We start from the raw sequence: 72,089 nt of genomic DNA, 5'->3' as shown, positions 1-72,089 counted from the left end.
TTTTTTAATTTAACCTCCAGTGAGGATTAGCTTGCACTATTTAGCCGTGTAATTCGAGGAAGCAAAGAAGAAGCTTTTGGAAGATGGTTGGTCCAGGGTTTGCGAACTAGTGTAAGTTCTGTTTTGTAAATTTGTTTATATTATATTATAAATGTGTTATTTAATAGTTAGGCCTAGTATACTTCTTTTCGAAGTTATACTAGCGGGTTAAGTTTTGAGATTGAGAATTGTGGAAAAGAGTTTTAAAAGAAAGTGAAAAATTTATTTGTGGAATTTGGATATCTTGTTTCTAGAACTGTAGCCTTAAAAGATCTTGGATTAGTTTGGGGTCATAATGATAAATATCTTCCGCTGGAATTTGTTTCTTGATTAAACAGGTTGATTTGGATTGAGGTTTCATAGTGACGACCAAATCCTTTGACCCCAGATTTGGGGGCGTTTACAGGTTGGTATCAGAGCTGAGGTTATAGTAAACTAGAAACGAGAGTGTGTAGGAGTGTGTATAGCTATGTGAGGACGCTTGAGCTCAAATCGAGTTCTTGTTGGACTATTGAATATAGTACCAACGAATAAGATAAGATAGGTGCATTCGTTTGAGATGGCTGTGTTGAACTGGATAGAGCTCGTAGCTGCTACACACTTCTACCGTGGAATCTTCTGAAGCTACTACAATTCGACGACGATGAAGATTATCGATATCCTCAGAAAATGAAGAAGTGTCTGGAATCGAATGTCGAGTCAACAGAAGGGTGCAAATAGAAGATAAGTATTAAGGCCTTGGCAATACCTTCTCTTTCTATAATTTCTTTTGACCTCTCTCAAAAAGGGGTATCTGTTAGAGGATATATTCCCTAACACTCATTTTCAATCTTACCTGTGTTTTAAATGTGCCAGAGACTGTCATGAAGCCTATTTTTTAGGTTTTGATAGCTTTGCCAAATTATGATAATTTAACTTCCACTTTTCTTATATGGTGGATAGTTTCTTGGTGATGTAACACCATTTGCTCATTTTGTGCCAGAATTTTGTTCTTTGGATTTCATTTCCTTCAGAAATATTAGCTTTGAAATCTTTTCAGTTTTATTCATTTGATTTTGAATTCCTTTGATATTCTTATATTCTGACTGAGATGAACAACCCTAATTATAGGGGACATAAGGTATAATTATCTGTGTGATAGGAGTTGGATGGGACGCCATCACTTGTGTGTTTTGTGACTACAAGAAGGTTAACAACCTTTAGTAGTGTCTTGATTTTGGCATGCAACACCAAGTTCATTTGATCATATTGATCTCTCAGTTATTCTCTTGTTTCAATAATATTTTTTTTCACAAATTCAGATTTTGTCTCTTCTTTTTGAAATTCCATGATTTTATCATCTCAAACATGCGAAGGTATGCCAATTCAATTAAGCTGAGTTATCCTGGTTAAGTCAAAGCAGAGTTATGTGATGGGATTACCAAGATCAACAGTGAACTGCGATGCGGTTATAATATCAGTGGCATATACCAAAGTCATTATGTTTCTTTACTTCTCCCTCTATCTATCTCTCTCTCTTTCTTTTCTTTCTCTCTGTCTTCCTCTCCATTCTTCTTTCTCTCGATCAGTAAAAGGGATTCTATTGAAGAATTGGTCAAAAGGTATGTGGAAGGAACAATGGGAAGGAGGGAAGCTCCTGTGATCATTATGTTATACAAGGACTCCAAGCTTTATTTGAGATTTAAGATTAGTTGCATATGAAAGATTGAGAAATTGATTAGAAGACCCTTAGTGCTTTCTTCTGTTGATTCCGAGGAAGGAATCCTTATAAGGGGGGTAGATTGTAATATCCCATATTTTCAATTATTATTATTATTTGAAGTTGTTTATGTGATTTTATGTGAATTTTGGTAAATTATCTGGTAATTGGAGTGATGTTTTGGATGTTTATATGTGATATTCTTGGAGTATACTAATTTTTATATGTGCAGAATAAAGTATAGATAATTGTGATATTTTTCTGGTAATTTTTGAATTTTTATATGATTTTTATATGATTTATGAATTTATTAATTATTTTCCGAGTATTTATAAAACTATTTTATAAAGCCGGGAATCGTCCAAATTCAACTGTTTTTGCATTTTTACAACCCGAAACTCTTCCGAAAACTCCTTCCTAACCCGATCTAGATATTCTGAACATTTTCCGTGTTTTAACTTTTTTGATCCGGATTACGGTTTGACCCGTACGTGCCCCGGCGTACAATTTTCGATACGATAATCATTTCGGTAGATCAATAAAATCCCGTCTCTCCCTTTATTTTCGTATAAAGTATTTTATAAGAAGCCTAATTTTGATAATTATCCAAATCTGATATTAGATTGTATCGTTTTATAGTTATTTAGCGGCTAAGTAATCTATTTTCGGATCCGATATGATCCAATGGGATACCGGTTATGTGTTTTAAATGTTAGGTCACACAATACTGTAGAAGGGGGTTGAATACAGTATTTTCACAATCAAATCGATTTAACACAAGTATGTAACAAAGATCAAGTATATTGAATAAACTCTGTTACAATAAGAACTGTTGTTCTCTCTCAGTGATGAATAAATATCACTAAGAGCTGCTAGGTTACAATGTATAATCTTCTCGATAATGATAACACATATAGTGTAAACCCTAAGTCTGTGTTTATATAGTACACAGTTACAAGATAACTTCTAATTGATATGGAATATAATTATTTCTCCTAAAATATATCAATCAGATATCTTCTACAAGTCTTTCAGTCTTCTAACTCTTTCCATGCATATCTTCTTTTGTTTTAGTCTCGATCTTCTACTGTAAATCAGCTTCCTTCCTTATATGAAAGTTTTCCCGCACTTAAGTTCTGATATTATTGTGTATATGTTGTGTACTTTATGATTACATGAACAAAACATCTTGGTAGATTTTACTTAGTTAAATAATGTAGCACTCGACGGATAAGATTTATAGTCCCGACGGATGACTCAATATAGTCCCGACGGATGATGACTTATTATCCATCGAGTGAGTAGCTTATGTAACAATAAGTCTGAAGCACATTTCTGCATACACATTATTTAGAATCTGTAGTAGTACTTAAGTCATGATGACTTTAGTTAGATATACAGAATAGGTTGATTAATTATACATAGATGATGTCTTGTAATTCTGCATCAGTGAAATGAAGTCAAGTGCCTGATTGCTACCCGACGGATGAACAAACAATGAATTCGACGGATGATCAACAACCCGATGGATGAACAAACAATGAATTCGACGGATGATCAACAACCCGACGGATGATCAATAACCCGACGGAAAAAGAATTCAAATATCTGTTGACAGTGACAACACAGTCACATGCGTCGAGTGGATGCAAATGGAATGTGGTAGCCTATTTAACTGGGTTTTCGAGAATAAAGAAGCATTGCCATTTCCATGCTATTATTAAGATATTCAAAGATGCTGGAATAGAGTAATGAAGTAGCATTGTAATAGACTAGATAGTTTTGTTTTATTATCCTGTTTCATTACTTTGTAATCTTGGTGATATATAAACCAAGAAGTAGCAACTAAGGAACTATCGAATCTGAGAAACAAGTAGAGAAACATTTGTAAGCAGAATCCTTAGCATTTCTCTGTATTCTTAGTTGTTCAATTGTTGTAAGCAGCTGTGAGCATTTTGCATACAGGGTTCTCTCGATATATAATATATATCTCTGGTGGAATCATTCAAATCCACCAGAAAGTTTTTAAAGACTCTTGTTTTTAATTACTTGTGTTTTGATTCATTTAAGTAACTATTCCACATTGTGCTAATCAATTCACACTTATATATATATATATATATATATATATATATATATTCGAGTTAGAACATTCTTATTTCAAGAAAAAGTTTCAAGAATTCCATTCAACCCCCCTTCTGTAATTCTTGTCATATTGTTAAGGGACTAACAATTGGTATTAGAGCAAGCTCTTAACTTACAAAGAGTTTAAAGATCAAAACAATACAACAAGATGAACAAGAAGGATGTTGGAGTCAAGATCCCTTTTCTGGATAAAGATAATTACCATCATTGGAAGGTAAAGATGCATCTTCATTTGCTTTCTCAAGATGAGGCCTATGTTGACTGCATAAAAAGAGGCCTTCATGTTCCAATGAGAGCTGCAACAGGAAATGAGCCATCAGTCCCCAAGCCAAGGCATGAATGGTCTGATCCTGATATTGAACAAGTCAGGAAGGATAAAAAGGCCACGAATATTCTGTTTAATGGAGTTGATGGAGATATGTTTGACAACATTATCAACTGTAAAACTGCCAAGGATGTTTGGGATACAATACAGATCATCTGTGATGGCACTGAGAAAGTTAGAGAAAACAAGATGCAGCTCCTGATTCAGCAATATGAGCATTTTCATAATGAAGAAAGTGAGTCTCTCACTGACATTTTTAGTAGGTTTCAAAAATTACTAAATGCTCTAAAGTTGCATGGAAGGGTCTATCAGACAAAAGACTCCAATCTAAAATTCCTTAGATCTCTTCCAAAGGAATGGAAACCAATGACAGTCTCATTAAGAAACTCACAAGATTATAAGGAGTTTACTTTGGAGAGACTATATGGAATTCTGAAAACTTACGAGCTTGAAATAGAGCAAGATGAGAGGATGGAGAGAGGAAAGAAGAAAGGAGGATCCATTGCACTAGTTGCTGAGTTGGAAAAAGAGAAGGAAGTGAAGATGGAAGCTGTTGAGTCAACTTCAAGGGTCTGTGAAAGCAAGGGCAAGGGGCTTGTAGCTGAGAATGAAGATTCTTTGAGCCAAGATGACATGGAGGACATTGATGAACACCTAGCATTTCTTTCCAGGCGATTTGCCAAGCTCAAGTTCAAGAAGAACTTTGGAGCAGCCAAGCCAAATAGAAATATGGTGGATAAATCAAAATTCAAATGTTTCAAATGTGGCTTAGCAGGGCATTTTGCCAGTGAGTGTAGAAAGTCAGATTCCAGTAAGAAAAAGTTTGAGCATGTGGATTATAAACAAAAATACTTTGAACTGCTCAAATAAAAGGAAAGGGCTTTCATAACACAAGAAAATGACTGGGCAGCAGATGGTCTGGATGAAGATGAAGATGTCAGCTATGTTAATCTAGCCCTAATGGCCAAGTCTGATGAGACAGAAACAAGTTCTTCAAGTAATCAGGTAATTACTACAAACCTTGCACATTTATCTAAAGCTGAGTGTAATGATGCCATAAATGACATATCTACAGAGTTATATCATTTGTGTGTTACACTTAAGTCTCTTACTAAAGAAAATGCTAAAATCAAAGAAAACAATTTGTTTTTAAGTGAGAGAAATAATGTGCTTGAGTCTCAATTCATTGATTTTGAAAAGTTAAGAATTGAGTGTAAGATTGCCAAGGAGGAATTAACTGAGTCCTTGAAGAAAGAAGAAATCTTAAAGAAGCAGCTCGAGCGTGAACAAGAGGTGATTAAGGCATGGAAAACATCCAGGGATGTCCATGCTCAAATCACCAAAGTTCAAGGAATTGAGTATTTCTGTGATGCAGCCTGGAAAAAAACAAAGAGAAACTAGAACCAAATTTGGTAGATGGAGTGCTAACAGATGTAGACTCGACGGATGATGAGGATCATCCATCGGATAACAAAAAGGGTTATCCGTCGAATGATGAAAATCCTCATCCGTCGGCTGTGAGCAAGCCTATAAGTAAAGCCAAACTTGTTAAGCTAAATGAGAAGTATGGGTCTGTTCTTTGTTTCAGGAGAATCGAGTCAAGTTAAGAAAGGGAAAAAGGCCAATGTTGGTCATATGACTGTCAAACAGTTAAGTGACAGACTTGAAAAGATTGAGGTAAAAATAGAGACTAAAAACAAAAACAATAGAAATGGTAAAGTAGGGATTAACAAACACAATACCTACACACCCGATAAATATGCTCCTAGAAAAATCTGTGTCAAGTGTGGTAGTGTAAATCATTTATTTGTTAATTACAAATCTGCCATGCCTTCCTCCATGTCTGTGCCACCTCAATTTCCTAACATGAATGCCATGCCTCTCATGCCTATGATTGCTATGTCTACACATAATATGAATGCACAGTTTGCTAACATGCCATTTGCACCTACTTCTTATTATGCTGCATTTAGTATGCCACAAATGCCATTTAGCATGCCATATTGGAATAAAATGTTTACTAATAGCATGTCATTCCCTGTTGATTATAATATGCATGATAATTCTGTTGCAATAAATGGTTTCGAAGGCCCAACTCAAATGACCAAGGATGAATCTAATATCCCCAAGTCAAATGAGGTAAAGTCCAAGAAACAGAAAAAGAAAGCTAAGGCAGGACCCAAGGAAACTTGGGTACCAAAATCAACTTGATTTGTTTTTGATGTGTGCAGGGAAACAAAAAGAATCTTTGGTACTTGGATAGTGGTTGTTCAAGACACATGACTGGTGATTCTACCCTGCTCACAGAGTTTGAGAGAGCTGGCCCAAGTATCAATTTTGGAGATGACAACAAGGGTTATACTGTGGGATATGGCTTGATTTCAAAGGACAATGTCATCATTGAGGAGGTTGCCTTAGTGGATGGTCTCAAACACAATTTATTGAGTATCAGCCAACTTTTGATAAAGGCAACTCAGTAACCCTCAACTCAGAAGCTTGTGTTGTGACTAATAAAAGAAGCAACAAAGTGGTTCTCACTGGTGTGAGAAAAGGAAATGTGTACCTAGCTGATTTTAACTCATCTAATGCAGAATCTGTTACTTGTCTTCTCAGTAAAGCAAGTCAGGATGAAACTTGGCTATGGCACAAGAAGCAATCCCATTTAAAATTCAAGACCATGAATGAGCTAGTAAAGAAAGAACTGGTTAGAGGCATTCCTCTAGTGGAGTTTTCTAAGGATAGACTGTGTGATGCCTGCCAAAAAGGGAAGCAGATTAAAGCATCATCCAGGAAGAAACTTGATTCAACAATTGAAGAACCTTTGCAACTGATACACATGGATTTGTTTGGGCTAGTCAATATGTTGTCTATCTCAAGAAAAAAGATTTTGCCAAGTAATTGTAGATGATTTCTCAAAGTTCTCTTGGACATATTTCCTAAAGTCTAAAGACGAGGCTAGTGAAATCATCATCAATCACATAAGGCAAGTCAATAATCATCCTGATTTCAAGGTTAGAAGAATCAGGAGTGATAATGGAACTGAGTTCAAGAATTCTGTCATGAGAGCATTTTGTGAGGAAACTGGGATTCTCCATGAATTTTCAGCAACAAGAACTCCACAACAGAATGGAGTAGTGGAAAGGAAGAATAGATCACTTATTGAAGCTGCAAGGACAATGCTTGAAGAACCTAAACTGCCAACATATTTCTGGGCTAAAGCTGTTAATACTGCATGCTACACTCAGAATATTTCTCTGGTTAATCAAGCAAGATGCATGACTCCATATCAATTGTTCAAGAATAAGAAGCCAACTCTAAACTTTCTTCATGTCTTTAGTTACAAATGCTACATTCTGAGAAATCAAACTGATCAAAATGGGAAGTTTGATGCTAAAGCAGATGAAGGAATTTTTGTTGGATATGCTGTTGGTAAAGCATATAGAGTCTACAATCTAAGAACCAACATTGTTGTGGAATCTATACATGTTGTGTTTGATGAAAAAAAGATTGAAGGACTGCAAGATGGAGATTACCATGAGAGCCTCAAATTTGATAATGTGGAGATGGTTAGTGATGACAGTGATGATGAAAGTGATCAAGAAACAGTATCTAAGGATAATGCAGAAAAGTCTACTTCAAATGAAGCACAAAACTCAATATCCGTCGAGTTGCATAATGCTTCATCCGTCGGGAGGCAATCTGTGTTATCCGTCGGGAGATAACCAACTTCATCCGTCGGTACTCAAAACTCACCATTCGTCTGGTTATCAAGAGAAGCTGGAAACCAAGATAGATCACCTATAGAAAGTCCCCCTTTCTCAAATCAAAGATCCAAAAACTCAGGGGGAGTTTCTAACAATCAAAACTCAATCACACATCAAGACAACAATGAGGCCTCTTCATCAAGAGCTAATCTACCTCAACAAAGAAAATGGACAAAAGATCACCCCTTTGAGCTTATTATTGGTGATGTTTCTTCTAGAGTTCAAACAAGGAGAGCAACTCAAGAAGAATGTCTATACAGTAGCTTTCTTTCCAAGAAAGAGCCAAAGAAGGTAGAAGAAGATTAGTTGGATCCTGATTGGATTTTAGCTATGCAGGAGGAGCTAAACCAATTTGAAAGGAATAATGTATGGAAGCTGGTGCCCAAGCCTAAAGGAAAGAATCCAATAGACACCAAATGGGTATTCAGAAACAAGATGGATGAAAATGGCATAGTAGTCAGGAACAAAGCTAGATTGGTTGCCAAGGGCTATTGTCAACAAGAGGGAATAGATTTTGATGAAACATTTGCTCCTGTTGCAAGACTTGAAGCCATCAGAATTTTCTTAGCCTATGCAGCCCATGCCAATTTCAAGGTCTATCAAATGGATGTCAAAAGTGCCTTTATGAATGGAGATTTGGAGGAGGAAGTCTATGTCAGTCAACCTCCTAGTTTTGAAGATCCAAATTTTCCAGAACATGTTTATTATCTTTTGAAAGCACTTTATGGACTGAAGCAAGCACCTAGAGCCTGGTATGACACTTTATCAAAGTTCCTTTTGGAAAATCACTTCACAAGAGGTACTGTAGATAAAACTTTATTTTTCAGAAATGTTACTGGTTCTAGTATACTTGTTCAAATTTATGTAGATGATATTATTTTTGGCTCTACAGATGAGAAACTTTGTAAAACGTTTGCCAAATTGATGCAAAGTAAGTATGAAATGAGTACGATGGGAGAACTGACTTACTTTCTTGGTTTACAAGTTAAGCAAGCTAGTGATGGAATATTCATTAGTCAAACTAAATATATTTTTGATCTTTTAAAGAAGTTTGATCTAGTGGATTACAGATCTGCAAAAACTCCCATGGCCACTGCAACTAAGCTTGAATTAAACACTGTAATAACCCCAATTTTTGGAATTTTTGAAACCCTTATGAATAGTGATTTTGCTGATTATGCTGAATAAGAAAATTTTTCATGCCACACTATGTAGGGGTTCTGTTATTGATATTCTGAGATTTTATTAGTACTCTATATGGTATATAAGTGTATGTAAAGATCGTCAGAATCCAATTCCGAACACTTTGATTTTTCCCGGAAATCTACCAGATACAGAAAGAAGTGAGTATAAGGTAACAGGATAATTAGGATTTAAATTCAAGGATTTTAAGAGGGGATCCTAAAAAGGAATATAAAATATTGAGGAAGGTTTAGGGGAACCCAAGTGATAAGATCCCGGATATGATTCCTCAAATGATAAACGAGAACGAAAGTTAAGCGAACCGTATAACAGATCAGCGGTCATTAGGCAAGCAATTAGGAGTTAATCAAGGAGGTTAGGGATGATGATGTCATCAAACCAACAAGAAGAAGACAAGTGTAACAAGATGACCTAAGCTTGATGACCTAAGCATGACAAGTGGGAAGGATTGGTTGGTTGATTGTGAGCCACACATTTTTCACCATGGTAAAAATTTAATTTAATTCCAAGACAAAAGGAAGCAACCAACCAACAAATATCATAACACAAATACAAATTGAAAGTTGACTTTCCCATTTCAAGAAGAAAGCTCTCGGCTAAAACAAACCCAGCAACTTCAAACTGCCATATCTCCTTCAATACTCACTCAAATGTTGTGTTCTATAGCTCTTTGGAAAGGTATTGAGATGGCCTACAACTCTTGTTAACAAGTCTCTTCCAAATAAGCATGGTAAGACCCTCGTTTTTACAGTTCTTTAAATCGGACTTTTAGAAACTTCAAAGCCTAACTTTGTATTCTTGATTTCTTTGGAAAGATCAAGCTTGTAGGAGGCTCCATAAGGCTTCATAGTAACTTTCCACCCTCCAAGAAAGGTATAAATCTTCACACCCTTTAGTAATAAGTTTGAATGTTGAAGTTTGGAGATGGTTTGGATGGATGGGTAGTAATTTGAATGATAAGCATGATTCGAGCTTAATTGTTAAGTAGTTTAGTTGAATTTGGAGATGTTATAATATATGATTAGATTGAGATCCTTGAGCTTATTATGACTGAAATCAGTAGCATTGATGTGTATCTTGATTTGTTATTGATTGGTAGTTGGATTGATATGATTTGGAATGGTAAAAAATTTGGAAATCGCGTAAACATAGCCGTTGTAATGTCCGATTTACTTTAGAATGCTTTTGTTCATAACATTAGGACCCGAGGACTCCCTTCTAGTTTTTGACCAGTGCCATGTTTAGATAGTTCATGTTACGAGCTTCATTTTGATATGTGGTTCGTTTGATTCCGATGTACGGTTTAGGAGAAACGGCCGTTTTAAGTAACGACGTTTCGCGAACGAAACATTACCCCTCGCCTTACTTTGAAACATAGGTTAAAGACCTTAAAGACTAATTGGAGTATGAAACATTTATGTAAAGTGTAATAGGCAGTTGGTAAGACACTCGCGAAGGAATCGTCTTAAAACTCGTAATGGTTAATTTATTAAAAATTGTGGAGCCGAGGGTACTCAAGCGACTTAAGAGAATCAGTAAGCGCAAAGCGAGCGTTAGAGTCTAATTTAGTTAAAGTATAGATTTACAAGTGACTTCGGTTTAATTCCAACTTATATGTTGTTTATAGGTTACCAGACTCGTCCCGAGCCATTTGTAACCACCAGTCGCTCAGGCAAGTTTTCTACCCGTTATACTGTTGTTGTGATGTATATGTGTATATGCATGATCTTGTGATAAATGCATATTTGTTATTAGCAAATTCTTGCGATATATTATAGCATGTGATATGGTATATATGCATGCCTGTTTCGTATTCTTGATTTATATATCTGTTGGTTCAAATGCTTATTCGTTGCATAATACCTATGCTAGAGATAAGCGGTATTTGCGTATACCCTTAGTATAGGGGATCAAAAGGTGAACTTTTTCTAAAACCGTGAGGCGAGACTCCCGAGTATAATATATATTTATATATATATATATATATTAATATAGTTTTTAAAACTATTAATCGAATAAGATTTATTCGATAACTTTATTTTATTTAATGAATATTATTACGAATATTCATTTGAGGGCTTATGACTCCTTTATTTTATTAAATGAATATTATTACGAATATTCATTCGAGGGCTTATGACTTCTTTATTTTAATAAATGAATATTATTTTTAATATTCATTCGAGGGCTTATGACTTCTTTATTTTATTAAATGAATATTATTTTGAATATTCATTCGAGGACTTATGACTCCTTTTATTTTATTATTTGAATATTATTTGAATATTCATTCGAGGGCTTATGACTCTTTTATATTATTTATTGAATATTATTTGAATATTCATTCGAGGGCTTATGACTCAGTTTATATTATTTAATGAATATTATTTGAATATTCATTTGAGAATCTATGACTCCGATTATTTGCTGAGATATATTCTTTATTTTATTAAAGAATAAGGTGTCGATAATCAAACTTATCTTTGATTATTCAAATAAAGATAGTACTTTCGTAAAAGTATATCTTTGGTTATTTAATACTCATTTCAAGTATAAGTTTTAAAACTACTACTTCAATTATTTTTATAAAGATTATTCTTTATGAGAATATTATTTAAATAATAATATTCAGATATTTTCTAATATATTGGGACTGATTTATTTCATTAAATCAGCATTACTCCAAACACTCTTTAAAGTGTTTTCGAGTCTTCAAAATGATTTTTAAAAGTTAGAGCGGATCCCAAAACTCATTTTTATATTTAAGATCTTCCTTTTAAAGGGGATTTAAATACTCGTTCAAAACTTGAGGGATCCGGCTCAGTGGTGTATTTTACATTCGCAACGAGGTTGCTGTTTTGAGAAAATATCTTGATTACTTGCCCATCATTCGGGAAGTAACACTACTAAAAATATGGGATCAGACATCAGTTCTGAACCGATGTTAAAAAAAAACTGAACCGATGTCTTCGCGTGTGATGTTAAATGTCATCAGGCTTTGACATCGGTTCACAGCCGATATCTATTACAGTGCTATACATCGGTTTTAAGAATAATTCTGATGTCTTTGCAACAAATTTCAGCTTATATTACAGTATTTCTAGGTGAATATGAGTATATTATGGGGTAATTATCCATTAAAACATGAAACCTACAAGCTCTAAAAGATATTTTTTTAAAAATCTTTCAAACAAACCGATGTGAAAATCTAGATCAGACATCGGTTATGTTGTCTGACCGATGTGAAATGGTCCATCAGACATCGGGTACTTTTATCAACCGATGTAAAATAATGGGTTAGACATCGGTTTCGTTCATTTGGTGATGTTAAATCCTTTTGTTTAACATCAGTGTTTTTTTCTAACCGATGTTTAATCTTTAATATTGTAAAATTTAAGACATCAGCTATTGAAAATTCGATGTTATTTGGCTTAAAATACATTGATTTTTTTACAGAACCGATGTCAAATGACTATTTGACATTGGTTTTTGTAGTTCTTTTTCTTTTAATATTGTTTCACCTGATGTCTTTTGTTCATTTTTACATCGGTTTTAAATTACCATTCTGATGTTAATATATGTACTGTAAATTGCATATGCCATCCTGGTACTATTAATAGCCCAGGGAACCAATTGCATTTTCAACCAGAAAAATACCAACAATATGCAATACATCCAACCAAATTTGTAAAAATATGGAGGTATACATTGATACCAAATTTACTAACATTCAATCCAACAAGAGCTCAATTCGGACATTACATTCCAAGTCTAAAATAAACATCCCAACTAAAAACAATAAAACCCAAATTCTCTAGTTATTACATCCAACATTCTAAACATGTTTGACTAGTTAATATGTACCACTTGTCAAATTTCGACAATTCCAAACATAAATCAGAATGATGGATGTAATTGTCACCAAACATCCCTTAATTAACCACCAACCACCAGCAAACACAATATCAATTCACATAGTTCAGAGGAAAGCTATATATATAGATACTTATCATTTTTACATCTTATCTTGGATAAATTCAAGCACCTCCATCCGCACCTCATCCAGCTCCTGCCTTGTGTAGGACTTTCGAGTTTTGGCTGCCCACTATAAAACACACGTAAAAATTAGCAACCAGAATATTATTAACCAGAATTGCCATATGTATAATTAAAAATAAACAGAACCAACTATTTATAATTTAACCAGAAGAGGACCTTTTCTATATTTAACCGTAATTTTCTTCATTAATCCAAAACTATATACCAGATAGTTCCTTATCACTAATAAAAACAAGATCCATCTGGAAATCACTAATAATAAAAACTGATAATAAAAATGGCACTCATATTTATCTGTCCTGAAAAACTACACAAAAAAATTCTACATGCCATCTATCGGAAATGATTTGCATATATACCTTGGTAGTAAAAGATAGCTCCTTATCAGCAATGATATCTTTCATGTATCGCATTATAACATAGCCACATTCAACCCCTCCTGGTTGTTTGGGAGATCCCTGTTACAATATAAAATCTGAATTAGCACCAGAAATTAATTAAAATTACAAAGTGATAAAAAAATACAAAAAACTTACAAGAAGATTCTTTATCTGAGGAGCTTTATTTCCCCTTCCAGTTTGAGCATTGTAGGATTTCATCGCTCTACATTGCAGAACAACAATAATATACATGATTATTTTTCAAAAGGGAGAATATTTACTATATATATATTTATATATAGTAATTAACAGAAATATATTACTCTGTTAATGATTTTTCCAACTCATCAAAATGTGTTGGATGTGGCAGAGGGTTCAGAATATAAATGTCGCCATCCCAAATTACAACCAAAATCCAGTGGCAACTATGTTTATAAAAAAGAAAAAAGAAAAACACAAGTCAGAAATTTTAAAAAAAACTACCTAAATATATTAATTTGTAAAAGCATGTCTAAATTAAAAATACTTACTTATGATAATGTGGCATGAAGTACATGCGATAGGGACTACTCTCTTTCAACCGATTAACAAAATAAGAATGAAAAGATTTGTTCAACGTAAATATAGCTCCTGGATCGAAAAATCCATATAAGACCACATCATCATTCTTCCTCTCAATCTTAATCAGTCTTTGCAAGAGCCTACCAGGGAGTGAATTACATTACTTATAATATCCGTATAAAACATGAATATTGAATATGTAACGATAAAAAAATAACTTATGCCATATAAGCAGATATTGCAGCTTGGCCAATCATATCGAACTCCAACAATGCTTTCACATTTTCATGCAATATATAAATTATTTTCTCAGTCCCAAACACGTCCGAATCACACGGAATTGGTATTGACTCCCCAGTGGCTTTCATGAAGACTGCAGCATGTTTGTATAACACCTTGTACTGCTTTGGCACATTCTTGTTTAGCTTCATTTTTCTATAATCATCTTGAAGTTTCTGCAACTCATCTTTCCGCTTAGACTGCCCCTGCAATACTTCCTTTTTCTTTTTCTACACAGAATTAAATAAAACAAGAATAATCGGTTATTATTGACATAACTACTATAGAATGCAACAATCAATTCAGAGTATATTGACATAATTTTTATATAACATACCGCCACAGTTGGGTATATGATCAATTCACGAGGCCATGCTACGTGAGAGCCAACTGCTTGGCGTACAACCTCAATTTCACCAGGTATGGGCACTGGAACCGACGCCTCTGGCTGGATGTGTCCGTCAACCGACACACGAACATGTCCGGGCTTTAGAGGCACTCCGTGTACTAAAACATTCATCTCTTCGTGATCATCAAAAACTGTTCCAAAAGCAACCTTGTTCTCTATGCAATCCAGTGCAAGCTCACATGACTGTGGACCCTACATTATAGTGAGGGATCAATTTAATTTTATTGCATAAATCCCAAGTCTGTAGGCATATATCTAGTAGATCTTAATAATATTTTACCTTCTTTCCGCTCGGAGGAGAGGGGTCAAAACCAACAAAGTCTTCATCATTTACCAACAACTGTTTGGCACTCAGCGGTTTAACAACAACTCCAACATTCCGCTTATCAGCAGCTCCCTCTTTATTAATAGGTACTTGATAACTTGATTTGTCAGAAAACATAGGAGAGTGACCATTCGAAGCATTAACCAAGGCCTTAAGTTCAGCCATCTCCCGCTGATTTCTTTCCAACTGATCCAACAACTCTGCCTTGGTAATTTTAGTCTTTTTCACTTTCGGAAAATTGAAGAATACTGTTGGAGTGACAAAGCCGCCAACCCCTCGAACCCTTCCTGCGTGCTCAGGAGTCTGAAGTGCCGTAGTCAACACATCTTCTATTCCATGTGGAACAAATTCACCCTTCTCCTTCATTTCAAGTATCTCAGCCTGTAAAATAAATGCAAACAATTAGTGCATTATTTATGACACAATTATCTTTGAAGGGAATGCAGTATTAAAAATATCACTTACAATTCTCGCATTTATTTCCGCTTGCTCTTCAGTAAGCTCATCAGGATTCTTTGGCATCCTAGCCTTCCACCAAAAAATTGCACGATCAGGTTTCTCTTTCCGCTTTAAGTTCCCTTTCTTTATCTGTTAAAAAAGAGAAAATGTTTAAACTCCCTTAAAACTTAGAATTGCAAAGCCAAATAGATATGGTTCTTACTTCTTCTTCTCGCAAACCAATATACCCCTTCCTTGACAAGCGGTGATGATATTTCCGTTTACCCACTCTATTGCTCTGTAACTTACGTTGTTCCTGCACCAAAATAAATTAGTAAAAATTAATAAATATTATTTAACCAAAATCTATTTAATCATTTAGCAAGTAAAATGGCAATCATGTATATTTTATTAGTAGAATATATTCATACCAGCCATTTGGGGCTCGTCCTCTCTGCAACAAATTTCTTCCAAGGTTCTTTACCAACAAACGCATACTTCTTCGGAGGCTTCATCAATTTCTTCTTTTTTCCAATACATGGCATCACATATTTTGCAGTTAAATCAGCTTTAAACTGCCTCCATTTTTCACCTGCCGATTGTAGCACAAGCTTCTCACTTTCTGGGGCAATTTTGAATGTGTCCTAAAGAGCCACATAATATAAATTAGCCACATAATTTACAGTCACAATTTAAATAAAATGAAGAAGTCAACAAGGGATATAATTTACCTGGACATCATCCCATAATTTTGCTTTTAGATCACAATCCACTTTTGGCCAGTTTTCAGTGTCGATTGGAATCATTGTCCTTGCGAGCATTCCTATGTAAGATTGTAAAGTAGGCCTGGTATTTCTGATGGGAACTCCAAAATCATTGTATCTAACTTTAAATTTCTCTCCCCGAGCTTTCTTCACCACTACTTTGTGAAGAGCTGAAACACCACGCGCACCTCCTAGCCTTTTTTTTGCAGATTCAGAAGTGGTCATCGTTTCTTCACCACTACTTTGAGTTTGATATTGTGGAGGGACTTGAACCAACTTTTCATTACAAGTCTCTGAAGTTTTGACATCAGGAACAATCTCATCATCAACCTTTTCAGAGTTATTCTTCCTGTCATTTTCTTCGAAAATTACTTTCTTGGCTTTTTGCTTCTTTGCCATTTTGCTCCCTTAGTCTGCATTAAATTGAATAATAAAGCCATCAGTTGAACAATATATTTTCAGTCCGTCATTAATTACAGTCAAGCATAAATAATAAATTGTAAAATCAGCAAGTACGAATACAACTATACAAGAACAATAATTTACCTAAACTGCAATCAGTAATTAATCACATCCGAAATAACTCTAAAGTATTTTATAGAAGTACAATTAAATAATGCAAAATAATTAAAGAAAAAATAATGCCATCGATCAGTAATTATGGATGAACTACTTATATGATTATAACAATGCAAAACAAAAGAAAAAAAAATTAACAATATATTTTACACATTATAACACAATTAAAGGCAAATATATATGGTTCATTCAGTCATTCAAATTCCCATTTAGATATATATTTTACATAAAGCTACATCATCAGTCAGTAACGACATTAGGTGCATGAGTTTTAGTAGCAGTATTTTTAATCCAAATTCTCTCAACATTAGGTCTAGCAGTATGAGCGACATCATCAGTAGTGACATCAGTTGCGGGGATTTCAGTGCAGAATGGGGGATGTTCCATGATCGTGTCTCCTAAGTCATCTTCATTATACAATTCTTGGTAGTCTCGAGTTGTGGAGGACAGAACAATAGACCAGGTAGCATCAACGGGATCTTCAAGGTAAAACACTTGCTTGACTTGGTCAACAGAAACATATTTATCTTTTTTGTGACCTTGTTGACTAAAATCCACAAGTGTGAACCCAAGATCATCAACCCTTATTCCTTTATCATTACTTGCCCATTTACACAGGAACAACGGAGCTTTGAATGCATGGTAGTCTAATTCCCATATCTCTTGTATGATACCGTAAAATGTCAAATCACTTTCTACGGGGTTCAAGTCCTTGGCACTAGAAACCTGGACTGCTTTAGCAATGACAGACACCCTGCTGTTTTGAACAACGCGTATGTCATCTCGTTCCTTTGTAAAATATCGCACTCCATTCACTAGATAACCTTGATAAGTTAGTACTGAAAATGATGGCTTGGCAGCGAGCCATCTTATCGTATCTGAAACACCTTTGTTGTTCTCCCTTAGTTCATCATTCACCTACAGATATGATAAGAAATTTTAAATCCTAAATAGCTAATAGTCGTCATTACACTACAGATCAAAGAACCTAATACAACACTGACTTTGTTTTGAAACCAATCAGCAAAGAGCCGATTGTGCTCTCTCATGAGCCAATGTAAGCTTTTCCTTTACCCTCGGTGAATTTCTTCAAGATATTCCTTATGCATTCTGAAAAATGCATATGGAATGATATATTAAAGACACATTACAAGACTAATTACTGGATAATGAGGAATTGAAAACAACAAACTGCATAAACTCACAGAATATATGGAAACACTTCAGCGTTGTTTAGAAGGACATATAGATGTGCTTCATCTCGCTCCTTCTCTTCCACTGATTTTATTATCACAGCGGATAATGGACCTGATATCTTATTATCTTGGTCCTTTGGAAGATCGGCAGTGGAGTAATTCTGACTAAGAAACTCGGTGCAGAATTCTACGGACTCTTCTCCAAGGTAACTCTCTGCCATACAACCTTCGGGATAATAACGGTTTCGAACATAACTCTTTAGTACTTTATTAAACCGTTCAAACGCATACATCCACCTATAAAATACTGGTCCACATAAGCGTAGTTCCTGGACCAAGTGGACTACTATATGTACCATTACATCAAAAAATGACGCATGGAAAACCTTTTCTAGATCGCACAAGGTTAGTATAACATCTGACTGCAGCTTATCCAGTTTTGACACGTCTACTACTTTGTTGCACAAAGCATTAAAAAAGAAACACAATCTAATAATTGTGACCCTAACATGCTTCGGAAGAACGGAGCGTATTGCAACCGAGAGTAATTGTTGGAGAAGAATGTGGCAATCATGTGATTTCAGCCCGTAAATATTCAAATCAGGCATGGAAACACAATTTTTTATGTTCGATGCATGTCCGTATGGAAGTTTCATCGACATTAATGATGACAAGAAAGTCCTTTTTTCTGCCTTTGACAAAGTAAAGGGAGAAGGAGGCAAATAGGTTTTCTTTACTCCTACTTGGGGAGCCAAATCAGATCTAACGCCCATTTCCATCATATCACGACGGGCTGCCGCACTATCCTTTGTCTTATGGCGCATATTTAGTAATGTGCCAATCAGACTATCACATACATTCTTCTCGACATGCATGACATCAATACAGTGCCTAAAATGGTGAAATTTCCAGTATTCTAACTCGAAAAATACTGACTTTTTCTTCCATGGACTTTCAACCTTCTTTGCCTTCTTCATTTTCTTCCCAAATTCAAATTTGATTTGTTCGTGCTCTGCTAACACTTCTTCTCCGGATAGGGTTCGACGCGGCTGCCCAAACTCTTGTTGTCCATTAAAAGCAGCCTTTTGCCTTCTATAAGGATGATGTAGAGGCAAATATCGACGATGCCCTTGGTAGCACATTTTCCTACTATGAGTCAAAAATTTAGCTACGGTGTCATCTCCACAAACTGGACAACACTTATAACCCTTATTAACGCAGCCAGATAAATTTCCGTAAGCAGGGAAGTCATTTATCGTCCACATTAAAACTGCTTTTAAAGTGAAAAATGATTTGTTATACGCGTCGTACATATTTGGTTCCCCTTCCTTCCAAAGCTTTTTTAAATCATCAATCATCGGTTCTAAGTAGATGTCGATGTTATTACCAGGCTCATGCGGGCCAGGGACCAATATCGACAACATCATAAATTTTCTTTTCATACATAACCAGGGAGGAAGATTGTAAGTCACCAATATGACTGGCCAGCAACTATATCTATTAGATAGGCCATTATTGTGCGGGTTTACACCATCCGCCGATAAAGCCAAGCGAAGGTTTCTCGGTTCACTACCAAAGGATGGCCACCTATAATCTATATTTTTCCAAGATGGAGAGTCGGCTGGATGTCGCATTTTACCATCTTGTGTCCGCTGTTGCGCATGCCAACACATTAGTTTAGCGGTGGAAGGAGATTTAAACATACGTTTAAATCTAGGAATTATTGGAAAATACCACATGACTTTGGCTGGAAGATTAATCCTCTCTTCACCTTTCTTTGTCAACTTCCACCGAGAAAGTCGACACTTAGGACACTTGGTTGCATCAGCATGTACACCCCTGTACAGTACACAGTCATTCGGACATGAATGGAACTTTATATACTCTAGACCTAAATTGGAGAGGGTTTTTTTGCTTCATATGCATTACTAGGTAACACATTATCTTTGGGAAGTAGAGACCCAACAGAAGAAAAGAGGTCAGTGAAGGCACTATCGGTAATACCAAACCTAGATTTCCAGTTATGCAACTTCAACATCGACTCTAACTTAGTACAGTCACTACCCTCATATAGAGGTTGCTCAGCATCGGCTACGAACCTCCTAAACTGATATGAATCATTATCATATTGACTCGAGTTATATGCCGCTTCACAAACATCAACAGTTTCCGAAGCAGCGACATGCTCCTGATCTTGCTTTGACGCTTCATCAGAGGCTTGCTCAGGAGGTGGGTCTGGAGCTTGCTCTTCAGGTGGACAACTAGCACTTGAAAATTTAGGACCCGTAGAAGCAGTCTCCCCGTGCCAAACCCAATGCACATAACCTAGACAAAAGCCATTGTCATAGATATGGCCCCTGATTATTTTATAGAGAATTTTTAAAATTGGCGCATCGTCCACAAGGGCAAGGAATTTTGACGATCTTCAGAATTTTCTTCAGCATATATCAAGAAGTTTTCCACCCCCATTTCAAATGCTAAAGAATCCCTATCTTGCAAAATCCATGTCTTATCCATCAAATTTCCCTACCTGATAGCCACTATAAATATTAAAAATCCAACACATACCTATTTATAATTATTTAATAAAAGGCATATCAAATTTGTGTTGGTTACTGTAGGGATTAATTATATAAACTTAGAAAAGAGTAAATACCTTGATATCCTAATAATTTATAGTACTAATTCATTACTCTAAGATCCTATACATATACCCATTAATTACAAAACTAGACTAAATTTATAAACTAGACTAAATTAAACCAAGATAATTAAAACAAATTAAACCAAGATATTTGAAAATATCACATAATTAAAAACCAATAATTCCAACATTCACAGCCCAGACAATTGTTAAATTTCCTTCACATAAATAAAACTGAGTGAGAACTTGAGTATTGAAACAAATTCAGCCCATAAATAAATAAATTAAAATTATCTGTTACTTGTATCTGTGAGAAGGATAATTATACAAAACAATTACTATAATACAACACAAGTAACAGATAGTTCATATCAGGAATGCAGAGACTTGTTCATATCAGAGAAATGACGATCATACAAAACAAGAAATGCAGAGACTTGTTCATATCTGAGACCTGTTCAAATGCAGCCCCAAAAACCCCCCCAAAACACACTAATATGTATGAACAACCCCCAGAAAATACATAATTAAAAACAGAACAGAAACATTTACATTTACATCAATGTACCTAAAACATTGATTTACATCAGTGTACCTAAAATATTTAACATGACATAAAATTCCCAAAAACAGAACATAAAACCCCCAAAAAGAAACAAACATAAAACCCCCAAAAATATAAAACATTTACATGCACAAAGAAGAAAAACAGTAAAGAAGAAAAGAAGATAAACATAAAACATTTACATGCACAAAGAAGATATTAAACATAAAAATGAGGGAGATAAACAGTAAAGAAGTAAAGAAGAATATACCTCCGGATGCTTTCAATGTTCCGAAACCCCAATGTTCTAAACCCTCAGTGCTCCAACCTCCAAATGCTGTCTACCTCCAGATACTAGCTCCAACCTCCAGATACTAGCTCAATTTCAAGTTTAATTTGCTCTAATTTGAAGCTTCAAATCTTGAATTAGAATTGGGGCTAAAATTAGGGTTTCAGAGAAAAGAGAGAAGAGACGGTTAACAGAGACTATGGTAAGAAGAGAGAAGAAAGGTAAGAAGACTAAGAGAGAAGGAGGGGAGAGATGAGAGAGACGAGAGAGGCGAGGGTCGGGGAGAGATGAGAGGCTCGCGGGAGGTTTTTTGGAAAGGGGGGAAAATATGTTAAAGTGAATTTTTTGTTAAAATTAAAGGGGGGAAAGTGTACTGAAAAGCGGGGGGGGGGGGAGTTAAGTAATTTTTATTTTTTTTTAAAAGGCCATAGACAACGGTTAACAAAATGAACTGATGTCAAAGTTAAAAACAAATTTGTGGCCTTTTTAATTTCTGAAGATAGACAACGGCTACTAAGTAAAACCGATGTCAATATGCATATTCAACATCGCTTTTTACAAAATCGATGTTAAACTGCATTTTAACATCGGGTGCATTACATGCCGATGTCTAAGGACCGATGTCGTATCTACTATTTCTAGTAGTGTAAGTTCATCTATTTGAGTCGGCATAAGCAACATGGGCTCAGTGGGTGTCCATGAAAGTGTAAGTGGCTCAGTGGGAGTCCATCAAATACGTAAGTGGCTGAGTGGCAGTCCAGCATAAGGTCCTATTGCGGCCAGGGTGATGACCGGTGGGGAATTCGTCCATCTACTAGTAGAAAAGGTTACTTATTGGTATCTTTGCCTGATCAGCAAGATATCAGGTTTATGCCAAGGTTTTCTCCTTTCCAAATTTATTGGATATTGCAACTCTGTTTATAATTTTCATAACAGAGGTTTTCAAGGAGTGTATGAAATATATATATAGGTGTATATATATATCGGGATTTAATGAAGTATCTCGTAACTTCATTATTTATAATAATATTCAAAGATTGAATCTATTCAAATCTTGTCTTGTAGTCTCATCTATGTGATGAACTTTTGAACTGATTATAACTTGAACGGTGGTAGTTCAAGTAATATTTGGAAAAGATATAAGTATATTGGGGTATCTTGTAACTTCATATTTTCAACTTATATCTAGTTAATGATTATCTTATGCATATCAAAGATTTTCAGAAAAACGTTAAGACAAGGGTAGATATATGAGATCACCTTGCAACGATATTTTTATACAGTTATAAACTCGAACTCTGTGTATATTATGCATGGAAGAGGACTTCCAAGATTTTGAAAAGTATATATGTATATATACTGAATATTTTGCGACTTCATCGCATTAAGATATCAAACTTGGTTCATTTCTTTTGACCAAGACTTTCATGAGTACTTTGAGAAGGCTTATATATTGTTAATCATTATACATATTATTTTGGTGGGCTTGCTGCTCACCCTTGCTTTCTTCTTTCATCACACAACAACAGATAGAAAAGATGAACAGGACCAAGCTCCCGATTCACAAGCGGTTAGAAAACGTTCCGCAGTCTTCTGGAAGCGTTGATGCCGCCGTAGCTGAGGTAGGAGCTACCAATAGGCTAGGTTTTCAACTATTGATGAACCAGACTTATGTATAATATGAATTGTAATAATGGCAAGGAATATGTAAATTTATTCAGAACCTTTTTAAGGTGTAACGGTTTATAATTGTGGAATATAAGGACTTGTGTTATTTTTGAGTGTTCATCTCTGAGACTATAACTTGTGGTGTGTGTGTTTATTGTGGGGTCACAGTACAGAGTAGTTGATTATTTATTAAGATTGGGTGTTATTAAGGGAAATGGAACTCGTGACAACCCGGATCCCCGACCCCGGATTTGGAGGTGTTACAGAAGTGGTATCAGAGCTAAGCGTTATAAACCTCAGAGATGATGTGACGTTAAGATAATAAGTTCACTAAGATAATAAGAACTCTTGCCAAGTTCCTAGTCGGGCTACCTAACGTAGTACTGATAGTTAAAACCCTTATGGGAACCCTTATAAATATCGTGATAAAAGCGTAGTTCGTTATCGTATATGGTAGCGGGACTCCGAACCCTGAGGTTGAGGAGCAACAACGCGATGATGTTTTATTACTTATTGGAGATCAGATTATGGATCCGATAGAGCGTCCTAACGCGAGATCGGATGATGTTCATGTTGATGATGTTGTCCTAGAAGGGATAGTTGCTGAGGAGGATCCCATGGAGGATCCTGACAAGAATGAATAAAGGACCACTGATGAATTGATGACCATGGTTAGGTCGACTACCAGAGGTGGAATTGGTCGGTCACTATCGAAGGTTCGTTCAAGTTTGTAAAGATAGTAGCCCCCTTTAACGCGACTTACTCGTAAGACTGAGAAGTTTGAATGGACAGAGAAATACGAGAACAACTTTCAAGAACTAAAGCAAAGATTGGTGACGACCCCTATGATGGCGTTGCCGGATGGAAAAGGAGATTTTGTGATGTGTAGTGACGCTTCGCATAAGGAATTAGGGTGCTTCTTATACAGCACAACAAGGTAATCGCGTACGCATCAAGATAATTAAGGGAATATAAAATTCGATATCCCCACCCATGAGCTTGGGCTCGTGGCAATAGTTTTGCCCTAAATATTGGAGGCACTACTTGTATGGAGAGAAGTACGAGATTTACACAAGCCATAAGTGCTCTAGTGCATTTTCACGCAGAAAGAGCTCAACATGCGCCAAATGAGGTGGTTAGAGCTAATCAAGGATTATGATTATGAGATTCTTTATCATTCAGGGAAAGCCAATGTGGTGGCTGATGCCCTTAGTAAAAAGGAGAGACTCAAGATGATAACGTCTTTGAGAGAGTTTATAAGAGATTTTGAGAAAATGGAAATAGAAGTGAAGGTAACCGGAGCTGGTACCGAAAAGCTGTTTGAGATTGCAAGACAGACCGAATTATTGGAAAAGAACATATTGTGCCAGAAAAAGTGATGAATGAAGGCAGAGAACCAACAAATAGATATGAGATTAATACCGAGAAAGATGATAAGGGAATAATGAGGTATTCCTATAGAATTTGGGTTCCAAATGTTTAAGAGCTTAAAGATGAGATCCTAGATGAAAGTCATAGTTCAAGAAATAAGATTTAGGGCAAACCCTGAATGTGATAGTCAGGGAGGACGCCATCAAGATAGAAGGAACCCATAACATAATGAAGTGGAAAATGAGGATTTTAACGTATAAGATAACCCCAAGTATGGGAGAAGGATGAAATATTTCATACTGAGAAAATAGAAGTCGAGCAAGATAAGGAGACCCAAGACGGTACTCCTATATGGAAATTCATGGACCTGTCTAAACAGAACTTATAGTTTTATTCCCAACCACCACCTTGAGGAAACAGTGCGGTAGGAAATCATTTCATGACCTTTAAGTCGCTAAGCTCTCAGAGTTCCAAGGAACAGTTTGACCCAGTCGAGGCAAGAGCCTGGCTAAAGGAAATATAGGAATTATTTGAGATTCTAAATGATTGACGAAGCACAAAAGACTGTTTTTGTCACTTACCCCCGTAAGAGAGAGGCCACCCGTTGGTGAAAGGCCAAGAAAGGCACGGAGCCAGAGGTTATAATAAACTGATTAAAGTTCAGACAATTGTTTTCGGGAAAGTACTTCCCAAGGTTATGGAGGTAGTGTAAAAGCTTTAGAGCCAGAACAAAAGCGGACGAGTATGATGAATTATGAATCTAAGTTGTAAAAGTTGTCAAGATTCATTCTGAGGACACGAATCCAGAATGACGGGATGTTTGAAATCAATGCTTATGTTGTGTTGGTTCATGTAATGGTTGTAATGGAAACGAAAATAAAAGACTGAAAAGGGAAGGAGTATAAAGGGATATAAAGGAAATAGAGTTGAGAAGTGATAAGGGATTTAGGTATGGGAAACCCTAAGAAACCCTTGCAATAAATATAGAGAAGTGTGTCATCATCAGCGCGATGGTGACTGATCATGAGATAAATTCAAGGTTTGAAGGCGTAAGCGATATGTAAAGTTAATTCCCTTGAAGTTGACAGTATTCGATGAAAATTTGAGATAGATCGATTGATTAATAAGGAAACACGGATGGACTGAGGAGACAAGAAAGTAAGAAATTAGGAAAATTTGATGAAGGAAGTGACCTTCAAGAATGTGAAGTGTAAGACCGGGGGCATGATACCTAGAAAGGGAGACACCAGGTATGAAAGATATCCCAACATTGAGATGACTGTTGAGATAAATAAAAGAGGTAAATGAGTAGTTAGAACTAAAAGGTTCACGTTGAACACGACAAACATCTTCTAGAACATCCCTGTTATCATTACTGAATCAGGCAAGAAAAGCGGATAACCGTTCTTATCTTTTGGAGGCCATATTGATTGACCTCATTTTGAATACAGATGTTATTGTGAAATTAGGCATATACTATCGAGGTGGGAATGATTGAATAAGATACCCTTATCAGGGATATATGACTTGATTTATCCATGGAAGGATGCATGTACCTTTTAAAGGTGGAATTAAGGATAGAACATCGGTAACTTAAAATGAATCCTCGGGGAATGTATAAAGGTTGGAATTTCACCCTTAATAGGGATAGTGTGAGTTTTGACAGTATGAATTGGAAAGGATTAAGGTAATAACAACCTTTAAGAATCAGTGGAGAAATTTTTCAGAAGTATATAAACAATGATTATGGTATTAATAAATGGTATCTTGATATGCCCTGTATCTAGGGAATACAGGAGGAACGATTCGAGGATAACCTTAGAGGTTTTACAAAGAGAAAGGTAATATTCAAAATTCTCAAGAATAAAAATGTTGATAAAGGAAATATGACATAATTATAATGATACCAAGTGGGGCACGTGTTAAACCACGAGAAAGTATGGATCGAACCAGTAAAGGTCGAAATTGTTCAGGGCAATTAGGGCCTAGGATAAAAGATGTTCTAAGTATGATTGAGAGTCAGTCGTGATAGTGATTAACCTCTAAAGACTGAGGCAATGACTTATGGAAAAATGGTGATATTTTTTTTTACTCATCAGATTTTAAGGAAAACATCTTCACACAAGCAGTGATTGGAAATGAGGTAGAAAATTTAGTGAAGGTGGTTAAAATGACATTGATTGTAAGGAAATATTACTATCAAGAAAGGCCAAAGAGGTGGCCGACACTTTAAGTGTAAGAGGACAATTATAGGCGCTCGTGCCAGAGGAATATAGTGATAATGGTTAAGGCTGTGAAGGTTGTATTATGGTGTGGAAGATTGACATTCCTTCTGATGATTGTGCGATACTCCACCGTGATAGTAGTTGGGTAAAGATTAATTTTTGTAATCACCGTGAGTGGGCTATCTATCTTAGAGGGTCATATCTTAAGATAAGCCAGGACCATGTTACGAAAGGACAAAATAAACCTTTGAGCTTCATGTCTCCTAATAAAGACATATGGTTAATAATGGTATTAACCTGCTATCGTTGCTTTCATTGAAACTCTTCTTCAATTTTATCTGCTTCATGTCATATGTACGTCAAGTTCAGGAGTGTTCTTCCTGAATCATGAACGGTGATCATGTTACCTCCTTAGAAGAATTCGATACGAGATGTATGGACTCCGTATGGTTAGCTATTAAGACTTCATGGAAAATGAATAACTACAGTAGGTCAACGATGGACCCTAGTAGTGCAGGAATGATTCTGCGGGTAATGAGCCAATTAATTACAACCGTAAGAGTTTTATTGGAATGGATGTTGAGATTAAGTACCACTAATCGGGTTGTGGTGATGTATAAGTTATCATTGATAGACTAATTAAGTCGATTATCTACCTATTGAATACTTATTCCTTCTTATCAATAGAGAGTCGTATTACTATACGAGGAAGGTTGCAGTGCAAGCATAGAATTCTAGTAACGGTGATGTCTAGAATGAAAACCCAGATTCGATTTTCGATGTCGAGGGAGTTTCAAAGGTGATTGTGTATAAGCTCGAGCAAGATCATGGGTCCATAGAATGATGGATGGAATAGTAAATAGTTAAGCATGTAAAATGCGATGCTATAATACTTGATGTTGATATAAATACACATATATTTTGTTCTCCTATATCAAACCTCTATAGTTCAGATGTAGGTTCCAAGCCAGATATTTGGTGGCAGTATATTTTTTTTTTCACATATACAATTCTCTTCAATTCGTTCTTTTCTCTTCTTTTCATTTCATATAAGCTGAGAAGAACAACCCTTCCAGAAGGGGAGGTATTGCCGAATGACTATCTATCTGTGTGATAGAAGCCGAGTAGGATACCATATATTGTTTAATTGCTTGTCAAGTACTAAAGGCTGGCCACCTTCTGTACTAACTATGCAATGTAACAAGTGTTCATGATCATAGTGATCTCTCAATAAATTCTTTTACTTCTATATAAAGGACTAAGCTTTCGAAGATAGAAGTAGCTGAAAAAGGAGTAGTAAAGTTATGGTGGTATGCGGAATGGAAACACATTCGTGATACTAAGGTTGACGAGGTTATTAAAAGGTTATAGAATGCTAACGAGCAAAAGTATAACCAGTATAATATTAGGAACGGAAGGTAGTAGCGATTACGAACTGGAAAAGAATGGGTATTGAGAAGCAAAAGCTCTAATGCTAAAAGCTATAATGAGAGTCTGTGTAATAGACTTGAAAGAAATTGGAATGATCACTTAACACGGATTAAGTTTTCTTACAACAATAGATCTTATGTCATTATCGAGTTGTCGCCTTATGAGATCCTTGATGGAAGACAATGTCGATCTCCCTTATGTTAGGATGAAGTTGTAGAGCGCAAGATGCTCGGACCCGCAGTAGTCCAAAGGACCAAGGATATAATAGATCTAATCAGAGGACGGCTGGTAGTAACCCAAGATGGACATAAGAAGTATGTTGATTTGACACGAAAGGACAAAGAATAGGAAGTAGGGGACCTAGTGTTGTTAAAGGTATCCCCTTGGAAACCCTTGGAAAGGATTGATGAGATTCGGAAAGAAAGGAAAGCTAAGTCCACAATTTGTCGGACCCTAGGATATATTAAGAAGTATTGGGAAGTTAGCATATGAGCTAGCCTTACCCCAGAACATGTAGCAAGTCATAACGTGTTTCACGTATCAATGTTAAGGAAGTGTAATTCGGATGCCAGATAAATAGGGGCATATGAGCGCATAGACATGCAACCAGACGTAACCTATATGGAGCAACCAGGAAGGGTTATAGATTGAAAAAGGAATAAGTGCTTAGGAGAAGGGTTATCAAACTATTCAGAGTTTGATGGAAGAACCATAATGTGGGAAAATTTACTTGAGAGTTAGAAAGTGTAATGCTAAGAAAGTATCCCTATTCATTTTCTATCTGATTCCGGGATGAAATCCTTTCAAGGAGGGGAGACTGTAATAACCCCAATTTTTGGAATTTTTGAAACCCTTATGAATAGTGATTTTGTTGATTATGCTGAATAAGAAAATTTTTCATGCCACACTATGTAGGGGTTCTGTTATTGATATTCTGAGATTTTATTAGTACTCTATATGGTATATAAGTGTATGTAAAGATCGTCAGAATCCAATTCTGAACACTTTGATTTTTTCCGGAAATCCACCAGATACAGAAAGAAGTCAGTATAAGGTAACAGGATAATTAGGATTTAAATTCAAGGATTTTAAGAGGGAATCCTAAAAAGGAATATAAAATATTGAGGAAGGTTTAGGGGAACCCAAGTGATAAGATCCCGGATATGATTCCTCAAACGATAAACGAGAACGAAAGTTAAGCGAACCGTATAACAGATCAGCGGTCATTAGGCAAGCAATTAGGAGTTAATCAAGGAGGTTAGGGATGATGATGTCATCAAACCAACAAGAAGAAGACAAGTGTAACAAGATGACCTAAGCTTGATGACCTAAGCATGACAAGTGGGAAGGATTGGTTGGTTGATTGTGAGCCACACATTTTTCACCATGGTAAAAATTTAATTTAATTCCAAGACAAAAGGAAGCAACCAACCAACAAATATCATAACACAAATACAAATTGAAAGTTGACTTTCCCATTTCAAGAAGAAAGCTCTCGGCTAAAACAAACCCAGCAACTTCAAACTGCCATATCTCCTTCAATACTCACTAAAATGTTGTGTTCTATAGCTCTTTGGAAAGGTATTGAGATGGCCTACAACGCTTGTTAACAAGTCTCTTCCAAATAAGCAAGGTAAGACCCTCGTTTTTACAGTTCTTTAAATCGGACTTTTAGAAACTTCAAAGCCTAACTTTGTGTTCTTGATTTCTTTGGAAAGATCAAGCTTGTAGGAGGCTCCATAAAGCTTCCTAGTAACTTTCCACCCTCCAAGAAAGGTATAAATCTTCATACCCTTTAGTAATAAGTTTGAATGTTGAAGTTTGGAGATGGTTTGGATGGATGAGTAGTAATTTGAATGATAAGCATGATTCGAGCTTAATTGTTAAGTAGTTTAGTTGAATTTGGAGATGTTATAATATATGATTGGATTGAGATCCTTGAGCTTATTATGACTGAAATCAGTAGCATTGATGTGTATCTTGAGTTTTTGTTGATTGGTAGTTGGATTGATATGATTTGAAATGGTAAAAAATTTGGAAATCGCGTAAACATAGCCGTTGTAATGTCTGATTTACTTTCGACTGCTTTTGTTCATAAAATTAGGACCCGAGAACTCCCTTCTAGGTTTTGACCATTGCCATTTTTAGATAGTTCATGTTACGAGCTTCATTTTGATATGTGGTTCATTTGATTCCGATGTACGGTTTAGGAGAAACGGCCGTTTTAAGTAACGACGTTTCGCGAACGAAACATTACCCCTCGCCTTACTTTGAAACATAGGTTAAAGACCTTAAAGGACTAATTGGAGTATGAAACATTTATGTAAAGTGTAATAGGCAGTTGGTAAGACACTCGCGAAGGAATCGCCTTAAAACTCGTAATGGTTAATTTATTAAAAATTGTGGAGCCGAGGGTACTCGAGCGACTTAAGAGAATCAGTAAGCGCAAAGCGAGCGTTAGAGTCTAATTTGGTTAAAGTATAGATTTACAAGTGACTTCGGTTTAATTCCAACTTATATGTTGTTTATAGGTTACCAGACTCATCCCGAGCCATTTGTAACCACCTGTCGCTCAGGCAAGTTTTCTACCCGTTATACTGTTGTTGTGATGTATATGTGTATATGCATGATCTTGTGATAAATGCATATTTGTTATTAGCAAATTCTTGCGATATATTGTAGCATGTAATATGGTATATATGCATGCCTGTTTCATATTCTTGATTTATATATCTGTTGGTTCAAATGCTTATTCGTTGCATAATACCTATGCTAGAGATAAGCGGTATTTGCGTATACCCTTAGTATAGGGGATCAAAAGGTGAACTTTTTCTAAAACCGGGAGGCGAGACTCCCGAGTATAATATATATTTATATATATATATATATATATTGATATAGTTTTTAAAACTATTAATCGAATAAGGTTTATTCGATAACTTTATTTTATTTAATGAATATTATTACGAATATTCATTTGAGGGCTTATGACTCCTTTATTTTATTAAATGAATATTATTACGAATATTCATTCGAGGGCTTATGACTTCTTTATTTTATTAAATGAATATTATTTTTAATATTCATTCGAGGGCTTATGACTTCTTTATTTTATTAAATGAATATTATTTTGAATATTCATTCGAGGACTTATGACTCCTTTTATTTTATTATTTGAATATTATTTGAATATTCATTCGAGGGCTTATGACTCTTTTATATTATTTATTGAATATTATTTGAATATTCATTCGAGGGCTTATGACTCAGTTTATATTATTTAATGAATATTATTTGAATATTCATTTGAGGATCTATGACTCCGATTATTTGCTGAGATATATTCTTTATTTTATTAAAGAATAAGGTGTCGATAATCAAACTTATCTTTGATTATTCAAATAAAGATAGTACTTTCGTAAAAGTATATCTTTGGTTATTTAATACTCATTTCAAGTATAAGTTTTAAAACTACTACTTCAATTATTTTTATAAAGATTATTCTTTATGGGAATATTATTTAAATAATAATATTCAGATATTTTCTAATATATTGGGACTGATTTATTTCATTAAATCAGCATTACTCCAAACACTCTTTAAAGTGTTTTCGAGTCTTCAAAATGATTTTTAAAAGTTAGAGCGGATCCCAAAACTCATTTTTATATTTAAGATCTTCCTTTTAAAGGGGATTTAAATACTCGTTCAAAACTTGAGGGATCCGGCTCAGTGGTGTATTTTACATTCGCAACGAGGTTGCTGTTTTGAGAAAACATCTTGATTACTTGCCCATCATTCGGGAAGTAAGTTCATCTATTTGAGTCGGCATAAACAACATGGGCTCAGTGGGCGTCCATGAAAGTGTAAGTGGCTCAGTGGGAGTCTATCAAATGCGTAAGTGGCTGAGTGGCAGTCCAGCATAAGGTCCTATTGTGGCCAGGGTGATGACCAGTGGGGAATTCGTCCATCTACTAGTAGAAAAGGTTACTTATTGGTATCTTTGCCTGATCAGCAAGATATCAGGTTTATGCCAAGGTTTTCTCCTTTCCAAATTCATTGGATATTGCAACTCTGTTTATAATTTTCATAACAGAGGTTTTCAAGGAGTGTATGAAATGTATATATATAGGTGTATATATATATCAGGATTTAATGAAGTATCTCGTAACTTCATTATTTATAATAATATTCAAAGATTGAATCTATTCAAATCTTGTCTTGTAGTCTCATCTATGTGATGAACTTTTGAACTGATTATAACTTGAACGGTGGTAGTTCAAGTAATATTTGGAAAAGATATAAGTATATTGGGGTATCTTGTAACTTCATATTTTCAACTTATATCTAGTTAATGATTATCTTATGCATATCAAAGATTTTCAGAAAAACGTTGAGACAAGGGTAGATATATGAGATCACCTTGCAACGATATTTTTATACAGTTATAAAATCGAACTCTGTGTATATTATGCATGGAAGATGACATCCAAGATTTTAAAAAGTATATATGTATATATACTGAATATTTTGCAACTTCATCGCATTAAGATATCAAACTTGGTTCATTTCTTTTGACCAAGACTTTCATGAGTACTTTGAGAAGGCTCATATATTATTAATCATTATACATATTATTTTGGTGGGCTTGCTGCTCACCCTTGCTTTCTTCTTTCATCACACAACAACAGATAGAAAAGATGAACAGGACCAAGCTCCCGATTCGCAAGCGGTTAGAAAACGTTCCGCAGTCTTCTGGAAGCGTTGATGCCGCCGTAGCTGAGGTAGGAGCTACCAATAGGCTAGGTTTTCAACTATTGATGAACCAGACTTATGTATAATATGAATTGTAATAATGGCAAGGAATATGTAAATTTATTCAGAACCTTTTTAAGGTGTAACGGTTTATAATTGTGGAATATAAGGACTTGTGTTAATTTTGAGTGTTCATCTCTGAGACTATAACTTGTGGTGTGTGTGTTTATTGTGGGGTCACAATACAGAGTAGTTGATTATTTATTAAGATTGGGTATTATTAAGGGAAATGGAACTCGTGACAACCCGGATCCCCGACCCCGGATTTGGGGGTGTTACAAACACTACTAAAAAGTCTGTGGACATTTCAAGTTATAGGGGCATGGTTGGCTCACTTTTGTACTTCACAGCTAGTAGGCCAGATATAATGTTTGCTACATGTTTATGTGCTAGATTTCAGGCTGATCCTAGAGAATCTCTTTTAATAGCTATTAAGAGAATTTTCAGATATCTCAAGGGAACACCAAAACTTGGCATTTGGTACCCTAGAAATTCTGGTTTTGATCTAACTGGTTATTCAGATGCAGATTATGCAGGTTGTAGAATTGATAGAAAAAGTACAACAGGAACCTGTCAATTTCTAGGAAACAAGCTTGTGTCCTGGTTCAGTAAAAAGCAAAATTCAGTTTCTACTTTTACAGCTGAAGCTGAATAATATTGATGCTGGTAGTTGCTGTGCACAAATATTATGGATGAAAAATCCATTGCTAGACTATGGTTTGCAAGTTGAGAGGATTCCTATTTTCTGTGATAACACAAGTGCAATTGCCATCACTGAAAATCCAGTACAACACTCAAGGACAAAGCACATAGATATCAAGTACCATTTCATAAGGGAACATGTAATGAATGGTACTGTGGAGCTACATTTTGTTCCAAGTGAGAAGCAGCTTGCAGATATCTTTACCAAGCCACTAGATGAATCCACCTTTTCAAGGTTGGTAAGTGAGTTAGGTATGCGTAATTACTCTTAAATCTATATGAGTTAATTTGCAAGTTGAAATGCAGCCAGAAATTTAATTGATTTCTCAGTCCAGGATGAAATTTTGGCTAAATCAAAATTTACATCTCGACGGATGATCTTTATCCATCGAGTTTGATCATCCGTCGGTATACTATTTGCTAATAAAAATCAATTATTTTTCTGGTATATTTTATGACTCGACGGATAATAGTTTATCCTCATCCATCGAATTGTCTTAATCTCAGCCGTTAATTCCCTGTACATTATCCATCGAGTATACTTACAGTTTGTAAGCATAACACGACGGATAATGGGTGGAATTTTTAAAGTTTATTTTTAAACGGCTATTTTAGGCAATTTCTATTGGTTACTTTATTTTACTTTATTATTTTAACAGTTATTTTTTAGATAGTATAAAAGTGTATTTCATTTCAATCGCTTTTCTTTTATCATTCTCAATTCAACTGCTCTAATTTCATTCTCTCTCAAAGTACTTACTCTCTTTCTATTCAAGCTCTTATTCTCTAACAATGGCACCTGTTGTAAAGATTATGTCTCAAACTGGGTTCATTTATGAGAAGAACAATTTCACAGCACTAGTGAACAAGGGTATTCAGCTATCTGGTGACTATCACAAGATGATGGACTTTGTGAAGAATTGCAAGCTCAATTATGCCATGCTGGAATCATCCACAATCTTCTGTGAAGTTGTTGAAGAGATGTGGACCACTGCTACCTACAACTCTACAGATAAGACCATCACACTCACCATTAAAGGTAAAGAATTATGTATCAATAGTGATGTTATAAAAGCATGTTTCAAGATTCCTGATAACACTGTAACCTCACCACACACTGACACTGATATAATCAATATGCTTAATTCCATGAACTATGCTCTTTCTACTTCTAAATTAAGTTACATTAGGAGAATGGGTCTTAGAAAAGAATGGAGTTTTATGTGTGATGTTGTGATAAAGGTCTTTTCAGGTAAAGTCAGTAATTTTGATTCAGTCAATATCTCAATGCTTAACATGCTCTACATGCTAGTTAAAGATAAATTCTATAATTTCAGTGACCTTGTCTTGTTTGAGTTAGGCTTTAAATTAGGAGAATTAAATAAAAGAGGTAAAAATGTGTATTATGCTAGATTCTTTATGATGTTAGCTAACCACCTCTGTGAAGAGATTGTGCTTGAGAACCCTAACAACAAACTAGATTGTTGGGTTCAAGAGAGAAGGCTCATTGCAGATTTGAACAGGGCCAATCATCATAAGGATGTGCCATTGTTCTATTTTCCTATAATGCAAACAGCTCAGGTAAGTGAGGTAAGTTCATCTATCCCTACAACTATTCCAACCTCAACAATTTCTTTGAGTTCTAGTGTGGCTATGGTAACTGTGTCAATGACCAAACAGTTGCCTACCCAAGCTACCAAAACTGCAAAAATTTTCAAACCCAAATCAAAGAAAGCCCCCTCTGGTATCTCCCAAAAGATGTCAGTTGAAAAATCCACTAAAACCAAAGAGGGGAGTGTGAAGGAGGGCAAGATAGGTGAGGGAAGGGGTTAACATAAAAGAAACCCCAAGAATAAGGTTGGAGAGTTGAGTGGATCCCAGCCTAGCCACACTGCAGTTTCCTAACAAACTGCAGTACTTAAAAAGGATAAAAGCTCATTTCTAGCTGCATCCTCCCAAAAGGATGTAGTTATTGAACAAAGCTCTCAACCAAGAGCACAGGCCAATAGGGTTAGGGACACAAGCTCACCCCAAACTTATGCCAGAAAGAAGAAATCTAAAACCCTTGGGGATGCACAGGGTGCAAACTGGTGCAACAGACACAGTCACTGCACCTTCACAAATTCAGTTTGATGTGGCTCCAATAAATGTGGAGTCACAGCCAAAATCTCTAGTTCTAGAAGCACCTCAAACACCAAACTTACCAACAAATTCTCTGGATGTGGATATGATAAACACATCAATTCCTGATTCCCCTTCTTTAACTCTGTTGGGGAAGCCAAAATCTAGTACAAGTGAGCATCATCTTTTAGATGATTTGTTGGCTCACTTGCCAATTCTTTTAGGAACTGTTGTATCATCTGTGCCCAAAATATCTTCAATCAGCACAGAGTCAACAATAGTTTCTATTCCCAGCTCATTCATTGCCACTCTCTCGACGGATATTGCTTATCCGTCGAGTAGTGATTGTATCTCGACGGATAAGCTTAACAGCAGTTATCCGTCGGATAGCAAAATAACTCACTCGATGGATATCACTCATCCGTCGAGTATCTCTGCATAGCTTCAAACTTCATTTATTTCAAGTGCAGAAGATCCTGTGGTTGTACAGTCACTCTTATAATTGAGAGAGAAGAGTATTTTGAGTGAGAGTCTGGGTTGCTCCCAGGAAAAAGGAGAGGAACTGAGTGATACTATGCAATCCATTTCTTCAGGATTGGCAAAAGAGAGTGAGAGGAGTCCCACCTTAGTAGGTGAAGGTGAGGGTGTGAGGGTGGGGAGCCAGGGTAAGTCCCTAATGCAACAAAAGAGAGAAAACGAGAGAAATGCAGGTACTGGAGCTATAAGGATGGATGTCATTGCTAGTGAGTCAATGAATGTCCATGATGCAGATAGGGAAGGACTATCTCAGCATCCTAAAGCTGTTATAGATTCCACTTCCCTTGATGCTGAGGCATTTACTCACCCTGTTCCAGCTTATCAACTTCTAGCTGAACAGGGCAATGACAATGCAGAAAGGATATTGAATTTGGTGCATATCACACAGTCTATGATGAGAGCTTAGGATGCCAACACAGCTTTACCTTCTACAGCTGGTGATGTGGACTATGAGACTGATGGTTCAGTGAATTTCTTTGGTGATGGGAGCGGGGATAGTGAAGATGAGGCAATGGACATAGGGGGAGAAGTAGGCTCAAGTTCAAGATCAGGTATGCCATCATGGGCATTCTCAAAGCACTGTGATGAGCACTACTTCAAGACCACCCTGATCCAACTAATCAATCAGACAAATACTGCTCTTCAAACCACTACTAATGCCAGTATCAAGAAGCTCCTTCAGGCACATCTAACCTCCCTGCAACTTCAATAAATCCAGGGCTTCCAGCATGCTAGGGATGTAAACACCATGAAGGGTGATATTGAGGAGATGAAGAAGGCCATTTCAGACAAGCTAGATTCTAAACTTCCAGAAGCTACAATGCTTGACATCAAGAGGCAACTAAGGAAAAATTCTGATCTTGCAAACAAGATAGATTCCTTGGATACAAGAATGTTAGCCATGGAAGCATCTTTAACAGCCATTCATCTTCATCAAGCCCAACAGACAGTTCTACTTCAAAAATTGGTGGCTGCTCAAACCTCCTCCTCTACTCAACTTGATGATTACAAAAAGGGGCAGAAAGGACCAAGTGAGGGGGAGAGGCTTCAGATTCATATCAGTAAAGTAATTGTGCCTTAAATTACTATGTCAAACCCACCAGTTACAAACAGTATTGATCTGATCAATGCAGCAGTAGCCAACATAAGAGCAGCTGATAAGGAGAAGTTGAGTTTAGTCAACTGGGAGAAAATTGATGAGGAAATACAGAAGAAGTTTGAACTTATCAAGGAGCCAGTTAAGTCAGCCATCCATCACTCTAAAGTCAAGAAAATTAGTGTGAATGAGATGAGCATGAACTATCTGGAAAGAAGACAGCCATCCTGCATCAAATCTCCAAAGGTACTCAAAATCATCATTGAAGAACCCTAGATTGAAGCAGGAAAAGAAGCAAGCTGCTCTGGATGCTAAAAAGACTAAACAAAAGAAAGAGCAAATTCCTATCTTGGCCAAGCTACATGTTGTAAATTCATCACAACAAATCCCTTCTCTGCCATCTGAAGTTATTGAATCAAAGAAGCAAGTTGATCAACAGAAGAAATCTCCAAGAATCAAGGAATTGGCTAAAAGAACTAAAAGGAAACTGGACATGGTTGATAAGGAATTGGAGAATCAGTTTCCCAAGGAATCCACTCCAACCACAACTCAAGCATCAAAACCCTCTGTGGTATTTAAAGATATCAAAGTGGTGGATCCCTACAGGAACATCCATGGTGAACCTATAGTGCCTCAGGATGAACCAGTAGAATGGGAGAACATACCAATTCCTGACTTCTATTTGCCAATCCTTAACAAGCCAAAGAGAACAAAGTGAAGAGCAGTCAAGAAAATGAAGCTGCCACATCTCAAATCCAAATCTCTAGTCAAAGCTCAATCTAAAGTCAGTAAGGGAGATTACATGTACTTGTGTGACATCAAAGAATTTTCTGATCTAAACCTCTATCTAGATGAACTAGATGAAGTGAGAGGAATTGATGCATACAGAAACCTACCTGAAAGGTTAGTGTTCAAGTACAAAGGAGGAAAGGAGATTCAGTGGCCACTTCACAGGATCCTTCAAGAAAGCCAAGCTGTACTGATTAAAGTTTATTCATCCTTCAAGAAGAACTTTGGGTTCAATATTACTGCAAAAAGATTGGTACTAAAGAAGATTGAAGAGCTAAGGAGTGTTAGAGCTAAAGATGTACTCCCAAAGACTCTATTCATCCCTTACACAGGGAGAAGAGTGCATATAAGGCCCTACTGGCTGATGGAGTTCATGGATGACAAAGGTGTGAGAAGATTTTTCAGATTAGAAGACCAATTGAGCATCTCCAGCAATGAGACTCTTTTGGAAATGCAAGGAAAGCTAAATCTCTCAGAATCTCATGAACCGGAATTCCACAGGCAGCTCCAAAATCAGATTGAAGAAAACAACAAGAAGCTTGGAAAGAGATCCAGACCTTCAAGGAATTAGATAGATCTGCTCAGGCTAGAGGAGAATCTTGAAAATGACTGTGAGCAAAACTTTGTACATTTTTTTAATTGAAGCACTTTTCAGTATTATCTACTATCTTTTAAAAGTTGTATTTTTAAGGTATTTTGTTATCATCAAGTGTCTCTTAATTTATGGCTACAATTCCAGTAGACATAAATTGGGGGAGATTGTTGTGTATATGTTGTGTAGTTGATGATTACATGAATAAAACATCTTGGTAGATTTTACTTAGTGAAATAATGTAGCACTCGACGGATAAGGTTTATAGTCCCGACGGATGACTCAATATAGTCCCGACGGATGATGACTTATTATCCATCGAGTGAGTAGCTTATGTAACAATAAGTCTGAAGCACATTTCTGCATACACATTGTTTAGAATCTGTAGTAATATTTAAGTCATGATGACTTTAGTTAGATATGCAGAATAGGTTGATTAAATGTACATAGATGATGTCTTGTAATTCTGCATAAGTGAAATGAAGTCAAGTGCCTGATTGCTACCCGACGGATGAACAAACAATGAATACGACGGATGATCAACAACCCGACGGATGATCAACAACCCGACGGATGATCAATAACCCGACGGATAAAGAATTCAAATATTTGTTGACAGTGACAACACGGTCACATGCGTCGAGTGGATGCAGATGGAATGTGGTAGCCTATTCAACTGGGTTTTCGAGAATAAAGAAGCATTGCCATTTCCATGCTATTATGAAGATATTCAAAGATGCTGGAATAGAGTAATGAAGTAGCATTGTAATAGACTAGATAGTTTTGTTTTATTATCCTGTCTCATTACTTTGTAATCTTGGTGATATATAAACCAAGAAGTAGCAACTAAGGAACTATCGAATCTGAGAAACAAGTAGAGAAACATTTGTAAGCAGAATCCTTAGCATTTCTCTGTATTCTTAGTTGTTCAATTGTTGTAAGCAGCTGTGAGCATTTTGCATACAGGGTTCTCTCGATATATAATATATATCTCTGGTGGAATCATTCAAATCCAGCAGAAAGTTTTTAAAGACTCTTATTTTTAATTACTTGTGTTTTGATTCATTTAAGTAACTATTCCGCATTGTGCTAATCAATTCACACTTATATATATATATATATATATATATATATATATATATATATATATATATATTCGAGTTAGAACATTCTTATTTCAAGAAAAAGTTTCAAGAATTCCATTCAACCCCCCTTCTGTAATTCTTGTCATATTGTTATGGGACTAACATATATGACCTTAAGTTCTGATATTAAGTTTTGACTTCTAGTAAGTCCTGATTTCAGTAAGTCCTTGTTGTGCATATGTTGTGTACTTGATGATTTCATAAACAAAACATCTAAGTAGATTTTACTTAGTGAAATTATGTAGCACTCGACGGATAAGAATTATAGTCCCGACGGATAACTCATTATAGTCCCGACGGATGATTAACTTATTATCCATCGAGTGAGTAGCTTATGTAACAATAAGTTTGTAGCACAGTTATGTATGCACCTTTGTATAGAATCTGTAGTAGCATATAAGTCATGTTGACTTTAACTAGATATACAGAATAGGTTGATTAATTGTACATAAATGATGTCTTGTAATTCTGCATAAGTGATATAGAGTCAAGTGCTAAAATAGCTACCGACGGATGATTAACAAAGCCATCGACGGATGATCAAATGACTATCAACGGATGTTTAATATAGCAGTCGACGGATGATCAATTAAATCATCAACGGATGTTCTGAAAGTCGATGGATGATCATGTGAAGAATTCAAACAGCAGTTGAACAGTGAAAGCTGACACACAGCCGTCGAGATGTATACAAACACACTGTGGAAGCCCATTAACTGGGTAATAGAGGACGAAAAGCAGCAAAACTTAAGACTGTTAGATTTTATATTTGTTCAGTCTTTTTGACTTTGTAATCTTGGTATTATATAATGTAATATCCGGGATATATCGTGTAATTATTTTTTCTATTATATAATTGTTATGTGTGTTCAGTATCTATTCTGTGAGCTAATTGTTAAGTGTTATCTGTACTTGAATATTCAAAAATAATATTAATTAAGTATTTTAATTTTTATATGTCCAAAATAAAATATAGATAGTTGTCATATCTTCCAAATTATTTTTATGTTGGTTTATGGATTTATAAGAATCATATGAAATTTCTAAAATCTTTTTCCGGGTAATTAAAATCTATTTTATAAAAACGGGAACCAACCGACGTCAACCGTTGTTACATTTTTGGAACCCGAAACTCTTTCGAGAACTCCTTCCTAACCTAATTGTAATATTCCGAGCATTTTCCATGTTTCGACTTTTTCGATCCGGCGTACGGTTTGTCCTGCGCCGGTCCCGGCGCAACATTTTCGATACAATATTCGTTTCGGTAAATCAATAAAACCCGTATTTTCGATAAACGGGAGCTTTTTATTAAACTATCCCAATTATCACTTCATAGTACGTGTAACTAGGCGCTGAGACCAAGACCGCAGTACAAATTATACTGATTTGGATAATTATCCCGAAAACCGATACCGTTTGGATCAGTTTTTACAAATAAACGTACCGTTTTATATCCGGAATGATCCAACGGGATACTAATTTTCCGTAATTATAAATAGCCTTTTACCGTATTTTATTTCGTATCAAAATCATTTGCAGACAGATAATTATATAATTTTCAGAGAAAACCCTAATTTCCTAAAACTGTTCTAAGAATCAAACAAGCATTTGGAGGTGTTATTGAATTCGGTTTGGAAAGCTCGAGTAACCAATCTGAAGGTCTTGAAGAGCTCTACCAGATTCTGTAATCCATACACCTACAGAAATCAAGGTTATTTTTCTAAAAATTTATTTATTTTCGAATTTATTTTATTAAAAATATGAATTTTTGTTCGGATGATTGTTTGTATGATTTGATGATTGCATGTTGTAGAGCTTGTTTTGCTGATGATTTTCATATGTCATACGTCTGGTTTGGAGTTCAATAACATGCTCAAATTTGAGTTTGATTTTCGAATTTTAAAATTAGGGTTTATAACTCGTATGAATGTTCTTAATTGAAATTTGGGGGTTTCTTATTATGTGATAGATTGATGTTGTGTTATAGTGGGTTGTGTTCTCTGTGAAATTTGCAATCTAGTCGTATAAGTTTCATGAACCAACGAGGTCTGTAGAGAAGGGAGTTGTGTTTTGAAGTTTTCCGATGTTCACCGGAAACTGGAAAATTTCACGGCCAAATTCCGGCCAACTCAGGGATTGTTTGGATGAATTGATTGCATGGTCGTGTTCCTGGTGTTGTGTAGATGTGATCTGGAGGTGATGGTGGCCTGAGCATCCCTGGAACGTGTTCTCCGGCCATCCCCGACTGTTTTCCGGCGACCCCCCTGGAAAATTACAGTTTAGTACCTAGAGTTTTGAAAACGATGCAGTTTGGTCCCTGTAGTTTCCAGACTTTGCAAAAATTGGATTTCTGTTTTAAAAATGTTTAAAAATCATATTTCCTATTTATTTTTATTATAAAAATTCGTTTTTAATTTCTGAAAATTCTAAAAATTATTATTTTAATTCTGAAAATTATTTTTAATTCACAAATAAATCTAAATTAATTAGTTAATTAATTTCAGTTAATTTCTAATTGATCAATTGGTCAATTAATTTAATTGATAAATTGATTTAATTAATTATTAATTGATTTTAATTATTTATTTAATTAGATTTAATTATTTAAAAATGATTTAAAAATTCTGAAAAATAGTTTCGAGCTTTAAAATATTATTCTAAATTATTTCCAGGCTCGATAATTATTCTAAAATTATTTCGGAGCCAGAACTGGCCAACCGAACCCTGTTTATTAACCTGAAATTGATCCAACGACCCGTTTTAATTCCGAAAAATGTTTTAAAAAATCATTTTAAATACCAGAAAGCCTATTTATGACCCGAGACTTCTTTATAAATAATATATCATTGATTACGTGACGTATTATGTGCTATATGTGACTTGTTAATTGACTATCGGTCTATATATTCGGTGTTTACTTGATTATTGCATAACTTTCAATCCGTTAATCGGATTTGGGTAAAACGAAGGGTAGATAGAAGTATGTGTTGAATAGAATTCCATGAGTAAATTATTGATAGATGCTTATGATATGTGAGCAGAAGAGGCAAGACGTAGGAAAGGGAAACAGATAGTTGAGGAGTAAGACGCTTGTGATTGGAAGCGAGTGCAGTGTAGTAAGCTAATATTAGGCAAGTATTCCGAACTTTCTCGAAATATTGTAATACGTGATAGTCAGATTGATATTGCAAGTGCTTTGAAGCACTGAAACCTAAACTCTGATTCCAGTTATTGTTCTTGAGCCATAAACCTTATTCTTTCTAGACCATTGATTGTTGTATACCTAAAAACAAATCTCAAGTATACGATATTACTCCACAAATACATGAAAACAAAATCCCAAACACTGAACTGAATTACTTGTACATTTAATCCTTGTATCCTATGCTTTGAAAGCCTAAATCTTTGAAACCCTGAAATGTTGATTTCTTTGTTATCCAATTCTTTCATTACCCAGCATCCAAGCTTTTAAATTGCCTTATTGATCCTTACAAGGATTGAAACCCTTTCATTGTTAAACATTTATTATTGTTAATGATTTTAGTTATTGTTTATTATTGCATATTCTGTTATATGTTAGAATTTGATTGGTTTTTATAAAATTGTGGACCAGATTCGTGGTCAGACCCTATAATGGTCAAGTTAGGCCAATGTGTGCCTTGGATCCAGTAGTTAGAGCAATGCTGTGTGCCTTGCTCGGGGTTAGTGTGTGACTGATCAGCAGCCTAACCTTGGTTTTTAAATTAAAAGTATAATATCCAATTCTAAATCATAATCCATTGTTCACTTGATATCATAATCATATTCACCTGATGATCGTTATTCTCAGTTTTGTCATTGTGACTTGCTGAGCTAGATAGCTCATTTGTGCGATGTTGTTTATATTCTTTCCAGTTAAAAAGGAACCAGTTGGTAGCGAGGATCCCTAGTCCAGCGCGAGAGCTAGGGGTTCAGGTTGAGAAAGCTGAGCTAGTAGGCTTCTTTTGGGATAATTTAAGTTTGTAAAAGTTTGTAATAATGTTTAATACTTAGTTTGAGTTTGAAATAGTTGGGATTTGAACGGTTTGTAATATATTAGTGTGTTTGGCTTATGTGCATACTTTAACCTGTTGCGGTCCGTGGTGGTTGGTAAGTAGGGTCACTGCATATATTATTATTATTATCTTTATTATTGTTATAAGCAGGTTATAATTAAGGTGTGTGTGTGGACCCCAAACTTCTGACCCAGGTTCGGAGGGCGCCACATATAAACCAAGAGAGTAGAAAATAGAAAAAGGACTGAGATAGCTGAGAAACACAAAAATAGAGAAATCTTTGTAAGCAGAATCATTAGCATTTCCTGTATTCTCAGTAGTTCCATTTATAAGCAGCTGTGAGCATTTCTGCACACAAAGTCCTCTCGATATATTATATATATCTCTGGTGGAATTGTTTAAATCCACCCGAAAGTTTTTAAAGACTCTTTTTTTTAATTACTTATGTTTTGATTCAATTAAGTTTACATTCCGCATTGTGCTAATCAAAACAGATATATCTATAATCGAGTTGAACATTTTTATTTCAAGAAAAAGGTTCAAGAATTCCATTCAACCCCCCTTCTGTAATTCTTGCTATATTGTTAAAGGACTAACAATTGGTATCAGAGCAAGCTCTTAATCTACAAAGAGTTTAAAGATCAAAACAATTCAGCAAGATGAACAAGAAAGATGTTGGAGTCAAGATTCCTTTTCTTGATAAAGATAATTACCATCATTGGAAGGTAAAGATGCATCTTCATATGCTTTCTCAAGATGAGGCCTATGTGGACTGCATAGAAAGAGGCCCTCATATTCCAATGAGAGCTACAACAGGAAATGAGCCATATGTTCCAAAGCCAAGGCATGAATGGTCTGACCCTGATATTGAACAAGTCAGGAAGGATAAAAAGGCCATGAACATTCTGTTCAATGGAGTTGATGCAGACATGTTTGATAATATTATCAACTGCAAAACTGCCAAGGAAGTTTGGGACACAATACTGATAATTTGTGATGGCACTGAGCAAGTAAGATAAAATAAAATGCAGCTCCTGATTCAGCAATATGAGCATTTTCACAATGAAGAAAGTGAGTCACTCACTGACATCTTTAGTAGATTCCAAAAACTACTAAATGCTCTTAAGTTGCATGGAAGAGTCTATCAGACTAAAGACTCCAATCTGAAATTTCTCAGATCTCTTCCAAAGGAATGGAAACCAATGACAGTCTCATTGAGAAACTCACAAGATTATAAGGAGTTTACTTTGGAGAGACTGTATGGCATTCTGAAGACCTATGAGCTTGAGATAGAGCAGGATGAAAGAATGGAGAGAGGAAAGAAGAAAGGAGGATCCATTGCACTAGTTGCTGATCTGGAAAAGGAGAAGGAAGTGAAGATGGAAGCTGTAGAATCAACATCAAAGGTCTATGAGAATAAGGTTAAGGGGCTAGCTGCAGAAAGTGAAGATTCATTGAGCCAAGATGACATGGAGGACATTGATGAGCACCTAGCATTTCTTTCAAGAAGATTTGCCAATCTCAAGTTCAAGAAGAACTTTGGAGCATCCAAGCCAAATAGAAACATGGTGGATAAGTCAAAATTCAAATGTTTCAAATGTGGCTTGGCAGGGCATTTTGCAAATGAGTGTCGAAAGTCAGATTCTAGTAAGAAAAGGTTTGAGTCTGTGGATTATAAGCAAAAATACTTTGATCTACTAAAACAAAAGGAAAGGGCTTTTATTACACAAGAGAATGACTGGGCAGCTGATGGTTTGGATGAAGATGAAGATGTCAGCTATGTCAATCTAGCTCTTATGTCCAAGTCTGATGAAACAGAGACAAGTTCCTCAAGCAATCAGGTAATCACTACAAACCTTGCACATTTATCTAAAGCTGAGTGTAATGATGCAATAAATGACATGTCTACAGAATTGTATCATTTGCGTGTTACACTTAAGTCTCTCACTAAAGAAAATTCTAAAATCAAAGAAAACAACTTGTTTTTAAGTGAGAGGAATAATGTGCTTCAGTCTCAGTTTGTTGAGTTTGAGAAACTAAAAATTGAGTGTAAGATTGCCAAGGAGGAATTAACTGAGTCCTTGAAAAAGGAAGAAATTTTGAAGAAGCAGCTCGAGCGTGAACAAGAGGTGATTAAAGCATGGAAAACATCCAGGGATGTTCATGCTCAAATCACCAAAGTTCAAGGAATTGAGTCTTTTTGTGATGAAGCCTGGAAAAAGAATAAAGAGAAACTAGAACCTATTTTGGTAGATGGGTTGCTGACAGATGTAGACTCGACGGATGATGAGGACTATCCATCGGATAACAAAAAGTGTTATTCGTCGAATGATAAAAATCCTCATCCGTCGGCTGTAAGCAAACCCATTAGCAAAGCCAAATTAATCAAGCTAAATGATAAGTATGGGTCTATTTCCAAGAACTTTGTTTCAGGAGAGTCAAGTCAAGCTAAGAAAGGGAAAAAGGCTAATGTTGGTCACATGACTGTCAAACAGTTAAGTGACAGACTTGAAAAAATAGAGGTAAAAACAGAGACTAAAAAGAAAAACAATAGGAATGGTAAAGTAGGGATTAACAAACACAATAACTACACACCTGATAAATATGCTCCTAGAAAAATCTGTGTCAAGTATGGTAGTGTAAATCATTTGTCTGTTAATTGCAAATCTGCCATGCCTACTCCCATGTCTGTTCAGTCTCAATTTCCTAACATAAATGTCATGCCTCCCATGCCTGTTAATGCTATGCCTACACAGAACATGAATGCACAGTTTGCTAATGTGCCATTTGCACCTAATCCATATTATGCTGCATACAATATGCCTCAAATGCCATTTAGCATGCCTTACTGGAATAACATGTTTGCACCAAGCATGTCATTTCCTGTTAGCCATAATATGCATGATAATTCTGTTGCATTAAATGGTTTCGAAGGCCCAACCTAAATGACTAAGGAAGAATCTGAAATTCCTAAGTCAAATGAGTTAAGACCTAAGAAACAGAAGAAGAAAGCTAACAAGGCAGGACCCAAGGAAACTTGGGTACCAAAATCAACTTGATTTGATTTTGATGTGTGCAGCGAAACAGAAAGAATCTTTGGTACTTGGATAGTGGCTGTTCAAGACACATGACTGGTGATTCTACCCTGCTCACAGAGTTTAAGGAGAGAGCTGGCCCAAGTATTACTTTTGGAGATGACAGCAAAGGTTATACTGTGGGATATGGCTTGATTTCAAAGGACAATGTCATCATTGAAGAGGTTGCCTTAGTGGATGGTCTCAAACATAATCTGTTGAGTATCAGCCAGCTTTGTGACAAAGGCAACTCAATAACCTTCAACAAAGAAGCCTGTGTTGTGACTAACAATCAAAACAACAAAGTGGTTCTCACTGGTGTGAGAAGAGGAAATGTGTACCTAGCTGACTTCAACTCAACTAAAGCAAAATCTGTAACTTGTCTTCTCAGTAAAGCAAGTCAAGATGAAACTTGGCTATGGCACAAGAAGCTATCCCATTTAAACTTCAAGACCATGAATGAGCTGGTAAAGAAAGAACTAGTAAGAGGCATTTCTCTAGTGGAGTTTACAAAGGATGGACTGTGTGATGCCTGCCAAAAAGGGAAGCAGATCAAAGCATCATTCACGAAGAAACTTGATTCAGCAATTGAAGAGCCTCTGCAACTACTTCACATGGATTTGTTTGGACCAGTCAATGTATTGTCGATTTCAAAGAAAAGTTTTTGCCTAGTAATTGTAGATGATTTCTCAAAGTTCTCTTGGACATATTTCCTAAAGTCTAAAGATGAGGCTAGTGAAATCATCATCAATCACATAAGGCAAGTTAACAATCATCCTGATTTCAAAGTTAGAAGAATCAGGAGTGACAATGGAACTGAGTTCAAGAACTATGTCATGAGAGCATTTTGAGAGGAAAATGGGATCTTGCATGAGATTTCAGCAGCAAGGACTCCACAACAGAATGGAGTAGTGGAAAGAAAGAACAGATCTCTTATTGAAGCTGCAAGGACAATGCTTGAAGAATCAAAATTACCAACATACTTCTGGGCTGAAGCTGTAAACACTGCATGTTACACTCAGAACATCTCTCTGATTAATCAAGCAAGATGCATGACTCTTTATCAATTGTTCAAGAACAAGAAGCCAACTCTAAACTTTCTTCATGTCTTTGGCTGTAAATGCTATATTCTGAGAAATCAAACTGATCAAAATGGGAAGTTTGATGCTAAAGCAGATGAAGGAATTTTTGTTGGATATGCTGTTGGTAAAGCATATAGAGTCTACAATCTAAGAACCGACATTGTTGTGGAATCTATACATGTTGTGTTTGATGATAAAAAGATTGAAGGACTGAAAGATGGAGATTACCATGAGAGCCTCAAATTCGACAATATTGAGATGGTCAGTGATGGAAGTGATGATGAGAGTGATCAAGAAACAGTGTCTAAGGATAATGCAGACAAATCTACCACCAATGAAGCACAAAACTCAACATCCGTCGAGTTGCAAAATGCTTCATCCGTCGGAAGGCAATCTGTGTTATCCGTCGGTAGACAACCTGCCTCATCCGTCGGTACTCAAAATTCACCATCTGTCGGGTTATCAAAAGGAGCAGAAAGTCAAGGCAGATCACCCATAGAAAGTACCCCTTTCTCAAATCAAAGATCCACAAACTCAGGGGGAGTTTCTAGCAATCAAAACTCAATCACACATCAAGATAACATTGAGGTCTCTTCATCTAGAGCTAATCTACCTCAACCAAGGAAATGGACAAAAGATCACCCCTTTGAACTGATTATTGGTGATGTTTCTTCTAGAGTTCAAACAAGAAGAGCAATTTAGGAAGAATGTCTATACAGCAGCTTTCTGTCAAAGGAAGAACCAAAGAAGGTAGAAGAAGCTTTGTTAGATTCTGATTGGATTTTAGCTATGCAGGAGGAGCTAAACCAATTTGAAAGGAATAAAGTATGGAAGCTGGTACCCAAGCCTAAATGAAAGAATCCAATAGACACCAAATGGGTATTCAGAAACAAGATGGATGAAAATGGCATAGTAGTAAGGAACAAAGCCAGATTGGTTGCTAAAGGCTATTGCCAGCAAGAAGGAATAGATTTTGATGAAACATTTGCTCCTGTTGCAAGACTTGAAGCCATCAGAATCTTCTTAGCTTATGTAGCCCATGCCAATTTCAAGGTCTATCAAATGGATGTCAAAAGTGCCTTTCTGAATGGAGATTTGGAGGAAGAAGTGTATGTTAGTTAACCTCCTGGCTTTGAAGATCCAAATTTTCCAGAGTATGTCTATTATCTACTGAAAGCACTTTATGGACTGAAGCAAGCACCTAGAGCCTGGTATGCCACTTTATCAAAGTTCCTATTGGAAAATCACTTCACAAGAGGTACTGTAGATAAAACTTTATTTTTTAGAAATGTTAATGGCTCTAGCATACTTGTTCAAATTTATGTAGATGATATTATTTTTGGCTCTACCGATGAGAAACTTTGTAAAAAGTTTGCCAAACTGATGCAAAGTAAGTATGAAATGAGTATGATGGGAGAACTAACTTACTTTCTTGGTTTACAAGTTAAGCAAGTTAGTGATGGAATATTCATTAGTCAAACTAAATATATTTTTGATCTTTTAAAGAAGTTTGATCTAATGGATTGCACATCTGCAAAAACTCCCATGGCCACTGCAACTAAGCTTGAACTAAACACTACTGAAATCTGTGGATATTTCAAGCTATAGAGGCATGGTTGGCTCACTTCTGTACTTAACAGCTAGTAGGCCAGATATATGTTTGCTACATGTTTATGTGCTAGATTTCAGGCTGATCCTAGAGAGTCTCACTTGATAGCTATTAAGAGAATTTTCAGATATCTCAAGGGAACACCAAAACTTGGTATTTGGTATCCTAGAGACTCTGGTTTTGATCTAACTGGTTATTCAGATGGAGATTATGCAGGTTGCAGAATTGACAGAAAAAGCACAACAGGAACTTGTCAATTTCTAGGAAATAAGCTTGTGTCCTAGTTCAGTAAAAAGCAAAATTCAGTTTCTACTTCTACAGCTGAAGCTGAATATATTGCTGCTGATAGTTGCTGTGCACAGATTTTATGGATGAAAAATCAATTGGTAGACTATGGTTTGCAAGTTGAGAGGATTCCTATTTTATGTGATAACACAAGTGCAATTGCCATCACTGAAAATCCAGTGCAACATTCAAGGACAAAGCACATAGACATCAAGTACCATTTCATAAGGGAACATGTAATGAATGGTACTGTAGAGTTACATTTTGTTCCAAGTAAGAAGCAACTTGCAGATATCTTTACCAAGCCACTGGATGAATCCACCTTTTCTAGGTTGGTAAGTGAGTTAGGTATGCTTATTTACTCTTGAATTTATCTGAGTTATTTTGTAAGTTGAAATGTAGCCAGAAATTTAACTGATTTTTAGTCATAGATGAGATTTTGGCTAAGTCAAAATTTGCATCTCGACGGATGGCCATTATCCATCGAGTTGAGTCATCCGTCGATATACTATTTGCAAATAAAAATCAATTACTTTTCTGGAACCTTTTAAATCTCGACGGATAACAGTTTATTCTCATCCGTCGAAGTGTCTAAATCTGAACCGTTAATTCCCTGAACATCATCCATCGAGTATACTTACAGTTTGTAAGCATTACACGACGGATAATGGGTGGAATTTTTACAGTTTATTTTTAAAACGGCTATTTTAGGCAATTTCTAGTGGTTAATTTACTCTTCTTTATTATTTTTATCCGTTGTTTTTGAGAGAGTATAAAAGCTTATTTCATTTCAATTATTTTCTTTTATCATTGTCAAATTCAACTGCTTTTATTTCATTCTCTCTCAAGCAAATATTCTCTTTCTCTTCAAGCTTTCGTTCTCTAACAATGGCACCTGTAGTAAAGATTATGTCTCAGACTGGGTTCATTTATGAGAAGAACAACTTCACTGCTTTGGTCAATAAGGGTATTCAACAATTAGAAGACTATCACAAGATGATGGACTTTATGAAGAACTGCAAGTTAAGTTATGCCATGCTTGAATCACCCATAATTTTCTGTGAAGTTGTTGAAGAGATGTGGACCACTGCAATCTACAACTCTACTGACAAAACCATCACTCTAACTATCAAAGGTAATGAGTTCTGTATCAATAGTGATGTGATAAAAGCATGTTTCAAAATTCCTGATGATGATGTAACTTCACCACACAATGACACTGATATTATCAATATGCTTAACTCCATACATTATGCACTTCCTACTACTAAGCTAAGTGATATTAGAAGATTAGGTCTTAGGAAGGAATGGAGTTTCATGTGTGATGTTGTGACTAAAGTTTTCTCCGGTAAAATCAGTAATTTTGATTCTGTGAAGATTTCCATGCTTAACATGCTATACATGCTAGTTACAGATAAATTTTACAATTTCAGTGACCTTGTCTTGTATGAGTTAGGTTTTAAACTAGGTGAGTTAGCCAAAAGGGGAAAAATGTATATTATGCTAGTTTTTTTATGCTATTGGCTAACCATCTTTGTCAAGAGATTGTACTTGAGAACCCAAACAACAAATTAGCTTGTTGGGTTCAAGAGAGAAGAATTATTGCAGATTTGAACAGAGCCAACCATCATCGGGATGTGCCAATATTCTACTTTCCTGTAATGCAGACACCTCAGGTAAGCGAGGTAAGTTCATCCATACCCTCAACTATTCCAATCTCCTCAATTTCTTTGAGTTCAGGAGTAGCTATGGCAACTGTGACAATGACCAAACAGTTGCCTACCAAAGCTGCCAAAACAACTGTAATTTCCAAATCCAAGTCAAAGAAAACCCCCTCTGGTATCTCTCAAAAGGTACCAGTTGAAAAATCTACCAAAGCCAAAGAGGGGAGTATGAAGGAGGGTCAGTTAGGTGAGGGAAAGGGTGAACATCAAAGAAACCCCAAGGATAAGGTTGGAGAGTTGAGTGAATCCCAGCCTAGCCACACTGCAGTTTCCCAACAAACTGCAGTGCTTAAAAAGGACAAAAGCTCTCTTCTAGCTGCATCCTCCCAAAAGGATGTGGCTATTGAACAAAGCTCTCAGCCAAGAGCACAGGCCAAAAGGGTTAGGGACACAAGCTCACCCCAAACTTACACAAGAAAGAAGAAATCCAAAATAACTAGGGATGCACAGGGCACACACACAGTGCAAACTGGTGCTAAAGACACAGTCCCTGCACTTTCTCAAATTCAGATTGATGTGGCTCCAATAAATGTGGAGTCACAACCAAAATCTCTTATAATAGAAGCCTCTGAAACACCATACTCACCAACAAACTCTCTGGAAGTGGATATGATAAACACTTCAATTCCTGATTCCCCTTCTTTAACTCTGTTGGGGAAGCCAAAATCTAGTGCAAGTGAGCATCATCTTTTAGATGATTTGTTGGCTCACTTGCCAATTCTTTCAGATACTTTTGTGACATATGTGCCTCAAATAACTTCAATCAACACAGAGCCAAGAATAGTTTCTCTTCCCACCTCATTCATTTCTACTCTCTCGATGGATATTGCTCATCCGTCGAGTAGTGACTGTATCCCGATGGATAAGCTTAACAGCAGTTATCCGTCGGATAGCTTTACCACTCACCCGATGGATATCACTTATCCGTCGAGTGTTTCTGCACAACTTTAAACTTCAATTATTTCTAGTGCAGAAGATTTAGTGGTAATACAGTCACTCTTAGGACTGAGAGAGGAGAGTGCATTGAGTGAGAGGCTGGGTTGCTCCCAGGCAAAAGGAGAGGAAAAGAGTGAATCTCAGCAATCCATTTATTCAGGATTGACAAAAGTGAGTGAGAGGAGTCCCACCTTAGTAGGTGAAGGTGAGGGTGTGAGGGTGGGGAACCAGGGTGAGACCCTGATGCAACAAAAGAGAGATTATGAGAGAAAGGCAGGTACATGAGAAATAAGGGTGGATCCAGCCATTTCTAGTGAGTCAATGATTGTGGATGATGCTGAAAAGGGAAGACAATTTCAGCAACATTACAAAGCTGAAATTGATAACATTTCCTTGGATGCTGACACTTTTACTCATCTTGTGTCAGCCTATCAATTGTTGGCTGCTCAGGGCAATGTGGAGGCAGAACAGGCTTTGAATTTAGTACACACCTCAGAATCTCTTCAAAGAGATAAAGCTGCTGTCAATAGGATGCCTTCTCAAGCTGGTGAGCCATCTGAAGAATTTGGAGTAAATTCTAATGATGATGACTCTGTTTCTTTGGATGGAATCATGAACTTAGGGGGAGATGAAGGCCCAAGTTCTACTTTAAATTTACCTGGATGGGCATGGACAAAGGAATTTACACCAGGACAATTTGATGTGTCTTTGGTCAAGCAAGTGATGGCTATTCAAAAGGCCCTTCAGGAAACTTCAGATGCTGGTACCAAGGCTATTCTTCAAGCTCACTTAGACTCTTTACATCTCATGAAGATCCAGCACTTAAGACAGAATATGAGTGTGGATGACCTAAAAAGAGATATAGCTGACTTGAAGACATACAATTCTGAGAAGCTGGATTCAGTAATGCCATATGGTACCATGCAAGATCTATTACTAATATTGAGGAGAGAATCAGATTCTGAAAAGAAGCTAGCCAAGCTGGAAAACAGAGTTTAAGTTATTGAGAATTCAGTGGCTATCCTTCTTCAAAATCAACAGACTTAGACAAATCTTCTCATACAACTGGCTAAAGCATAAGGCCTAACTCCTCAACTTGATGATAACAAAAAGGGGGAGAGAGAATCAAGTAAGGGGGAGAAAGGACCAACTGAGGGGGAGAAACTTCAAGTACAAATCAGCAAAGTAATTGTACCTTCAATTATAATCTCCAAGCCAACAGTTGCAGATGGTATAGATCTAATTAAAACAGCAGCAGCAAATTTGAAAGTTGCTGAAAAACGAAAGTTGAGTTTGATCAACTGGAATAAGATTGATGAGGAGATACAGAAAAAGTTTGAACTAGTCAAGGAGCCAGTTCAGTCAGCCATCCATCACTCTCATGTCAAGCCAATCAGTGTGAATGAGATGAGCATGAACTATCTGGAAAAAGGATAATCTTCCTGCATCAAGTCTACAAAGGCTGAAACAATTCTTAAACCAAGGGCAAATTATCCAAAATCATCTTGGAAGAACCCTATGGACACTGTGTATGAGACACCCAAGCCTGATTAAAAGAAGCTTCTGTCAAGATCTATTGTCTTCTATAAAGATCGAGCTGATTCAGCTTCAAAAAGGAGAATTGCTAAGATATTCAGAAATGGAAAGGAAATTTGTGTGGTAGCTGGACATCCACAATTTACTCAAGCAAAGAAAGAAGAAAAAGCCAGATTAAAGCAGGAAAAGAGACAAGCTGCTCTAGATGTAAAGAAGTCTAAACAAAAGAAAGAACAGATTGTTATCTTGGCCAAGCTACAGGCTGTAAACTCTTCTCAACAAATTCCCACTCAACCATCTGAAGCTGCTGAATCAAAGAAGAAAATTGAAGAACAGAAGAAATCCCCAAGGAAGAAAGAATTGGCTAGAAGAACAAAAAGGAAACTGGATGTTGTTGACAAGGAATTGGAAGATCAATTTCCTAAGGAATCCACACCAGCTACAACTCAAGCATCAAAGCCCTCTGTGGTATTTGAAGACATAAGGGTGGTGGATCCCTACAGGAACATACATGGTGAACCTATTATGCCAAAGGATGAGCCAATAGAGTGGGATAAAATACTAATCCCTGATTTCAACTTACCAATTCTTAGCAAGCCAAAAAGGACAAAGTTAAGGGCAGTCAAGAAAGTGAAGCTGTCACCTCTCAAATCCAAGTCAGTAGTTAAAGCTCAACCCAAGGTCAACAGGGGAGACTACTTGTACTTGTGTGACATCAAAGAATTTTCAGATCTAAATCTTTATCTGGATGAACTGGATGAAGTAAGGGCAATTAATGTATACAGAAACCTACCTGAAAGGTTGGTGTTCAAGTACAAAGGAGGAAGGGAGATTCAGTGGCCACTTCACAGGATTCTTCAAGAAAGCCAAGTTGTGCTGATTAAAGTCTATTCATCCTTCAAGAAAAACTTTGGGTTCAATGTAACTGCAAGAAGACTAGTATTGAAGAAGATTGAAGAGCTGAGGAGTGTTAGAGCTAAAGATGCACTCCCAAAGACTCTAATCATCCCATACACAGGGAGAAGAGTGCATCTAAGGCCCTACTGGCTGATGGAATCCATGGATGATAAGGGTGTAAGAAGATTCTTCAGATTAGAAGACCAATTGAGCATCTCTAGTAATGAGACTCTCTTGGAAATGCAAGAAAAGCTAGACCTCTCAGAATCTGATGAACTAGAATTCCACAGGCAGCTCCAGAATCAAATTGAAGAAAATAACAGAAAGCTTGGAAGAAGATCCAGACCTTCAAGGAACTAGAAAAATCTGCTCAGGCTAGAGGAGCATCTTGAATTGACTGTGAGCCAAACCGTGCACATTTTAATTAATTGAAGCACTTTCAGTTTTATCTACTTATCTTTAAAGATATATGTTCAGGATGTTTTGTTATCATCAAATATCTCTTAATTTATGGCTACAATTCCAGTAGACATAAATTGGGGGAGATTGTTGTGCATATGTTGTGTACTTGATGATTTCATAAACAAAACATCTAAGTAGATTTTACTTAGTGAAATTATGTAGCACTCGACGGATAAGAATTATAGTCCCCACGGATAACTCATTATAGTCCCGACGGATGATTAACTTATTATCCATCGAGTGAGTAGCTTATGTAATAATAAGTTTGTACACAGTTATGTATGCACCTTTATATAGAATTTGTAGTAGCATATAAGTCATGTTGACTTTAACTAGATATGCAGAATAGGTTGATTAATTATACATAAATGATGTCTTGTAATTCTGCATAAGTGATATAGAGTCAAGTGCCAATATAGCTACCAACGGATGATTAACAAAGCCATCGACGGATGATCAAATGACTATCAACGGATGTTTAATATAGCAGTCGACGGATGATCAATTAAATCATCAACGGATGTTCTGAAAGTCGACGGATGATCATGTGAAGAATTCAAACAGCAGTTGAACAGTGAAAGATGACACACAGTTGTCGAGATGTATACAAACACCCTGTGGAAGCCCATTAACTGGGTAATAGAGGACGAAAAGCAGCAAAACTTAAGACTATTAGATTTTATATTTGTTCAGTCTTTTTGACTTTGTAATCTTGGTATTATATACCAAGAGAGTAGCAAATAGAAAAAGGACTGAGATAAGTGAGAAACACAAAAATAGAGAAATCTTTGTAAGCAGAATCATTAGCATTTCCTATATTCTCAGTAGTTCTATTTGTAAGCAGCTGTGAGCATTTCTGCACTCAGAATCCTCTCGATATATTATATATACCTCTGGTGGAATTGTTTAAATCCACCAGAAAGTTTTTAAAGACTCTTGTTTTTAATTACTTATGTTTTGATTCAATTAAGTTTACATTCCGCATTGTGCTAATCAAAACAGATATATCTATAATCGAGTTGAACATTTTTATTTCAAGAAAAAGGTTCAAGAATTCCATTCAACCCCCCTTCTGTAATTCTTGCTATATTGTTAAGGGACTAACAGTCCTGATATGTCCTGTTTGTTAAGATCTGAAAACTAAACTTGAATCATATTAGACATAACATCACAAATATATCTAACAATCTCCCCCAACTTGTAAATTAAGCAAAATATACAAGTTAATAGATTTGATGATGTGAAAAACATTTAAGTACAAATGCAAATAAGAGTTTAACTAGATAACTAACTATAACTTATAGTCCTTGTAGCTTTTACCAATCTCACTGAGTCAATCTGAATCCATAACGATTATTGAAAAAGCTTGATATCAGCTTTTCTTCTTTAATCCTTTGGGCTTGAGAGAGTGTAGTCTTGACTTGCTTCATCTCTTCATCTTGACTCCCAATCTGATAGATTGCAGTCCTTAAAGTAGAGATATGGTTTCTTTCTAAACCATCATTCAGTCTTATTATCCTAGGATGAGAAGAATCTTCATTGTAGCATAGACATTTCCCTTTCAGAATCACTTCAAGCTTAGCAGAATTCTTCTTCATTGAAGTTTCACTTCCATCATTTTCAACAATATTAGGAATGAATTCTGTAACTCTTGAACCAGAAATTCTTGCTTTATTTCTGATGGTCTTCAATATGAAGTTTAACCATCTCCTGGTAATATCAAAATTTACCTCTAATAGGTAATAAAAGAATTGAAGTTCTTTCAGTTATTTGTTTAACACATCTGATTCTAACATTTGATATGTCCTTCCATCTTCAAGAAATAGAATCCGATTTTCCTTGACATTGTGCTTGTCATGAGCATCTAATACCACTTGAACAGAGATAACCTTATCAAAGTGTTTCTATGTAACATCTTCAAGCGGTATGTCAGTCAATAGAAATGGATCTTTAGTAGCAACTTCAACTCCTATCTTAATCTTTGCTTCATCAGAACCTAGTCCAACCCTGTCTCTTGGTTCTCTAGCATTTAACCCAATAGTCATAAAAGTATACAGCAATTGGCTTTTCTTTGGATCTGATGGTTTGACATTTTTCCACAGAAGTTTCTTTTTATCAGCTACTTCTATTTTTTCTAAATCAACTTGAGCACTGTCAGAGGTTGATGTCTCGATGATTTTATCAGAACTTGTTGTTTCTGTTATAGCTTGTTGTTCTTCACTCTAAACAACTTGAGCCTTATCAGAGGCTGTTTTTGATTCTTCAGAAATCTTCCTGTTCTTCAGAGTTTGAACATCTTCATCTTCAGCAAGAGTATCATCAGTAACTTGAACCATTTTGCACACTGGCTTTATCAGGATTTGAGGAATTTTCATCTCCAGTGGCTTGGTTGGTTCATCAACTTTTCCTTTCCCTTTGTCTTTGGGATCAATCTCAGATTGTGATCTTGTTTTGGGCGTTGATGCCTCAGTATTTGACTTCTCCTTGATCATAATGCCTTTTTCCTTAGGCCTTGGAGGTTTCTTTGCAACAGAAGCTTTTGGCTTTAGATTTTTCTTTTCAGCTTTAAATCTAGTTTCTTCGTCCTTGAGATTTTCTAAATCCATTCCTGGATTATGCTTCAGAAATAATCTTCTAGCAATTTCCTCATCAAGTATCTGAATCTTGGGATCCTTGTAGTAGACAGTAGTCTGCTTTCCCTTGAGCTTCAGAGTTTGCATAAACCTTTGAGAATCTTGACTTCCACCTTGTATCAGAACATCAGGCTTTATCATCAGACTTTGCCCATCAGAACATGATATCAGATTTTGAGTTTCAGTACTTGCTATCAGATTTTGAGTTTGAGCAGCTTCAGAACTTGTCTTCTTTTGAATAAAAGATTTACTTGCATCAATAATTAGTTTCCTTGAAGAAACCTTGCTGCTCTGCCCTTTACTTTGAACTTGACCTCTACCCTTGCTAGGGTTTCCCTGGTCATCAGCTTCATCATCTTTTTTTCTTCAGTATTTGATCATTAGAGCATTTGGACTTAACTATCTTCTCCCCCTTTTTGGCATCATCTGATAGTAGGAGTGAGAGAAGAAGTTCAACTGAAGATTGGATCTCATCCAATTGAGCCTATTGAGAAGCTTGATTAGCCAGGACCTCAGAGATTTGGGCCTATTGCTTCTCTTGAGCTTTCTCAATTGCTTCTACCTTTTCAAGTGTAACTCAGGATATGTCGATTCAAATTCAACATTTGTTTGTCAAATCATCACTAATTATTAGTAACCACAATTTTAATCAAAACATTCATCAAGAAATACAGTTCAAGTAGATGAATTAAAGATTAACAGGCTTCAAAGAATATTAGTGGGTGAGAGAAAATAAGAAAGATAAGAGAATGAGAGAAGTAAGTAAAAGATTGTAAAATCTTTTAACTGTCTTATTTATACAACCCACATGAAGTATGGCAGACAGTTTACACCTGGCAATATGTGAACAGTCAATAGTTAAAGCAGGAGTTAGTGGGAACGGGACATAAGTAATAATTACTGTGCACATGCAGTTTTTCAAGACAAACACGTTTACCACAAATAAGTCAAGTAAAGAATAATGCCACATAAGCATCAGAGTTTCCATCAGGATTTAATATCAGAACTTGACTATTATCAGATTTTAACAGTCATCAGAACATGGCTTCTGTACTCAAAAAGTAAATGTTTGTTTCTGTGATTCTTCATATAAATACTAACTTGTTTCTATAGAGTTTAATCATCAGAACTTCCATCAGAACTTGTCCTCAGAATTTATGCAAATGACACTTGACTGTTTGTCAAAAACAACTTAATCACCACAATAATTTTCATTATTCATATGGAGTGAGAGTGTGTGCATTTAGCAAAATATCAGATAAAGATTGAAGTCTGATAAACTTCAGTACATCTTAGAAATAAGGCATAACTAAGAAAAGTGCTTAAAATCTGTCATTAATAATGAAGTCTACTATAGGATAAATTTGTGCATGAGTCCACCTCAACTGTTTGTGCTCATTTTATGCATCTTTTAGAATTCTTTTTCACAGTGGCTTCTCAGTGTAAATGAGTCACAACTGCTATCATAATTTATGCTATTATCAGAGTATTTCTCTAGTAATCAGAGAATGTGAAAAGTCACCATGAAAAATTTATTTGCTTTTCTAATGCATATTACTTAATATCAGCAATGCACTTGGGTCTTCCCTTCCACATATTTACTCTAGATCTCAAAGGAGTACCTGACTTTAATTTTCTTTTCTTTTCTTTTCTTTAGATAAGTGAGGCTTATCAGCATTTAGTTCATCCTTAAGATTTACTGACATCCGAATTTGACAGATAAGAAGCAAGAATCTAGTTTGTGACTTAGTAATAAGATTCACAAAGTAAATTTGACTAAGCTCAATATCATAATTTGCTTGTGTTAATGAATTTCCACATAAACAACTAATTCAAATATGGGATTTGTAGTATGTTAAATACTACTAGGTCAACATCTAACACAGTTATCCTCATTAGATTGAATAGTCACAGAACATTCAAATCACTATCAGAGTATATAGATCCACATCAGATAATAATCAGCATTTAATGTATTTCAATTTAAGTACAGATTACATGATGATAAGACAATCTGTAAACACTGATCATGAAGTCTAATGCATGAGAACAAAAACTAAGCAGATTTAGAGAAAGAACCTGAAACCATTCCAAGTTCATTTAACAACCTTGTAAAAGTAGCTTCACATAGTGGTTTTATGAAAATATCTGCTAGTTGTTGATTTGTTAGAACAAAATGCAATTCCACTGTACCTTCCATCACATGTTCCCTTATGAAATGGTACCTAATGTTGATGTGCTTTGTCATTGAGTGTTGAATTGGATTACCTGTCATAGTAATAGCACTTTGATTATCACAGTAAATAGGTATTTTAGAAAATTCTAACCCATAATCCAGTAATTGATTCTTCATCCAAAGAATCTGTGCACAACAGCTTCCTGCAGCAATATATTCTGCTTTTGCAGTTGATGTGGAAATTGATTTCTGTTTCTTGCTAAACCAAGAAACTAATCTGCCTCCAAGAAATTGGCAGCTTCCACTAGTGTTTTTCCTGTCTATTTTGTATCCTGCAAAATCTGTATCTGAGTAACCTATTAGCTTAAAATCTGATTCTCTAGGATACCACAATCCTAGATCATCTGTTCCCTTGAGGTACTTGAAAATTCTTTTCACAGCTATTAAATTAGGTTCTCTTGGATCAGCCTGAAATCTTGCAAAAAGAAAGGTATCATACATCATATCAGGTCTACTAGCAGTTAAATAGAGTAAAAAGTCAATCATACCTCTGTAGTTAGTAATATCTACTGATGAACCAATATCTTTATCTAACTTGGTTGTAGTGGCCATGAGAGTGGATGCAATTGAACAGTCTTGCATTCCAAATTTCTTCAGTAAATTTCTGGTGTACTTGAATTGATTGATAAAAGTACCTTCTTCATTTTGCTTGACTTGAAGTCCCAGAAAATAGCTAAGTTCTCCCATCATACTCATTTGATATCTTGACTGCATTAGCTTTGCAAATCTTTCACAGAGCTTGGCATTTGTAGAACCAAATATGATATCATCAACATATATCTGTACCAAAAGTATGTCATTTCCATGGTTGAGGTAGAATATAGTTTTATCAATTGTACCTCTGTGAAATCCACTTTCCAGAAGGAATTGAGCTAAAGTCTCATACCATGCTCTTGGAGCTTGCTTAAGGCCATAAAGTGCTTTGTCTAATCTATAGATATGATTTAGAAATTTTGGATCTTCAAATCCTGGAGGTTGTTCAACATATACCTCTTCTTCCAATTCTCCATTGAGAAAAGCACTTTTCACATCCATTTGAAAGACTTTAAACTTTTTGTGAGCAGCATAAGCCAAAAAGATTCTTATAGCTTTCAATCTAGCAACTGGTGCAAATGTTTCATCATAATCAATACCCTCCTGTTGAGAGTAACCCTTAGCAACCATCCTTGCTTTGTTCCTTGTAATTATTCCAACACTGTCAGTTTTATTTCTGAACACCCATTTTGTGCCAACAATGGATCTGTTCTTTGGTCTTGGCACTAGGGTCCAGACTTTATTTCTTTCAAATTCATTTAACTCTTCCTGCATTGCTTGCACCCAATCAACATCTTGAAGAGCTTCTTCCACTTTCTTTGGTTCAGTCTGAGATAGAAAAAAATGATAGAGACATTCATTTGATGTTGCAGTTCTAGTTCTGACACATGCTTCAGGATCTCCAATTATCAAGTCAGGTGTATGTGATTTTGTCCACTTCCTTGTAGATGGAAGTTGTTCTCTAGAACTGGATCCTCCCCCATGATCCATGTTGTCTCCATCAACATTTTCTAATGCTCCCCCTGTATTTATGCTCTCTGAAACTTCAGAATTTGAGTTGGATCCATCAAAATTGGAAGAATCAGAGTTTCCAGAATTATCAGAATTTAGCTCATCAGAACTTGATGAATCAGAACTTGAAGAGCCAGTGACAGGTTCTGATGCTTCTTGAGAGTCTTGAGTTGTCGTAGGATCTTCAGCTTGCTCCCCCTAGACAGGTGCATTTTTTTTGGAGTTGTTACCATAGTTTCAATGACCTCAAAACTTAAACCGTCAGAACTTACAGGATCAGAGTTTAAGTCATCAGAATTTACAATATCAGAGTTCAAATCTTCATTTTCAAATCTCAGCTGATCATGATCACTGAAATCTTTAAGTCCAGTAATCTTCTTATCATTAAAAGATACATTGATAGATTCCATGACAACCCTTGTTCTTAAATTGTAGACTCTGAAGGCTTTTGTGGAAAGTGGATATCCAACAAAAATTCATTTATCAGATTTTAGATCAAATTTTGACAGCTGTTCAGGATGAGTCTTAAGAACAAAACACTTACAACCAAATATATGAAAGTATTTCAGATTTGGCTTCTTTTTCTTCACCATCTCATATGGTGTTTTTCCATGCTTATTTATGAGTGTAGCATTCTGTGTAAAATAAGCAGTCTGCACAGCTTTAGCCCAAAAGTAGGTTGGTAGCTTTGCTTCATCAAGCATAGTTCGTGCAGCTTCAATGAGAGTCCTGTTCTTTCTTTCTACAACTCCATTTTGCTGTGGAGTTCTAGGTGCAGAAATTCTTGTCTGATTCCATGCTCTTTGCAGAACTCTTCCATAATTGAATTCTTGAACTCAGTGCCATTATCACTTCTTATAATTTTAACAGAATCTTTGACCAACTTATCCAGCTGTCTGACATGATCATTTAGAGTAGATGCAGTTTCATTCTTCTTGTGCAAGAAATACACCCAAGTGTACCTTGTGAACTCATCCACTATAACCATAACATATTTCTTCTTTGCAATAGACATGACATTGATTGGACCAAATAGATCAACATGCAGTAGGTGATAAGGCTCAAGAATTGAGGATTCAGTTTTGCTCTTGAAAGAAGATTTTCTTTGTTTTGCCTTTTGACATGAATCACAAAGGCCATCAGGAGCAAATACTGATTTTGGCAGTCCTCTCACAAGATCTTTCTTTACTAGCTCATTTATGTTGTTGAAATTTAAATGAGAGAGTCTTTTATGCTAATTCCAGCTTTCTTCAATTGATACTCTACTCAATAGACAGATTGCGGAACCATCAGAAGTTGATGAAAGTCTGGCTTCATAAATGTTACCATGCCTGTAACCTTTCAGAACCACTTTTCCTGTTGAATTGCTTACAACTTCACAGTGTTCTTCAAAGAAATCTACATGATAACCTCTGTCACAGATTTGACTCACACTGAGCAGATTGTGTTTAAGTCCTGAGACAAGAGCTACTGTTTTAATGATGACATTCCCAAGATTGATATTGCCATATCCCAGAGTTTTTCCCATGTTGCCATCTCCATAAGAAACTGTTGGGCCAGCTTTCTCCACAAAGTATGATAGCAGGGCTTTATTTACAGTCATATGTCCTGAACATCCACTGTCAAGAACTAGGATGTTTTTTCTGTTGCCCTACAATCACAAAGACCACTAATGGTTAGTTTTAAGGACCCAGACTTGCTTGGATCCTTTGGCCTTTTTAAGTTTGTTAGCATTTTCAGCGGATTTAATTTCAGAGTTTATGCTAACATTCTGTTTATTAGAGTTCATATCAGACTTTGCATCAGACTTTACACTAGAAGGAATTAAAGTAACTTTCTTCAAAGAAGGTTTTATTTGATAATAATCATAGTATAGACTATGATATTCCTTACAAGTATAAATGGAATGCCATAAACTACCACAATGGAAACAAGGATTTTGTGGTTTAAACCTAACAAACTGACTCTTAACTTCTGATCTAGGAGGTAAAGAGTTTATATCTTTATTCTTCCTGCAAAAAGAAGCAAGATGGTTAGAGTTTCCATAGTTATAACATTTCTTTCTAGGAGCATTAGGAACATGCATATAATTATTGCTTTTGTTCACACCTTCCTTTCCATTCCTATTTTTCCTAGCTTCCTTTACCTTGTTGACATTCCTAATCTCTTTCAGCTTATGCTTAAGCTGCTTCTTTGTCATTAAGCCTATATTTACTTCAGCTGGTTTATCATGTTCTAATTTGTCAGAAGTTGACTTTTCCTTAACTTCTGCTACAGACTCTTTCATCTTTTCAGAATCATACTTTACAGTTTTAGCTACAAAATTAACAGGATTTACCTTTGGCTTAACAGTCTGTTTAACAACAATAGGCTCAATTTGTTCAGTTCTTTTTTCACTTTTATCATCTCCATAACCTAAGCCCTCTTTCCAGTTTCCACTACTTAATAAATTCTGAGTTGTTCTGCCAAAGTTAGTCCAAGTCCTGATAATCTCTCTTTCCTTTTCTAACTCAGTTTTTAGATATTGATTCAATTCTAGCACTTCATCTCTAACATAAAAAGCATCATCTCTTTCTTTCTGAGTTTGATGGAACTTAACTAACTCATTTTCTAAATAGTCATTCCTTTTCTTATAAGCAAGATTTTCAGAAGTTAATCTTTTACATGTTAAAGTTTGATCTCTGTAACTAATAAACATGGTTTGAAGATATAATCTCAATTCAGTAATATTATCAGTATGAAAAGCATAAGTTTTTTGAGGTACCTTCAATTCAGCAGTTTCAGGGCTGCCATCACCATTTGCCATTAAAGCATAATTCACCTCATCTTCAGAATCTGAAGAGTCTGTCCAGCTTTTCTTCTTTGTGACAAGTGCCTTGCCTTTGTCACTCTTTCCTTTCTTGCAGCCAGGAGATATGTGTCCTCTTTCACCACAATTGTAGCATTTGACATTTGAGCTGTCTCCTCTGTTAGACTTTGCACTTTTGCCTTCATACTTTCTGAACCCTTTCTTATCAGAACTTCCACTTTTCTTGGAAAACTTCTTTCCCCTTCTGAATTTCCTGTAGGCTATCTTTGTGATACCCTTCACCATAAGAGCACACAATTTCATCATCTCTTCATCAGCATCTATTTCAGGTAAACTTTCAGTTTCTGAATCATCATCATCAGAACTTGATGATTCTGAATCAGACTTAATGATGAGAGCCTTTCCTTTGCCTTTCTTTGAGACAACCACTTTGGGGGATTCCTCCTCAGCCTTAAGAGAAACTGTCCTTGACTTTCTCCCATGCCTCTTGCTCCTTTGATCCATCTCAAGTTCATAAGTCTTGAGCATACCATAAATTTCATCAAGAGTAGTTTCATCAAGAGCATAGTTGTCTCTTATAGTAGTAGACTTCAAATCCCAACTTTGAGGAAGAGCTAAAAGGAATTTTAGATTTGAATCTTCAAGATTATATTCCTTGTCCACCAGTGACAGATCATTCAAGAGTTTGACAAACCTATCATATAAGTCAGTTAATGACTCATCAGCTTTTGAGTCAAAGTTCTCATACTCTTGAGTGAGAATAGTCCTCCTGTGCTTCTTGATTGCATTAGTTCCCTGACATCTTGTCTCCAAAGCATCCCATATCTCCTTTGCAGTTTTGTAATTAATTACCCTGTTTGACATGACATTATCAATGGCACTATGCAGCAAATGCCTTACCCTTGCATCCTTGGCAATAGATGAGATGTCTTCAGCTGTGTACTCACCTTTCTCCTTTGGTATGGTCTTTGCTGGTTGATCAACAACTACAACAGAGAGCTTGGTAGGCTTATGTGGTCCTTCATTAATTCTGTCAAGGTATTCTGGATCTGTAGCTTTGTTAGATATATTTGATAATATCATGTGTAATATGATTTGTGTTTAGTTTTCAGATCTTACCTAACAGAACAAATCAATACTTAACTGGAAATCAGCACTTATACTAAAGACAGAACTTAAGATATCAGAACTTAAGTTATCAGAACTTAAGGTTCAGAAGATATTTATCAGGAGATAATATCAGGACTTAAGATGACTTTCAGATAAGGCAGGCGGCTGATTGAAAGGAAAGAAGATCGAGACTAAGACAGAAAGAATTGTGCATGAAGAAGGAATTCTATGAAGAATAGAATACTTGAAAGAAAAGATAACTAGTTGATATATTTTAGGAAGCAGAATTATATTCCATATCAATTAGAAGATTATCTTGTAACTGTGTAGTATATAAACACAAGCATAGAGTTTACACTATAAGTGTTACGATTATCGAAGTTATTATTCTTTATAACTCTAGCAGCTCTCGTGATAATTTGTTCATCACTGAGAGAGGACAGTTCCATATTGTAACAGAGTTTATTGTGTTGAATAAAATCTGTTTTCTGTTACTTGAGTTCTTATATTCGATTTGATTGTGCTAAACACTGTATTCAACCCCCTTCTAAGTGTGTGTGACCTAACAAGTGGTATCAGAGCTATCTGTTAACACACAAACACTTTAAGATCCAAAATCAATCATGTTTGAAGAAGAAACTCCAACCAAGCCCACCAAAACTGAAGAACCTCCAAAAACCGTAACTCATAGTCGATATGAGACTATAAGAGTTCCCATGTTGAAACCTTCTGAGTATTCCATATGGAAAGTGAAGATGGCTATGTTTCTGGAAGTTACAGATCCAAAATATCTCGACAAGATTTATGAAGGACCACATATGCCAACCAAACTCTCTGTGGAAGTTGCAGGTCAGCCAACAAATTCTGTACCAAAGGAGAAAAGTGATTACACTGCTGAAGATATCTCATTTATTGCGAAGGATGCAAAGCTAAGACACTTGCTGCATAGTGCCATTGATAATGTCATGTCAAACAGGGTAATTAACTGCAAGACTGCAAAAGAGATATGGAATGCTTTGGAAACAAGGTGTCAGGGAACTGATTCAATCAAGAAGAACAGGAAGACTATACTCACTCAAGAGTATGAGCACTTTGACTCAAAGCCTGATGAGTCATTAACTGATTTATATGACAGATTTGTCAAACTCTTGAATGATATGTCACTAGTTGACAAAGAGTATGATATTGAAGATTCAAATCTTAAATTCCTGTTAGCTCTTCTTGAAAGATGAGATTTGAAGGCCACAATAATAAGAGACAACTATAATCTTGATGAAACAACTCTTGATGAAATTTATGGGATGCTCAAGACTCATGAACTTGAGATGGAACAAAGAAGCAAGAGGAATGGAAGAAAGTCAAGGACAGTTGCCTTTGTGGCTGAGGAGGAAAGTCCCAAAGAAGCTACCTCAAGGAAAGGCAAGGGAAAAGCTCTCATCACAAAGTCTGATACTGAGTCATCAAATTCTGATAGTGATGATGAATCAGAAACTGAAAGTATACCTGAGATGGACCCTGATGAGGAGATGATGAAGCTGTGTGCTCTTATGGTGAAAGGGATCACAAAGATTGCATACAGGAAATTCAGGAGAGGAAAGAAGTTTTCCAGGAAAGGTGTAAGTTCTGATAAGAAAGGTTTCAGAAAATCTGAAGGCAAAGGAGGAAAGTCTGACATAGGAGATTACTCAAATGTTAAATGCTACAACTGTGGTGAGAAAGGCCACATATCTCTAGATTGCAGAAAAGGGAAAAGTGACAAAGGAAAGGCTCTTGTCACAAAGAAGAAAAGCTGGTCAGATGCTTCAGATTTTGAGGATGAGGAAAACTATGCCTTGATGGTAAATGCTGATAGCAGTTCTGACACTTCTGACTTAAAGGTACGTCAAACTACTTATGCCTTTCATACTGATGATATTACTGAGTTGAGAAGATATCTTAAAACCATGTTCATTAGTTATAAAGATCAAACTTTAACATGTGAAAGATTAACTTCTGAAAATCTTGCTTATAAAAAGAGGAATGATTATTTAGAAAAAGAGTTAGTGATGTTCCATCAAACTCAGAAAGATAGAGATGATGCCTTTTATGTGAGGGATGAAGTGTTAAAAATGAATGAATCTCTAAAAACTGAGTTAGAAAAGGAAAGAGAGATTATCAGGACTTGGACTAACTCTGGTAAAGCAACTCAGGATATTCTTAGTAGTGGAAACTGGAAAGAGGGCTTAGGTTATGGAGATGATAAGAACAGTAAGGGAACTGTAGAAACTGAGCTTATAGTTGTTAAACAAAAACCAAAGGTAAATCATGTTAAGTTTGTAAATGCAAAGTCTGATATTGATAAATCAGAAGTTAAGGAGAATGTAACTTCTGACAAACCTAAACAGGATAAGCCAACTGAAGTTAACATAGGCTTAATGACTAAGAAGCAACTTAAGTATAATCTGAAAGATGTTAAGAATATAAACAAGGTAAAGCCACCTAGGAAAAGTAGGAATGGTAAGGAAGGTGTGAACAAAAGTAACAATTATAAGCCTGTTCCTAATGCTCCTAGAAAAATATGTGATAACTGTGGAAGTTCTAACCATCTGGCTTCTTTTTGCAGGAAGAATAAGACTATAAACTCCTTACCTTCAAAATCAGGAGTTAAGAGTCAGTCTGTTAGATATAAGCTATAAAATCCTTGTTTTCATTGTGGTAGTTTATGGCATTCTATTTATACTTGTAAGGAATATCATAGTTTGTACTATGATTATTATCAAATAAAACCTACTGTAAAGAAAGTTAGCATTATTGCTTCTAGTGTAAGTTCTGATGCAAAGTCTGATATTGCAAATTCTGATAAGAAAACTGTTAACATAAACTCTGATGCTAAATCCGCTGCAAATGTTAACAAACTTAAAAAGGCGAAAGGATCCAAGCAAGTCTGGATCCTTAAAACTAATCATTAGTGGTCTTTGTGATTGCAGGGCAACAGGAAGAACATCCTAGTTCTGGACAGTGGATGTTCAGGATATATGACTGGAAATAAAGCCCTGCTATCAGACTTTGTGGAGAAAGCTGGCCCAGGTGTTTCTTATGGAGATGGCAACATTGGAAAAACTCTGGGATATGGCAATATCAATCTTGGGAATGTCATCATTGAAAAAGTAGCTATGGTCTCAGGACTTAAATACAATCTGCTGAGTGTTAGTCAAATCTGTGACAAAGGTTATCATGTGGATTTCTTTGAAGAACACTGTGAAGTTGTAAGCAAATCTACAGGCAAAGTTGTTCTGAAAGGATACAGGCATGGTGACATTTATGAAGCCAAGCTTTCAACAAGTACTGATGGTTCTGCAATCTGTCTGTTGAGTAGAGCATCAATTAAAGAAAGTCGGGATTGGCACAAAAAATTCTCTCATTTAATTTTAACAATATAAATGAACTAGTCAAGAAAGATCTTGTGAGAGGACTGCCAAAATCAGTATTTGCTCCTGATGGCCTTTGTGATTCATGACAAAAGGAAAAACAAAGAAAATCTTCATTCAAGAGCAAGACTGAATCATCAATTCTTGAGCCTTATCACTTACTACATGTTGATCTATTTGGTCCAGTTAATGTCATGTCTATTGCAAAGAAAAAATATTCTATGGTCATAGTGGATGAGTTCACCAGATACACATAGGTGTACTTCTTGCACACACAAAGTGAAACTACATCTATCTTGATTGATCATGTCAAGAAACTGGATAAATTGGTCAAAGATTCTGTGAAGATTATAAGAAGTGATAATGGCACTGAGTTCAAGAATTTGATCATGGAAGAGTTCTGCAAAGACCATGGAATAAAGCAGGAATTTTATGCCCCTAGAACTCCATAGCAAAATGGAGTTGTTGAAAGAAAGAATAGAACTCTTATTGAAGCTGCATGAACTATGCTTGATGAAGCAAAGTTGCCAACCTACTTTTGGGCTGAAGCTGTGCAGACTGCTTGTTTTACTCAGAATTTAACACTTATCAACAAGCATGGAAAAACACCATATGAGATGGTGAAGAAAAAGAAGCCAAATTTGAAGTATTTTCATGTATTTGGATGCAAGTGTTTTGTTCTTAAGACTCATCCCGAACAACTATCCAAATTTGATCTAAAAGCTGATGAAGATTTTTGTTGGATATCCACTTTCTACAAAAGCCTTCAGAGTCTACAATTTAAGAACAAGGGTTGTCATGGAATCTATCAATATCTCTTTTGATGATAAGAAGATTACTGGACTTGAAGATTTCAATGATCATGATCAGCTGAGATTCGAAAATGAAGTTTTAAATTCTGATTCTGTAAATCCTGATACTGCAAACTCTGATGGATTAAACTCTGATGTTATTGAAACTGTGGTGACTACGCCTAAGAAAATGCACCAATGCATGGGGAGCATGCTGAAGATCCAACCACATGTCAAAAAGCATCAGAACCTATAACAGGCTCTTCAAGTTCTGATGGGTCAAGTTCTGATAATTCTGGAAATTCATGTTCTGATATTTCTGGAAACTCAAATAATGAAGGATCCAACTCAGAGAGCATAAGTTCAGGGGGAGCATCAGAAAATATTGATGGAGATAGCATGGATCATGGGGGAGCATCCAGTTCTAGAGAAAACCTTCCATCTGTAAGGAAGTGGACTAAAGCACATACACCTGACTTAATTATTGGAAATCCTGATGCAGGTGTCAGAACTAGAACAGCTACATCAAATGAATGTCTTTATCATTCTTTTCTTTCTCAGACTGAACCAAAGAAAGTGGAAGAAGCTCTTGAAGATGCTGATTGGGTGCAAGCAATGCAAGAAGAGTTAAATGAATTTGAAAGAAATAAAGTCTGGAGCCTAGTGCCAAGACCAAGGAACAGATCAGTTGTTGGTACAAAATGGTAATTCAGAAACAAAACTGACAGTGACAGCATAATTACAAGGAAGAAAGCAAGGCTGGTTGCAAAAGGATACTCTCTACAGTAAGGAATTGATTATGATGAAACATTTGCACCAGTTGCTAGATTGGAAGCCATAAGGATATTTTTGGCTTATGCTGCTCACAAGAAGTTTAAAGTCTTTCAAATGGATGTGAAAAGTGCTTTTCTTAATGGAAAATTGGGAGAGGAAGTATATGTTGAACAACCTCCAGGCTTTGTAGATCCCAAATTTCCAAATCATGTCTACAGGCTTGATAAAGCACTTTATGGCCTTAAGTAAGCTCCAAGAGCATGGTATGAGACATTAGCTCAGTTTCTTCTGGAAAGTGGATTTAACGGAGGGACTATTGACAAAACATTGTTCTACCTCAACCATGGAAATGACTTACTTTTGGTGCAAATATATGTTGATGATATCATTTTTGGTTCTACAAATGACAGACTTTGTAAGAAGTTTGCCAAGCTGATGCACTCAAGATATCAAACGAGTATGATGGGAGAACTTAACTATTTTCTGGGCCTTCAAGTTAAGAAGAATAAAGAAGGAACTTTTATTTGTCAATCTAAGTACACCAGAAATTTGTTGAAGAAATTTGGAATGCAGGATTGTTCAAGTGCATCCACTCCTATGGCCACTACAACTAAGTTGGATAAGGATACTGGTGAATCAGTAGATATTGCTGATTACAGAGGTATGATTGGCTCACTACTCTATCTAACTACAAGTAGACCTGATATCATGTATGCTACCTGTCTTTGTGCAAGATTTCAAGCAGATCCAAGAGAACCTCACTTAACAGCTGTGAAAAGAATTTTCAAGTACCTTAAGGGTACAGCTGATCTGGGATTGTGGTATCCTAGAGAATCAGACTTTAAGCTAATAGGTTACTCAGATGCAGATTTTGGAGGATGCAAAATTGACAGGAAAAGCACAAGTGGAAGCTGCCAATTTCTTGGAGGCAGATTGGTTTCTTGGTTTAGCAAGAAACAGAAGTCAATTTCCACATCAACTGCAGAAGCAGAATACATTGCTGCGGGAAGCTGT

General features: G+C 36.0%; 2 protein-coding genes across 2 annotated transcripts; both read right to left on the bottom strand.

Moving 5' to 3' along the window:
• Positions 1–15,267: 15,267 nt before the first annotated feature.
• On the bottom strand, positions 15,268–16,171 carry LOC141685961 (uncharacterized). Its single transcript, XM_074491034.1, has 5 exons — positions 16,058–16,171; positions 15,850–15,942; positions 15,654–15,776; positions 15,333–15,569; positions 15,268–15,285 (listed from the first exon to the last, which is right to left on the bottom strand). The coding sequence occupies exons 1-5, from the start codon at positions 16,169–16,171 to the stop codon at positions 15,268–15,270; spliced, it is 585 nt and encodes a 194-aa protein (XP_074347135.1).
• Positions 16,172–17,209: 1,038 nt separating this feature from the next.
• LOC141685960 (uncharacterized) lies at positions 17,210–19,868 on the bottom strand. Its single transcript, XM_074491033.1, has 2 exons — positions 18,192–19,868; positions 17,210–17,887 (listed from the first exon to the last, which is right to left on the bottom strand). The coding sequence occupies exons 1-2, from the start codon at positions 19,866–19,868 to the stop codon at positions 17,210–17,212; spliced, it is 2,355 nt and encodes a 784-aa protein (XP_074347134.1).
• Between the last annotated feature and the right edge of the window lie 52,221 nt (positions 19,869–72,089).

The sequence above is a fragment of the Apium graveolens genome, chromosome 9 (genome assembly GCF_009905375.1).
Source record: "Apium graveolens cultivar Ventura chromosome 9, ASM990537v1, whole genome shotgun sequence".
In the NCBI taxonomy this organism is placed as follows: Eukaryota; Viridiplantae; Streptophyta; class Magnoliopsida; order Apiales; family Apiaceae; genus Apium; species Apium graveolens.
Note: the sequence above shows the minus strand (reverse complement) of the source record. Positions and strands in the feature narration are given on the sequence as shown.

Coding starts and splice junctions, on each gene's coding strand:
- LOC141685961 (XM_074491034.1), bottom strand. CDS start 16,171: ATGCCATGTATTGGAAAAAAGAAGAAATTGATGAAGCCTCCGAAGAAG. Junction 15,777..15,849: donor TTGGTTTGCGAGAAGAAGAA/GTAAGAACCATA, acceptor CTTTTTTAACAG/ATAAAGAAAGGGAACTTAAA. Junction 15,570..15,653: donor CGGAAATAAATGCGAGAATT/GTAAGTGATATT, acceptor TTTATTTTACAG/GCTGAGATACTTGAAATGAA.
- LOC141685960 (XM_074491033.1), bottom strand. CDS start 19,868: ATGTTTAAATCTCCTTCCACCGCTAAACTAATGTGTTGGCATGCGCAA. Junction 17,888..18,191: donor TCCTTCTAAACAACGCTGAA/GTGTTTCCATAT, acceptor TCATATCTGTAG/GTGAATGATGAACTAAGGGA.